Consider the following 60,948-nt stretch of genomic DNA (forward strand, 5'->3'; position numbering starts at 1 on the left):
GATTGGCCGCTATAAACCACACCGGAATGCAATCGCACACACTAATGTTTTGAATTCCATGGAGTAGCAGAACTTCTATGATAACCACATTTTCTGGTTCTGGGAAAGCCACATAAGTAGGAAAGGAAACTGGAGGTACAGGCCTTATTACTGCAGCAGACCTCACATCATCCAATAAGAATTCAGACTTTGGGGTCCAGGCTGAATAAGTTCTGTTGTACTACAACATTCTTATCAGGGGGAGAGAGGCAGATTGGAGCTGTGCTCAAAAGCAAAGTTATAGCCCTAAATGCTCCCATTGTTAAATGAGAAGGAATGGAAAAGTAATCCATGCACTCAGCACAATAACATAAAGAAGATTGAAGGGAGAAATTAATAAAGATAAAATAGCAACTCATGATTGATAAAAATGAAAAATCTGTGAACTGAAAAAATCTACCCAAGAGCTGGTTTCTGAGCTCTGGGTCAATTCACCAGAAACCAATTCACTAGAGTCAAGTTTTCCCTCTGTACTCAACAGCTGAGGACTTTTTGTCCATTTCAGGGAGAAAAATAGAAGCCAACGGAAGTCATTCCATATGCTTCCATCCCCCATCTGCCAGCTTTCACATGGGCCTCTGCCTTGTCTCCTCTCCTATTAGTTGGAATCAACTGTCCACACTCCTAGCAAAGACCAGCCTCCCGATCTGTCCGCTCTATTCCTTTTCCCTCTCAGTTACTCAAGGATATCCCTCTCTCTCATGCATTATCATTATTCCCATCATTATACTTCACATGCTGTTAAGCGAAACCCTTCCTAGACCCCATATCTGTCCCCTACCCCAGCCACTGCCCCATTCCACTGCTCTCCTTAGAAGGAAACCCTTCAGGAGACATCCATGATAGGTCTCCAGCTCATCTCCTAAACTCTCATGAACCCGCTGCAGCAAGGTTGGGTCTCACCACTTCTCCCAAACAGCTCTTATCCAGGTCTACAGTAGTTAAGGCCATGTTGTCAAGGCCAACAACCATTTCTCAGTCCTCATTCTTTTAAAATCTTTTTTAAAAAGAACAATTAAACTAGAACTAATGAGCAAAGGCATAATGGAGGGATTATTATGGCATTAGGCACAGCTGATATCTCCCAGCTTCCTGAAACACATTCTTCCCTTGGCTTTGGGATCTGCTTCTCAGTTTTCCTCCTGTTGATTGGCCACTCCTTTTCAGGCTGCTACTCATTTCCCTGACCCCCACATCTTCCACAAGACTCAATTCCCACACACTTACTCCCTTGGTGGCCTCATCCAGTCTCATGACTATAAATGCCATCTATCTACATGCTGACAATGCCCACATTTAGATCCCCAGACTAGACCTCTCTTCTGAACTCCAGACACTTACTTACACCTGCCAGGACACCTCTACCTGGATGTCTGAGGGGCATTTTAAATGTAACAGATCCAAGCCTGAACTCTTGAATCATCTCCCCCCACCACCCCAAAGCCTGCTCCTCCCTCATTGTCTCTGAGATAGAAAATGGCAGCAACGTTCTTCCACAAGTCTCCAGACCAAAACACTCATCATCATCCTTGACTTATTTTGTTTTCTTTAATGCTAAGTCTAATGCCTCTGCTACTTCCTGTTGGTTCTTCTTCAAAGTTATACCCAGAATCTTATAACTTCCCTCCACCTGTACCACTTCACCCTAGTTCGTCACCATCATTTCTCACCTCCCTTGCCCTCCTCTTCCCCCACCCATTATTCACCACACAGCAATCATTCTGCTTTATTTAAACACAAGTCATACCATGTTGCTCCTCTGCTCAAAATTCCTCAATAGTTTCCTTCTCAGGAATAGATTCATTCTCAAATTACTTAGAAAGTAAAAATGTTACATTTAAAAATCTATTGAGCCAGCCCAGTGACTCAGGCAGTTGGAGCTCCATGCCCGTAACGCGGAAGGCTGTGGGTTCAATTCCCACATGGGCCAGTGGGCTCTCAATCACAAGGTTGCCGGTTGGACTCCTCGAGTCCAGCAAGGGATGGAGGGCTGTGCCTCCTGCAACTAAGATTGAACTCGGCACCTTGAGCTGAGCTGCCGCTGAGCTCCTGGATGGCTCAGTTGGTTGGAGCGCATCCTCTCAACCACAAGGTTGCCTATTCGACACCCCCAAGGGATGGTGGGCTGTGACCCTGCAACTAACAATGGCAACTGGACCTGGAGCTGAGCTGCACCCTCCACAACTAAGACTGAAAGGACAACAACTTGACTTGGAAAAAGTCCTGGAAATACACGCTGTTCCCCAATAAAGTCCTGTTAAAAAAAATCTATAAACTATATCTAAAGCTTTCATTTCTAACGGGAAGAATAAAAATAAATTAACCAGGCAATAAACTTAAGAGGCTGACCCTTATAATAAAAGATTAAATTAGTTGACATACGTAATATGTTTATAACAACACCTGGCATAGAGCAGGTGTGTAAATGCTAACTCTATTATTATTATTGCCTACAAGAATAAACATATAAGAAGATCAAAGAAATTCTGGGGCAGAATGAGGGAAAAAAGGGCAATATAAGTGAGCTAGTCCTATCAGATATTAAAATATACTGTTAAACTACAACAACAATTGTTTAAAACAACTTCGAATTGGCAGACAATAAATGGAATAGAGCATAAAACTAAACTCAATTACATATCAGAATTCAGTACATTATTTAAAAATGGCATTTCAAAGCAATGGGGAAAATCTGTTATATGAGAAAATCTGTAGGGATAATCTGTTAACCATTTGGTGAAAACGAATAGAGTGAATTCTTAACTCTTTTTCTTTTAATCAAAATGTCTTTTACATGAAGTGAAGATTTAGATGTTTAAAATGCAAACAAAAAGCACTGTTTTCATGGATGCACATTTTTTTATAAGCTAAGAACAGAGAAAGCTTTCCTAAATATGAACATGAAAACTAGAAGCCACAAAGACAAGATAAATAAATATGACTATGTAATAATTTTAAATGTCTATACAATAAAGGTTGGTATGTTTTAGATGAAATCTAAATTAAATATCTGTAACACATAAAAGAGACCAAAATTAACTTCCTAATATACGAAGAATTGATGCAAATCAATAATGGAGAGAACACTTCATTGAAAAATTAGAAAAGTACATGAACGGTTTAATTACAGAAAAAATACAAATGGACACTAAAAAAATACAAATGGACACAGTTCATAATCTTCCAATTATGTACATTTAAATTACTAGATATAATTTTTGTATGTGTCTAAATGCCAAAATTTAAAAGATTGATAATAAGTAATGTTGGCAAGAGATTAGAGAACACTCTCAGCAGGAATACAAATGGGTGTGCTTTTTCTTTGGAAAAATTGGCAATGTCTACTAAAATTTTAAGTTGTTGTATAGAGGCATAAAACCTTGGTGTTGAAGAGGAAACCGAGGGGCATCTGTCCAAACTTTGAGGCCCACCCTAGCACAGAGATGCCTGGCAGCATGTCCCTGACACTCTGCTTGAGTGTCCCTTATCCCCAGGATCAGCTCGCATATAATCTAGTGACAAATAGACCTTGTTAAAGCATGAGTAGAACATCTTGAGGGACTTACAAATATTGGACATCCATTCTCCTCTGAGCTCCCAACAACACCATTTGGAACCTTTTGGACAGCATTTCTCAAACTTCAATGTGTCCACGAATCATCTGAAGATCTTGACAAAATGCAAATGCTGATGTGGGCTGGGATGGGCCTGAGATTCTGCATTTCTAACCAGCTTCCAGTTGGTGCTGATACTACTGGAGCATGGACCATTATTGAGAAGCAATGCCATCACACTCTACTTTTTCCCTGTGGTCTGATTATTTGCAGACATAGCCTCTCTATTGAACCTGTAAGCGTCACTCCCTTGACTCTCATTTCCTACAGACAGGCTCCACAGCCTTGTCACACCCTTAGCATTGACTTCATCTATTGTTGCACCTGATTTCACTATTTTCACCATCTGGTCTCCTGTTTTGCAGGCGATTATAGGAAGTGGCTGCTGCTGCCGCAAGTTCCCTCTAACCTATCAGCTCAAACTGTAGGAACTTGGTGCTTTGGGGGCAGAGAGGGTCTTCGGTTGAAATTCAGGTTTGACAAACATTTATTTTTTCATCTAGAGATCTATAATAATATCCCTGACCTTAAGTATGCTATGTAAAATTGTTCCTTAATTCCCAGGAATTTCCTTTCCCATTTTCTCATTCCCTCTTCCCTTTGACCTCACCATAACTCCTTTGTCACTCCCAATAAATCTGTACCTTAAAGGGTTCCTTTGGCATAAATGAAAATAATTCTAAGTCAAAACTAGGTAGCTCTCTTGGGTTTGAGTTTCAAACATACAAACTCAGATTCTTAATTATTTTCTTTGTGGCAGGTGGTGTTGCTTCAAGACTACTCAGGGACCAAGAGTACAAGGCAGGAGTGAAGTTGTGTGAAAGGGCTAGGGAGGAGGTAGAAAAGGGCCCAGGAGTGCCTCCCAAATGAACAGGCAAACTCTGCACCTGCTTGGAACTCATGAGCAGAAGGGAGGATGAATACCCCTGGATTCAGAAGTATCCCGGGGCCACAAGATCCTTTGGGCAGTTTGTTTCCTCAACGGGGGAATCATCTGATGTGGTAGGAAACCAGGGGCCAGAGACTGTCCCCAGACGTTAGAATATTACCCAGGGTGTGCCCTCTCCACCCATCTCTTCAGCACTCTGATAGGTCTTAACCAGAGACTGAGTCATAACTGCATGTGTGTGGGGACGGGGTGGAGGAAGAGGCCCCAGGCAATGAAGATTTTCTAAATTTTCTCTCTTGCCCAATAATTTGATGAGAACTCATACATCGGGGAAAATATGTCATTTTCAGGCCACCTCCTGTGCCTTGTCTGCGCCTGCCTTGAAAATGTTCACAAATGCAATCTCCCCTCTGCAGCAAGACTGCAAACACAGCCCCACAGCATCTAGAAATGAACAGTCATGGCTGGGTGTCACCAGCAAACAGATATTGTTTAAAACCATGAGTCTACATGAGATAACTTGGAGAGTAAATAGAAGTTTTGGCCTTAGTCCTAAGACACATACCCATCCTAACATTGGTTAGGAGGAGGCAACAAATATGGAGGGGGGTGCCAATGAGAGATGAGGGAACTAGAAACGTGGTGCTCCAGGAGCCAAGGAAAGAGCATGGCTAGAGAAGGACGGAGTGATCAGCACATTCAGGTAAAAACAGCTGCTTGAAAGCACAAATGGGCAAACACAGGGCCACTGGGAAAGGAGACCACAGAATGACGTTTTCAAAATTAGAAAGCAGATGGATGAGACATAAATGATGTCTTTGCTCCTAAGTTGAATCCTGAACTCACAGTAGGGAAAGGGAAAATCCTATCCTATTTACATTGTTAAATCCCCAAAGACTGAGAAATTGGTGACGCCTGGTCCCTCGACATGGAGATGAAGAAAAAGCCAAAAGTAAAGAGGACTGGTTGCAATATTATTTAAGAGGGGGTCGGATCCCCAGATCTCCCCTGCAGAAGGCAGACATTTATTTCCCAAAGAGGGTGATTAAAGGGTCTGATTAGGAGACACCAAACTTAGTGAAAATCAGGATTGCCACACTGAAAACAAAAGAATTACATGAATGTGAGCATTCTGAATGCTGAGACAGCCCTCACCCAACCTTCAGTTTCCAGAATGCCGGCTACCATCCAAACAGCAACCCGAGAAAGTATTCCAGTGAAAAGACTCAGACAGCTGAAACCAACCAGCCCTACTTGTGCATTCAGAACTTCCAGTCAGCTGTTAATTGCTCACTCTTAAATGTAAGCAGGCAGCCAGGCATCTGAGGACAGCATCTACCATGAAAGATAAATCCAAAAGAGACACAAAATAATCAGAAGAAACTAAAACTATGGAAGGAGAAGATAAGATTGGCATGACCTTTGTCAAGGAAACTACAGGCCAAGGATATGACTCCCCACCAGGACCTGCTTTTACTTAGGCATTTTTAGTTTCAGACCATCCTATGTGGCTAATTCCAGTCTCTGAATTTGTAAGGCCCACCATGCAGGACTCCCCTGAGCTGGTCAGGTTTAGTATGTGGCCTTTCTTTCATCCATAATAGAGAAAAAATAATTACAAATTTTCTAAAGTAAATGCTTTAATAAAAGGGAAAGGAGGAAGTCTCTTATTTTCAGTAGAAAGAATTAGCCTTTTATTTTTACGCTTTATTTGTCCTCACAATGTACTCCACCAAAATGAGAGCATAAACCAAGGAAGAGGAAAACAAGAAAAAGGACCCAAAAAAGAAAACCCAGCATGAGAGAGGCAAAGGACAGCTTCAGGATGATGGAAGACGGAGAATTCAGGATGATGGAAGAGGGAGAATTCAGGATGATGGCTGTGTGAACAGGAGCAGTCAGAAAACTGCAAGGGAATCTTTTTCAGGAAGAAGGAAATTATGAGTTCCAGATGCACCTGAATGCACTGAAAGATTTAGCAGGCAACTGAAGAAGAGTTTGTGGTTGGATTCATGGTATATGAGAATTATAAGCAAATGATAGCTAAGCAATTATTAACTCTAGGAAATTATTAACTCTAGGAAAACAAAAAGTTGAACAGAAAAGGAAAAAAAATCATAGTATATCACATGGCTCGGCTGCAAATAGCATTTTCAGATCATGGCAATTTAAACTCTAAATATTGAACTACATAAAATTACATCTTCATTGGGATGATGGGAGGGTCAGGAAGAGTAAGAGTGAATGGGGAGTGGACAAGCAGGAAGGGCAAAGAGATAACTTTTCATCTTCTTTAATGGGATGTCAGGAGGTAATGTTCATAACTAAAAAAATCAAGATAGAAGTGTATTATTAAGCACATAGGGATAAATACCAAAAATAATTAGCTAAAAGAGACAAAAGTATTGGCTTCTAGAAAAGAGAGGTGGGCAGAGGAAGATGCCTGCTAATTTCCTCATAAATTCTGTGAAACTATTTGACTCTGTAAACTGGTATGTATAACTGGTAGAAATAGGAAGATAAATTATAAACACAATAACTTTTTAAAGTTTATTAAATTAGCGAATACATTTCTGAGGACAGAAAGAGGAATAACATGATCCTTATCTCCGTGGAGTTTGGAATGTAAAAGAAACCAGTTATAATATGGTATGATACAAATGCTGCACTGGAGGTATTAAAAGTTTACTATGTACTTGAAGGCACAGACTGTATTTTGTTTGGGTCTCCAGTACGCTGTATAGCGCCTGACAGTCAGAAGTGTGTTAGTGACAGGTGAACATAAGAAGGTATATGTGTGAGCTTGTTGCACTAAAACCAGAAAACAGAACATTGTACTATCTGGATATGGTGGAGTGTGGGGACAGAGTCCCAGAGAGCAGTTTCCAGGCTCTTGGACTCACATGGAAAGGTGCTGACTTGGATAGTAGATGGCCGTCAGCTGTGGCTAATTGGCCATCAGCTGTAACCAGTTAGCCAATTAGCCACTGATATCACTGCCACGGCTGCGCTGGTTGGGGAGTCAAGTTGAGTCGGTTGGTTGGCAGGCAGAAAAGCGGACAGCAGGTTGCAGGTCGTGTGGCTCCAGCCTCCAGTGAGATTATAGTGCCTCCAGTGAGACTATAGTGGTATGACTTCCCTACCTATGGCTCCGTGGGTGTTTCTTTTTGTCCTAGCCATATCCTGTGTTCTTATGTGGGGAACGGGACCAGAGACCCCGCAGACCACCACGCACGACAAATGGCGCAGCAAGCAGGGTCCCCCGCATGACAAATGACGCAGCGAGCAGGGTCCCCCGCATGACATGGAGGAAAACAAATCCAGAAAGATTTCACAGCAGATGTGATATTTGAATGTGGAACTGTAAGTATACCAAGGATTCCCCCAGGTGGACGAAGATGGGGAGAATATTCAAAGCAGGGAGGACAATTAACACAAAAAAAAATGAGAAAGTAGTACAATATCAGTTAACATATCAACAATAATACTGGGCAGCAAACCACTGAAACTTCAGTGGCACTCATCACTAAATGATGTTCACTCTCACACCTGGTCCAACTCAATCCAAGTCAGTTGGGATTGGACTGACCGAGTGAGTTAATAGGTTTGGATCTTAACTGCAAGTTGGGTCCAGGTGTGTTCTATCTTCTTTGGACCAAGAGTTAGCTGAGACAGGCTCTTCTCATGCTGAAGATGGAAGAGCAAGAAGGCAAGCACATTTCAAGTCTCTGGACCTGTCGTGTCCACTAACATGCCATTGGCCAAAGTAATCTCCATGGACACGCCCAACATCGGGGCAGTACAGACTTCCCTCATTGGAGTTTCGCTGAACACTGCTCCTGAATAATAATCTAAAGTCTCACAAGTGTGTTTGGGCAACAAGCACAAATACATGTAACTTCTGGAGACTTCCTATTTGCATTTCCTTCAGAAACAAGAGTCAAAAGTTATGCAATCAGAATGAGCCACATGTGGCTATTGAGCAGCTGAAATGAGGCAGGTGTGATTGAGGAACTGAGTTTTCATTTTATTTAGCTCTTATTAATTTAAATGGAAATAGCCATATGTAGCTGCAAACACTATATGCGCCATGTGGGGCGGCCTGCGGGGTCTCTGGTCCTGCTTGCCACATAAGAACACAGGATATGGTGAGGCCAAACAGGAACACCCACGGAGCCATGGATAGGGGAGTCATCTCACTACAGTCTCGTTTGTGGCTGGATTGAAGACACAGGAAGCAGGAGCCACAGATTCCGCAATCCACACTCCGCCACACTCCACGCTTGCTAGCTGTAATCCGTGCTTGCTAGCTCAGCCACCATCTTCTTGCTAGCCCCCATTTGCTGCTAGCATAGCCACAGCAGTTATATTAGTGGCCAATGGCTCACTGGTTACAGCTGACGGCCAACTAGCCACAGCTGATGGCCATCCAATCACAGTTGACAGCCATTTACTACCTGAGCCAGCACCTTTCCACGTGAGGCCGAGAGCCTGGAAACTGCACTCCTGGCTCTGTCCCCACAACATGAAAACTGATATTTTGGTTTGAGGACTCCTTTTATTAAATCAATTCTGAAACTGTAGCTTTTTAACATTTATATATTTGTTCTATCATGAATTTTAGGATTTATTTCGATGACATTCTTGTTCTTTGTGAAGCTTAGAAATGTCCATGAAGGTTATATGGGCCAAATTAACTCAATTCCTGCTCTGACCACCCCCAACTTCCTTGCCTATGTGCATCTCTGGGACAAGAAAAGCTAGGAGAGGAGAATGTGAACAAACTAAAATAAATCTATCAACGTCTGTACAAAAGTAACTCAGTGGATCCCTCTTATGATGGTCAACATCAGATGGTCACACGGGAATGTTTTTTCTTATCTGAACAATCTTGTAGTATTGTTACATAAAATTTACCTTCACAAATTTCTCAAGTATTAATCATGTATCTCTCTATTGGGAAGAAATATAACAATTATGGCCAATAAACATAAATGTGGTGTACATAAGAATGCTTCTAAACAAGCACTTGTTTAAGCCCTCAAATCTAGGAAGTTGAAAAATAAACAATAAACACTATAAACTTCTTTTTCTTTCTTATTTCTTAGTCTCTATTTTTGTTGTTGTTGTTGTTAATGCTACTTCTGCCATATTTAAGCTAACATGTGTGGTAGGAAAGTACATGCTTTATATGTTTATTTTATAACAGTTTTATGTTGAATGGCTAGTACCAATTTCTGCCTCAGTGGAAAGTTATCTCAGTATCTATATTTTTAAAGGAAAAAAAAAAGCAGAAATCAAGAAAATTGTGCAACAGAACTGCTGCAACTGATGCATAGTTTCTTGTAAATAAAGAATGCTTTGAAAGAAAAAAATGTTGAAACAGTAAATAAGCAAAGTGTGTTACTCAATAAAAAGGAATTTCAAAGAGAATGAAAACAATTTCTCACAAAAGTATGATCAGAAAAAAATTCTCAAATTTCTACACTTGCCACTTTTTCTATCATAATTCCACATATTTCTCTAGCTCATTTACAAAGGAAAATATCTTTAGAATATTCCAGACGAATACAGCAGCATTCACAAAGATTACCAGAAACACAGGGTATAAAATCAATAATTTTCCTTATACAGAAAAGAAATAGAAAAGAGACCAAGAAACAAATAGGCAATAACTTAAAAGAGTGTTAGGAAATGCTTCCTCCTCACTTTGTCTCTTGAGATTCTTTATAAAAGCCAGTATTCCACATTTTTATTCTATAGCAATCAACAAGCTTTAATCATTAATTAAAATAATTAAATACTATTTCACTAATCAAATTGGTAACGATTAACAAAAAATATAATTCTGCGCTGGGAAATTCAGAACACACTGGGAATATAAATTGGTACAGCCACTCTGGCTGCATGATTCAAGAAGGTAAAACAAAAAAATGCCCATCGTTTGTGCACATTCTACCTCTGGAAATTGATTTAGCTGCAAGGATATTCTTCTTGCCACATAATGGGATACTATGCCCAAATGGTGTTACATAATATGTTGTTATATGGGGTAGGGGTGAGGTTACTAGTTCAAAAATTATGATTGTATTTGGGTAAGTAAAACTGATATGTACACATAAACATAATCAAAAAGGCATAGAATTATTAATATGTTTATTTTCTTTATGCATGTTTATATTTTGTACAGAAAATTATATTTTCTATGTATATAATATATAGAAAATAATTGCTTTTGCAAGAAAACATGTTTAATTATTTAAAAACTATTTAAAAATTTATGATCTTAAAAAAGGAGGGAAGGACTAATTGTTTAAATGCTGCTGCGTGGCGGAGAGATCCAAGATGGCAGAGTAGATAAGTACTGTACCTGCTTCCTTCTGTGAACTTATTAAAATTACAACTAAATTATAGAACAGTCAACCTGGAGAACCATCTGCAATCTGACTGAACAGAAGTTTTATAACTGAGGATATAAAGAAGAAGCCATGTCAAAAAAAAGTAGGAAAAGTGGAGACGAGAAACAGGCTGGCCCCAAACCTATGTGTGTTGGTTGAGAACTGGGAGGGATATTTGGACCATGGAAGTTCCTCCCAGAGGAGCCAGAGACCCCAGCCCCACACTGGCCTCCCCAGTCCAGAGTACTGGTGCCAGGAAGAGGAGACCCCACAACATGAGGCTGTGAAAAACACTAAAGATTTCAACCATACGGGTGAGATGGAAGGCTGTGGGAAACCCAAATGTCCTGTTAAATGGCCCACACACAGACTCTCTCACATGCAGGCACTCCCCTTGGGCTCCAGCGGAGGGACAGTGATTTGAAGGGCATTGGAAGCATACAATGGGCAGACTGAGGTGTGTAGCGTCAAGGCAAGGGCTGGAGAACAGTCACCATTTCCCCTTTGTGGGGTCCTTCTCCCATGCAGCCAGCAAGCAGGACTCATCTTTCCTGTGTTGAGCCCTCCCCCACAGGCAAAATTTGAATCTGATTGCCCTGGTGAGCTCTGTAGCTGTACCCTGCTGAATCCCTGAGACTCCACCCCACCCAACTCACCCAACACCAGAGGCACTTTCTCCAAGACCAGCCAACCCCACCCACATTGCACTCTTTCTTAAAAAACTATCGGAGTCTGCAGGACCCAGGCAGGTAGCAGCTGGCCACAATGTGCTCTGAGACTTTTGCTAAGTAGCCCCGGGCTCAGCACTGGCACCAAACCAGAGTCTACATTAACCTGATGACCACAAATTTTCCCACTTTAGTGATTATTGAGACCCTGCCTCGTCCAACTTACGTACCACACAAGGCTTTATCAGGAGCTAAACCTTAAGGGAGTCAGCAGATGGCAGCAGGATTTGGGGTGTCCTAGCTTTTTGTGAAGTTACCCCAGGCCTGGTACTGGTGGCAGCAATCCTTAGTTCACAGCATGGCCTCTTTCCATGAAACTCCAGGGTTAGCAAAGGCAGTGAACAATCATGGGTTGCTTTGCAGCTCCTACCAGTTAGTCCCCAACTGGTCAGAGGCAGTGGCTGACCTGTGCCTGCATCAGAGCCCCTCACAAGAGGCCCCAAAATGAACATACTTTGAGGTTGGCTTCAGATCATAGGAGAGCACCCCCCAATTAGCCCCCCAAGTGGCACGCTCCAAGGATGGTCTCAACAGGCACCAGAATCCACTAGGGCAAATCCCACTTGGTGGGGTAAACCCCCTGCTTGTAAGCTGTGAACATGGCCAAACCCCATGCTGATCAGCCTGAGGATCAATCCCACCCACTGATGTGCCAATAACAATCAAGCTCCTCCTATAACAAGAGGGCACATATAACCCACATAAAGTACACTCCTGGAGCACCCAGAACAGATGACTAGGAAAACTGTGCCAGGGCCCCACGGAGCACCTATCACATAAGGGCACCCAGCCAAGACTGGGAAACATAGAAGATCTACCTCATACATAGAAACAAACAGAGAGGCAGCCAGAATGGGGAAATGAAGACATACATCCCAAACGAAAGAACAGGAGAAAACTCCAGAAACAAAACTAAACAAAATGAAGGCAAGCAACTTACCAGATACAGAGCTCAAAACAATGGTTATATAAGCATGCTCAAGGAGCTTAGTGAGAACTTCAACAAAGAGATAGCAAGCATAAAAAAGGACATAGAAACCATAAAAAAGAACCAGTCAGAAGTGAAGAATATAAAAACTGAAGTAAAGAATGTACTAGAAGAAATTACCAGCAGACTAGATGAAGCACAGGATCAAATTAGCGATTTGGAAGACAAGGTAGGAGAAAACACCCAATCAAAACAACAAAAATAATTTTTAAAAATGAGGATAGTTTAAGAGACCTCTGGAACAACATTAAGTGTAATAACATTCGCACCATAGGCATACCAGAAAGAGAAGAGAGAAAGCAAGGGATTGAGAACCTATTTGAAGAAATAATGACTGAAAACTTTCCTTACCTGGGGAAGGAAATAGACATACAAGTCCAGGAAGTACAGGGAGTCCCAAACAAGATGAAATCAAATAGGTCCCCTCCCAGACATATTATAATTAGAATGGCAAAGGTTAAAGACAAAGAGAATCCTAAAAGCAGCAAGAGAAAGGCAACAAGTTACTTATAAGGAAGCTCCATAAGATTATCAGATGATTTCTTAACAGAAACTTTGCAGATCGGAAGGCATTGGCACAAAATATTCAATGTGATGAAAAGGAAGGAAATACGATCAAGATTACTCTACCCAGAAAAGCTATCATTTAGAATCGAAGGACAGGTAAAGAACTTCCCAGACAAGAAAAAGCTAAAGGAGTTCACCACCAAACCAGTATTACAAGGAATGTTAGAGGGACTTCTTTAAGATGGGGGGGGAGGAGATCAAAATTATGAATAATAAAATGGCAATAGCTTCATGTCTATCAACAATTACTTTCAATGTAAATGGATTAAATATTCCACTAAAAAACATAGGGTGGCTGAATGGATAAGAAAACAAAACCCTTATATATGCTGCCTACAAGAGAAGCACTTCAGATTGAAAGACACACACAGACAGAAAATAAAGGGATCGAAAAAAATATTTCATGAAAATGAAAAGAAAAAAAAAGCTGGGGTAACAATACTTATACCAGACAAAACAGACTTTAAAACAAAGGCTATAACAAAAGACGAAGAAGGACCCAGTAATCCCACTTCTGGGTATTTATCTGAAGAAACCCAAACCGCTACTTTGAGGTGATGTGTGCATTCATATTTTCATTACAGCATTGTTTACAATGGTCAATTTATGGAGGCAGCCTGATTTCTGACGATGGATGAATGGATAAGGAGTAGGTGGTACATACATATTATGGAATATTGCTTGGCCACAGAAGGGAATGGGTTCTCGCCATCTTCAGTGGCAGAGATGGACCTGGAGGGTATTGTGCTGAGTAGAATATGTCAGACACAGAAAGACAGACACAATGTAATTTCACTTATATGTGGAATCTAAAGAACAAAATAACAAACAGAAACAAACTCATAGATACAGAGAATATGTTGATGGTTGCCAGATGGGAAGGGGCTCGGGGGCAGGGTGAAAAAGGTGAAGGGATTAAAAAGTACAAATTGGTAGTTACAAAATAGTCAGGGGGATGTAAAGTAAAGCACAAGGAATATAGTCACTAATATGGTAATAACTATGTCTAGTGCCAAGTGAGTACTAGATTATTCAGGGGGATCATTTCTTAACTTGTATAAATGTCTAACCACTGTGCTGTGAACCTGCAATTAATAATAAATAATATTAAGTGTCAAGTGTAATTGCAAATTTTAAGAAGGGGAAAAGAAGTAAAGGAAAATCAGAGGTCCAAATTTCCAGGTATAAAACATATAAGTCATGGGGATATAATGTACAGCACAGGGAATATAGTCAATAATATTGTGATAGCATGGTATGGTGTTCGATGGTTGCTGGACTTATCATGGTGATCACTTCTTTAGGTCTATCAATGTTGAATAACTTTGGTGTATACCTGAAACTAATATAATATCATGTGTTAGCTATATTTTAATAAAAATCTTAAAATAAATTTTTTAAAATCTTAAGCAGCACATTTAAATGATGATAAGGAATCAATTCATTATTTGATCACTGGTAAATAAAAGGAAAAAAATCAAAAATCAAAATCAAAATAAATAAATGCTGCTGCGTGAGGCCTGGCTGCCTCCTGTATGGGTGTTGTCATCTGTTGTTTCATCATAACAAGCTGCTTTTTACAGGAACTGGGCTGGGTGCGTTTCTTCTTGTTGTTCTCTAATACTCTATCCCAACTTTGCATCATCTAGAACTACATCATGCAATTGGTACAGAGTGGCTGTACCAATTTATATTCCCAGGGTGTTCTCATTCTCCCAGCACAGAATTACATTTTTTGCTAATCATTGCCCATTTGATCAGTGCAATTGTATTTAATTATTTTAATTCATGATTAAAGCTTGTTGATTGCTATAAAATCAAAATGTTGAAATTCTGTCTTTTACCATGAACCTCAAGAGACAAAGTGAGGAGGAAGCACTTCCTAACCCTCTTTTAAGTCATTGCCTATTGGTTTCTTTTCTCTTTCTTACCTGTACAAGGAACCTGGCTACTCCTATTATTGATTTTACGCCCTGTGTCTCATAAACCCACATGTTGATCTGTAGTATTCCTTCACCTCCACCACCAAAGGCTTTCAGACTCAAATTCTCAATATCTGGAATGGGTAAGGCCATCTTACAGCTTTGATGCCATAGAGTTAAAGAGGGCTTCCTTGTCATTTCAGAACAACTATTGCCAGGAAAGCAGAAGTTCGGGTTTGGGTTTGGGTTTGAGTCGCAGGGATGAGACTCCACTGTCATGCCACAAGTCTTTACTTCCCCCATGATATGATTTAAATTGGTCTGGACACCCAGCTGCATTTAATGCAAACGAGGGTTTCTGACTCCCTCCTAACGCTTCAGCCTCTGGGTCCTTCTTACCCCAGGGCTTACTCCTGCCTCTTCAGTCTCAAAGTGCTTCTTGCTGGCAGAAAAATCAGAAGCAAACTATGAACAAGTATAAATCAGAGTTTTCAGAATAATTTTTCAGATTGCTTTAAGTGTAGCATTTCCACACCTGTTTTGTCTCATTTACTTTATTCAATAGAAAAAAAAGAATGAGCACTACTGAGCTCCCACTCCTGTTACATTCAAATTGTTAATTTTACTGCTCAATTTTGCTTCCACTCTATGCCACTAACTGTTTTATTTTTTTTTCCATATGTCACTCATTTAAAAATGTTCTGGCATTTTCCATTGTTGCCCCAGACAAGCAATTACAGCTGACATAATGCCAGCCCTGTTCTCAGTTTAATCTTGGCATGAAATCACAGTCAAAGAAATAACAGTCCATCAAAAGATTAAAACAATTTAAATCTTTATGTGCATCTCAAGAAAATACCACAGGACAAATACAAAATTTCTGAAAACAAGGTAGAGATAGAAGTTGGGAGAGGGTCCACTGGTACAGAGTTAGAATTTTAATGTGTGAGACACCAACAATAAGTCACAGGCTCTGAACATTGTGCTCAGAGCAGCAGGCGTGGAAGATGACCCTGGTTGGCAATATTCAAAGCAAAAAGAGAAAGTTCCAGCTGAGGGGGAAGGTGCAGAGACAGCTGCGAGCGTCCTGGTGAAGCACTGGGTATAGGCGGAGGTCTAGGAGTGAGGTGAAGAGGGCTTGAAGATGTGCCTTGCAAACCCAGCATCTGAGAAGATGGCCCTACAAAATATATTAGAAAGTGATTTGCCTTACCAAGTGATTATGAACCTGGCTACTAGATTATGATGTCTGACAATTAAGTTCGCGAACTCATCCTAGAAGAAATGCTACCTACCTCATTGCTAAATATCACTGAGGCCACCTTCGAAATACTCCCCTTGAGAAACTATGCACCGACGCCAGCACCTAGTCTACCCTTCAAAGCAATTCTGGAACTCTCTTTCTGGAATGGCCATCAGAGCTGTCATCGTATTTGAAAAGTTAATACCATTTTGATATCTTTTCACACTTTTATTTCAAACAAATGTTGAATTGCAATGCAAACTTACAAGAAGCTAGGGCCATTCATAATGGAGTTGAAAATAACCTCAGCGTGATGACAACATAAGTGAATCGTGTTTTTATCAGCAGAGACAGGGAAGAAAACCAAAGAGGAAATATGCTTCCTTTATAAATGCTTTTTATTTTTATTGTCCTCACTGAGACAAGTAAAGAGCTAAAGGTCTTGAATGTGAGTTAAAAGTTAGAGCACTAAAGATAGATTTAAGAAACATCTGCGTTCCTTGTCTACTAAGGTAAGACCCAGTCCTCTGTGAAAACACCTTCTGCCTGCCCAAGAAACTTCAGGAATTCAGGCTCAGGGCCTGCAGGAGCCAGGCCCTCCTCCACGGGGCACTGCTGTCACCACTGCTGAATTCTGGAAGCCTCAGTCTCCCCAAGGGCCTCCCAACCCCATAGCCCCACGGTGCCCCAAGCAGAAGTAAAAACACCCCTCCTTCCTCCTTTTCTGTGTAACTGGAACCCCAGAGACGTCTAAGGTTCATGTGGTAAAAATTCTTTCCATTTACCGTCCACAGCACCCTCAACACAGGACTCAGAACTTTGTCCACAGGGGCTGGTCCAAGACAGACAAACACAAGAGACAAATCATCTTTCCTACTAGACCAAGCTTTTTTGGTTGATGTTTCTCACTCATCCCTCAGACAAACCTCCCCAGGGGAGGCATGGCCCACCATGGTGTCAGCCTCCGACTCAACTGTGATTTAGAACAGGACACAGCTCGGGCTAAAGCTGAGATAATCCCCCCCGCCCCCGCCAGCCTTTCCCTCCCACACATGCCCCTCCTCTAGCATGACAGCCACACAAAAATTGAACTCACAGCCATGAGAACCCCACCAAAAGGAGCAAGCATGGAGTCAGAGGGCTAGCTTTTTGGGCTGCACCTGAGAAGAAAGTGTTGCTCTCAGAGGAGAAGAGTGACATCAGCATGGAATACGTTTTCAAAACAAGATGAGGGCATTTGGGGCAAAGAGAAGCAGATTGAAACAGATAATGCCAGACTCCCTGCTCTGCACCATTTTCCCAGAACAGCCTCAGAAAAGCAGAAAGATATTCAAATCCTTTCACCCTTGTAACGGGCTTACCAACCACATTCTAATTTTCAGGTACTTTCCACCAGAGTTACTTTGAGCAGCCAGTGCCAGGAGCGCTCATGAAACCCAAAGGATCTCTTCAGGGGCCAGGCCCTTGCCACCCAACTTACCACACTGGAGACCCTCACCCAGGACTGGCCAGTGAGCATGACATTTATCTGAGAATTACTCTCCTCTCTTCCTTAAAAACATTCAGCAAGGGATATCTTGCAACAGCAAAAACCACACTGAGGACCGTGCAAATACAGCATCAACAAGCCTTTCACAAACACTTATAGTCTTAGAAATAAGTCCTTTCCTCCAGCATCCAGGTCACAATCTGGGGGCCACACTCTGCTCCTATTTACCAGACCCCATGTGTCTCTCTTCCGCATGCGTACTGTATCACAGATAGCCACAACAGCATTTGTTTCCATAACTACATGCTACCATTACCTTTCTCCTTTAATTACTATTAGAGCATTTCCTGGAGAATGCTCAAATAACTTTCTCCCTTAACAGTGTTTGCTTTTGTATTCCTTATTCAGAGTTCTAGCCTTTCTTCCTTCCCTCTACAAGCGGAAAGTTGTGAGGCAGAAATAAAGATAAAACAAAAAAGCAGTTCAATATTTTATCATGCTTCTAATTCTATGTGTGCAATGTTTGGGGGTTTTTTGCAATGTGTTATTTTTCCAGGTAAATTATATCTGCAAATTTTAACTGTATCTTTTCCAGAAATACAACAGAGTTTTGCCTAGTTCGCGGCTGTCAGTAGCCAAATTTCCTATTGTATATACACTATTGAAGCAACACAGGCATTTGAAATAGCAACTCTTAATAAGAGATGTGCATGCCCTTTGTAAAGAAAACTACAAAACTTGTGTCTTAGTTTAGGATCCACCAAAAGTCGACATTGAGACTCAGGTGGTTTGCTTCGGAAGTGATTCCAGAAGGAAGTGAGAAACATGAGATGGAAGGGAGAAAAGCCAGAAAAAGTGGGGCAATTACCACTGTGGGCAAGTTGAGCTACATCCCATGGGGGACCTCCTAGGAGATGATGGGAACACACCTCAGGTCATCCAGTCACAAGATGAGGAAGCTGGGACATCGGTTCACCAACCTGCATCTCCCATTGGTGAGGATTGCTTTAGGAACCCTGACTCCCTCACACTTTGGGGACGCTCCTGTTAACAGCAAGGCAAGCTGTCGTGGTGCCAGAGAAAGACCTTAGGCAGAGAAGAGAGATGCAGGCATTGAGGCGAGAAGTTGTGAGTATTCTGAAAATCTGTTACAGGTGGACTCAGGTGGGCCCAGGGGATGTCGGACGAAGCATCAACAGCATCTGCCATGACTCTATTGGATGGTACACAAAACCACCTGAGTAAACTGATTTCCATATTTTTCTGGATTTGGGAGCAATATATTTTACATAATATCTTAGCAGTTTGGGCTGCTATAACAAAATACCACATACTCAGTGGCTTAAACAACAGAAATTTATTTGTCACCATCCTGGAGACTGGGAAGTCCAAAATCAAGGTGCTTGCCAAGTCAGTTCCTGGTGAGAGCTGTCTTCTTCCTGGTTTTCCTTCTTGTTGTGTCCTACCTTGCCTGGGGGAGTGATCCTCAGTCCCACGTCTCTTCTTGTATGGTCACTAATCTCATTCATGAGGGTTGCATGCTGGTAACCTAATCACTTCCCAAAGGCCCCACTTCCACACACCATCATATTGGGGACTAGGGCTTGAACGTATGAATTTGGGGAGGACACGAATATTTTCACAGGAGATGCGAATGGAGATTTTCAAAAAATGACTTGATGGTTCCATGAACGTCAGCACAGCAGGGGCCCATGAGGCAATCAGATGAGACCCTGACAACAAATCTCAACCCCACTCCCCACCAGCCAAGAAAATGGCCTCCTTGTGTTATACTGGCCTATGGTACTTATGGTAACAGGAGAAGAAATTGTAAATGAGGTTGGGATGAGGAATGATGGAGGGCCATTTACAAAAGCTTCCTCCTAAGGACTGCCCACCCTGGTGATGTCAATGAAAGGCCCTAAGAATCTACAAGCCAGACTACCAACCCCATGATGGCAGTTTTTCTAAATGGCCACAAATTATTTGGTACTCCTCCCACTGAGAGATCGGGGTCTATGCCCCCTGCCCTGGAATCTGAGTGGGCATGTGACTACTTTTGTCAATAGCATTACTGTGGAAGTGATATTATGTGATTTCTCAGATTTGGTGTGAAGTGGCAATGTAGCTTCCATCTTGTCTGCTGACGCTTGGAGTCCTAAGAAGCCATCTTAAGTCCATCAAATCTGAGACAGCCTTGCAGGGAGGAAGCGAGGCCACATGGAGAAGCCACGAGGAGGTACTCTGATCAGCACAGCTGTTCTTAAGTCCTCCCAGCCCAGGTACCAGTAATGCAAGTGAAAAGAGCCTTCAAGTGATTCCAACCTTCAGCTATCAAGTCACCCTCAGACTTTAAGTCTTCAGACATCAGAGTGCAGAGTCAAGACCCCACTATGTCTGACTCTCTGGCCCACACAATCCACAGACATAATAAAATGGTTGTTTTAACCACTAAGTTTTAGGGTGGTTGCTCCATAGCAGTAATAGCCAGAATAGGACATAGGGCAATTCCTTTTGGTTCCTTCATTTCCCCCCCCCCCAAGAAATCCTCTTCCATTTGAGCCTTTTCCTGGTGAGGGAAAAGGGGTAGCGCATTCAGCCAGTAGACACGGGATTCTTTTGAGAAAAAGCTGAGTTTAGCATCTTCTAATCAAGTTTTACAGAGGCCCTCCTGCCAGGAGGAAGCCAGCCCCTTAGCCACTCCCAGCAACACCCCAGCTCAGGACTCAAAGAGATGCTGCACTACCCCCGTTTCACCTTGCAATAAGTTATCTCTGAGGAAAGAAGGTAAGACGCTAAAAGTACTGTCAACATAATCATTATGTAAGACTGATGGATAGAAAACAGGCAGGCATTGCTGCCCAGGGCTCATTTCTAACAGGCTGAAATCCACTTCTGTTACTGAATCATCTCCATCCTGAGGCTGTACTTTCCAGACCTCTCACTTCCCCTTCCATCAGACCTTTCAAGCCCCCACCCACATTCATATAAACACCCCCTTCACTGTTTCACGTCACTCTGCTCTGTACAATTCTTCTGGTTTCTCCTTACCCTCACCACGTGTCCCCTCCCACTTGAGTGATGCCCTGGGATACAAGTATTTAATCTAAATCCTATTTCCAATGGGTGTCTCAATATTCTTAAACCTCTTTTCTTACAATCTTGGTGGAGACTTTTGTCCATAACCAGGGGACGAGATGTCCCACTTTGCCCAGGACAGCCCATGTTTATGCCAACTGACCTGGCTTAATTAATTTTGGTGCCTCCTTCACTCTCAAAAGCACCCCAATATGGACAATAATTTTATTGTCCTCCTAACTCTACCACTTGTCCTTCTATCATTTCATGTATGGCCATCCTTTACACGAGACAGACCTCTAACTTCTTAGCAGGAATAATGAGCAAGAACTCACCATTCTGTTTCATATAAGATATTCCAGATAATGTGGAGAGTGGACTTGTTAAATAAAGTGCATTTTTTAATCATAATCTAATTCATCTCTTTTGCCCATTAATGAGCAGAAACTGAGTAAATGAAGGGACAGGTGATGGCCAGAGTCCTTTCTAGGCCTCAAATATTAGTGATTCGTATGAAAATCTATAAATATTGAGCTCAATCCAGGGTAGCAAAATTTTGTCCTCTTTAGAAATTTCTGATGACCAAAGTTGCAGAAATTGCTTTCTCATTCCCTAACCTTTCATTTTCTCGAGTTTTTCATTATGTAACCGAGGGAATTGGGGCTTTGGGCCGAATCTCCCTTTAAAGATGATTTTTACAGTCAATGCGCAACGTCAGGGAGTGATGACATCAGCAGGCGGTATCAGCTGACATAAATGTTTAAGCGAATCCCAACATGTTTTTTTCCAGTGGCTCAGATAACCCGGCCCTTCTCGGAGAATCAGCACCTTTTCAAGTAAACCCGGTGAACCGCCCGCGGCTGCGACAGGGGGTGCAGGAGCCGCCTGGTTATTGGTCGGCGCGCGGACCTCCTCCCACGAGCGCCACCGTCTCCCTCGGCACCTCCTCCTGGGTCCTGAGCCTCGCCAGTCCTCCGCGTCAGTCGCTGACAGCCGCGGCGTTGCGAGCTTCTACTCCGAGAGGCAGGTAAACAGCCGTGTGGCCCTTCCAACTCCCAGCGAGGGGCGGGGGCGGGCGGCCTGAGAACTGGCGGGCCCCGGGGCGCCGCGGAGGCCGCGAGTGAGAACCTGGCGCCCGAAGGCCGACCTTGACCGTGGGCAGGGGCAGGGGGCTTTCCGGTGGGCGCGGGGCGCTTGGGGCCTTCTGGTGAGCTCGTTGGTTTTCGGATGACGCCGCTGGGTTTTGCCTTGCTGGTTAGGAAAGCTCCTGTTATTCGGGATGGGGGCGGGGGGCGCGCTGGCCAAGCCCCCTCGGGAGGGATGTAGGTGGCACCGAAGTGTCTAATCGCCCCCCGACACGCGTGTCCACGGTGGGAGTGGGATGGGCGAGTCTCAGAGCCACAGGGGCTGTGGGTCGAAGAAATGGGGGTGATCTCGCGCTCACGCGGCAGGGAACACGGGGAGGGCCACTGCGAGCTCCGCTGGGGCGCTGGGGGAGGCGCCGGAGGCCGCGGGTCTCCTGGCTCCGCGCCCGCCAGCCGTCCCTTGGAACCGGCGGGCAGAGGCCGGGCGGGGACAGCGATGCCCCTTGGCCAGGCTGTGCCCCTCTCGATGCCCAGGGAGTGCTCGGCGCAGCGGTGGGGGAGGGGCGCCCGCCGGAGACCAGGGCCTGGGCTGGGGAGGAGTCCCGGGGCGCCTGGCTGCCTCCGTGCTCTGCGGAAAGGCGGCCTCGCCCGCCATCCATTCTGCCGAGGCGGGCCCTGGAGAGGCATCGGCCCTGGAGAGGCATCGGCCCGCGGGGCTCTGGCCGGCGCCGGAAAACCCGCACGGGCCTCGGGCCTGCACTGGGGAGGGTCTCGGGGCGGCCCTTCCCTCCATTCGTGGTCCGGGGATGTCTAGGCCCCCGGGGACAGAGGGTCTCCTGTGCGTCCCAAGTGTGGCTGACCCGCTGGCTTCGCTTTTGACTTTCTTTACTGACCCTCTGGAAAGCGAGAACTCCGCCATCTGGGCGGTTCCAAGGGAAGGGATCCGGGCCGGGCGGCGTCCCTCAAAGAACCAGCCTCCTCCACCTGTGCGGGGGAGGCCCTCATGTTCGTTTATTATACCGTGGGGAGAAATCAATTTTTACTGTCCTTTTTAAAAAGTTTTTTCTTTATAGTAGCTATAGTAAACGGATTTGTTTAATCCTTAGCCCAACACTATCTCATCTGTCCTCACCATCTCCAAGCTACTGCTTTCTGTTTTTTATTTCATCTCCAAATTCAGACACAACACAACGCAGTTTCACGGTCCTGGTGGTGGTTTTCCTGGCCGCCGTATTTCTTTGTACTTAGAGCATCAAGGTTTAATACCCACTTCACCACATGACTTGAGATGTTTCTCTTTTCCTTGCGAAAAACTCTAGGTAGCATAGGATGAAAGATTTTTACAAGTCGAAGTATCAGAAAAAATAGGACAGAAAATTGAATTAAAATGTCAGACTTCTGAAAAAATTAACAGATCTGTCAGATTTGAAGGAAAAAAATCACCAGAGAAAAGGAACACTTTTACCTACACGAATACTGAGGAGCTCTTACAATTAAAAATAACAGGAAAAAAGAAAGCAGAGCTAAGACGTGATTTGTATATTATTTGTATATGATGCAAGTTTTTCATACTTGTGAAAGGAAAATATCAAGGTTGTAATAGATAAATGGCGAAATGAATCATTTACAGAATAAAATACAAAATAAAGCAAGTCTGGATTATCATTTTATATGTATTAACAACAGTAATAGTAACGGCAACCTCTGCTGGAAGTTTGCCCTGATTCTTGCATATTCATTTATGGGGGAAGGTGGCAGTCCTTTCCTGTTAGAAAGATAGCTCTGCAACTAGCTTGGTCACTTCAGACAGGTTACCTAATGTCCTAGTCCTCCTTTTGTCCATTCATAAAATAGAGGAACTGATACCTACTTCCAGAATTTGTTAGAGATTAACCATCTATGTAAAACTGACCATTGTTATATATATACCTTTATTCTTTTCCTAGTCATACCCCACTGGGGACATTGTGAAGAGGTACAAACTTTTTGTAAAGCAATCAGGTGATTACGCAGTAAGAAGTTAAAAGTTGTGACCCAGAAACTCCACTCCTGGGAATTTACTTGTAATGGAAGAAATAAACAAGAAACAATTAAAAAATAAAAAGCCCTATGCAGACACATATTTGGGGCAGAATGACCTAAAATTAGAACCAACTGGGAAACAACCTAAATATGTAACAGCAGAGCAGTAGCTAAGAAATCATGGCACATTAACTGAAAAGAACATTATGTAATCATCAAAAGCCATGGAACCTGTGATATATGGGGAAAAACTGACGTGTCAAAGTGCAGGTTACTAAACTGTATCTACTAATTTATATATTGAATGCATGTGGGAAATCTGAAAGGAAAAAGCAAAACAAAAGTTTTAGTAGAAATTATAGGTGATTTTCATTTTCTTTTTGTTCATATATTGCTTTACTAAATAATATAATCTTTTAAATAGTTCATAGATCTCAGTTGTTTAAATGAAACATGACACCGAGCTTTCTGTGTGGGAAAGGAGAGCTCAGTGTCATGTTTGCTTCTTTTTTAGTCGACCTCATTTTTTCCCAAATATTTTCCCTTTTTTTCTTAAATAGATTTATTAGTGGTTTATATATTAAGTGGTTTACCTATATGAAGCTTTTAAGCAATCAGATCTTAGATTTATTTATTAATTCTAGGTTTTTTTCTTTTTGTTTTTAAGGACTCCTGAATATATTTGAAAACTGAACAATTTCAGCCAAGCCAACAGATTGTTTTCCCGGAGGCACAAATCAGCTTAGATGTACGTAGCCTTGTGGCATCTCTTTGATCTTATGATGGTTGAAAGTCTCCAATTATCACCAAAAAACGAAGATCTGGAGAGGCTGTGATCACAAGCCCCTGCTTTGGAGGCCACTGGGTCTATATATGTAGCTCACACCTGTTATATCATCCTTTCTTGTAAAATCAGCTTGATTTTGCAGAGAAAGGGCCACATGTTTTCTCTAGAATCATGCTGAATTACATACGGAAGCAGTCATTGTAAAAATAATAAAATAATAACATAAACATTTCTGCACCAGATTAACACCAAAGATGACTGTCAATGAACTGACAAAAGATTTTACGAGGGGAAAAGTTTTCCAAGCTGTAGTTTTAATGTACCTAGTTCGTTCTCCCTTTTCGGATCTCATTGCCTCTTCAAAGCAACTATATCAGCTGTGAACTGCCTCATATTAAACATTCAGAATGTGCCTGTATCTAACTTGGTGATGGCATTATGTAGTCATCTTCGAGTGAATAGTGTGTGCAACAGTTCTTACAGTTGGGAAAATTTTTCTCGACTTGTTCATCTTTTTTCTGTTGGTTGTGTGATCACGTCATGGGAGGTGCACCTTTTTATGAAAAGCATTATACATGCTGTTAAGTATAGGGCTTCTGAGCTCTAAAGCGTGGCCAGAAGTGTACTTCCCTGGCTTTATGATAGATTCCCAAATCCCATCACTAGATGCTCTCTGGCTGTTGGTTTGGGATAGGCTCCAGCAATATTGCTTTGTAAAAGCTCTTCAGGTGATTCTGAGGATGGACCAGGTTAGGGGTCCTTTGCCCTGTTCAATCCAGGACTGGGTCTTAGAGTAGCAGTGAAAAAACCCCATCCCAAAATGTTTTGCAAAATTTTGCATTTCTTGCATCAGATTCTTCAAGGGGCAGTGGCCTCAAAAAGATTAAAATACAGTAGTCCCGCCTTATCTGACGTTTTGCTTTCCACGATTTCAGTAGAAAGTCAACCATGGTCTGAAAATGTTAAATGGAAAATTCCAGAAATAATTAATAAGTTTTGAATTGGGTACACTTCTGAGTACCTCACTTCAACTCATCATATAGGCATATAATCTCACATCATGAAAGGTGAGTACAGTACACTAAGCTATTTTAAGAGAGAGAGAGAGAGAGAAAGACCACATTCGTGTAACTTTTATGACAGTATATTGTTATAATTGTTCTATTTTATTGTTGTTAATCTGTTACTGTGCCTAATTTATAAATTAAACTTTATCATAAGTGTGTATATATATAGGGAAAAGCAGCATATATAGAGTTCAGTACTATTCTGCGGTTTCAGGCTTCCCCTGGGGGTCTTAGAATGTATCCCCCCCAGATAAGGGGGGGATCGACTGTAAGACAAATAAGTTCTGCTAAGCTCAGGAAAGACGAAATTTCCTTAGGGCAGTGGAAGGGGTGGCAGAGGCTGTTTGGTGCCACTTCCCAATTTAACCAATTAAGTTTCAAGTTATAACATGTTCAGAGTATAAGAAGTTTGGCCCCCGGCACACAAACATTGGGCAAGTTCCTACCAGCTCTGAGTCAGTCCCTGTGTATAAGTGGAAATAGGATGATTGGGGTAATCTGTGAATCTTTTTTGTACCTTCTCTCTAGTTCCATTGCTGTGTCATTCTGCTCATGACTCAGTGTCACATGGTCTTATTTATTGTAGCTCTACAATGCTTTCTAAATACCTCGCAGGCCAGTGTGCCCTAGATTTTCTTCCTGTTCAATAGTTTCTTCAGTCTTGCTAATTTTGAGTACCATTTCATCGTGTTCTTTGAAATCCCCTTTGAATTCTGACTAAAATTGTGTTGACTTTATGGATTACTTGGAAATGAGTTGGTATCTTTCAGTATTGGTTTTCTCAACTAAAAATGTATGTCTTTCTCTTTTTTCCAGTCTTCCTTTATGTCTCTCACTAAGAGTTTATGACTTTCCTCATTTTGGTACTATTTATTTTTAGACTAAACCCTAGATGTTTTGAATTTTTTATTGCCATTATGAGTGGAATGTTTTATCCATGCTAAATCTTCTAATTTCAATTAATTTGGAGACTCACTGTTTCGTTATATGCCAGCCTAATGAGCTCTCTTATTTATTCTAAGATGTTTTGTGTTGATTTTCAAGATAAAAAATCATAGTTGGTTAGAACTTCCATAACAATCCATAATATCAGCGACTGCTAGCATTCTTGTGCTGTTCACTAATTGAATAGGAATGCCTTTCCTTTTTCAATTAAGATGGGGTGTGGGCTGTGTGTATGTGGTGGTGATGCTTCATGATGGAAAGGGACCACCTTCTAGTTCTATAGACGCTATCTTAACAACTTAAACTTAAAAAATCAGGAATGGATGTTGATTTTAATTGAAAACTTTTCAACATCTGCAGAGAATCTTTTTTTTTCCCCCTAACCTATTCAAAGCTTTCATGATTTTGAGCCATCTTTGTACTCCTGAAATAATTCTTATTGGTTGCAGTGTATTCTTCTTTTCCTAAACTGTTAAAATCTGTTTGGTGGTACTTTTCTTTTGGATTTTGGCACCTGTATTGCTGGAGACTGGGTGGCTAAGAGAGAGAGCTCTGCGCTTGAAATACTGGGATTTGAATTTTGACCTTTTATCCTCTTGGCTATTCACACTACTTCTCAGGTGAAGATGCCCAGATGTTTATTTCTACTAAGTTCTAGATCCTTAAAAATGATTGCCTAAATTGATGCTATCACTTGGTGTCTCATAGATGTTACAAAATTAATGTGTCCAAACTAAAACTCTTGGTTTTCTCTCCCAAGCATGGCCCTCTACCAGTTTCCCCTAATTTGGTAGGTGGCATTGCCACCATCTACCTGGTCAGGAAAGCCGCAAACCTGGTTAATTCTCACTCCTACATCCACTCTATCAGCAAGTCTTAATTGGTTCTTTCTGCAACATACATCTAATTTATTCACCGTCTCAGCAACATCTTCACCATCCCAGGCCACACCCCCATCTTCCTGCAATTGTTTCTTAACTAGTCTCACCACTTCCTTTCTTGCCCCACTAAATTTTCTTTACACAACAGTCAGGGTGAGCTTTTTAAAAAACAATCCTATCGTGTTACTCTCCTAAGTCCCTTTGATGGCTCCCCACTGCACTCCGAGTAGTATGGAAACTTTCTCTACAGTGCATGAGGCCATGGTGACTCGGCGCTCACCCACTCCAATCTCATCAGGCCACCCGCCTTCTCTCTCATCAGGCTAGAGATACATCCCCTTTTTTGATGCTTGAACCCACCAAGCTAAATATCTTATGCATCATTCTATCCTCAGCCCCTAGCACAATACTAGAACCTTAGAAAACACTTAATACATATTTATTGAATGAATCAGTAAGTTATACTGTAAACATTACATTATCATGTGTAATTTTTGACAACTTTTTCCCTCCATTTCTTCTATGGTTATTGATCAATTCAAGTTTCCATTTCTTTAAAAACTGGCACATACTATTTATTCCATAAATATTTGTTGAATGAATTCTAAAGTGGATATTTGTAATTTATATTTTAATAGAAAGGCAATCCATCACGCAGATTTTTAATTCATATAACAAAGTTGTATATGGTAAGTTGGTACCCATTTAAAGCCTATTCTTCCTAAGGAATCAATATGGAGCTGTTGGGTTCTCTAGTGGTATGTGTTTGTATGTGTATTACAGTTTTAAATAACTTGATTTTATTTAGAAATTTCATATTTTTCTAGGTTTTATTTCTTAAATTCTATTTTCATCTCTATTTCTTTTTTTATAACTATGATGCTTTATTTTGAAATTTTGTCTTTGTTTTCTTTTTTGAGTTCAATAATCATTTTACTTATTTTCATTCTTTCTATTCAATTACACCACCCTTACTCCTTTGATAATCACATGGGTTCCTATATTCTCATATTCCTGCTCTCTTTTTTTTTTTTTTGGCTAGCCTGATAAATCTAAGTGATTTATGTTTTGTTTCTTTTGTCTCATTTTAGCTGATTCTTAATGTTTTTTAAAATATATTTTCATACCCTTTTGGGTTTCCCTCTTATGTAAATTATCAGTTTATGTCTTTTGGCTATTTTTCTATTGGAGTTACTATCTCTTATTGCTTTGCAAGAATTCCTTGTAGGTTCTAGAAATGAATCCTCTGTTGATCTTAAATACTGCAAATGTTTTTTACCATTGTGTATTCTTTCTATTACTTTGTCCACAGTGTTCTTCGTAGCATTGAACAAGAATCCTTAATTTTAATAAAATTCTTCAATTATTTGCCTAATGGTTTGTGCTTTTGATTAAAAACTCCTTCCCCTACTCCTCCTCCAGGTCACTTATATTTTCTTCTTCCAGTGTTGTATTAGGCCTGTAATTCGTCTATAATCCACCTTTGCATGTGGTGTTAGGGATCCAGTTTAATTTTTCTCTGGTTTCCCAGAAGCATCTACTAAACAAACCTTCCTTTCTCCATTCATTTGTGGTGCCCACTTTATCGTATATCAGGTCCCCATTAAAGTATATATACATGGGTTTATCTCTGAACTTGATGGTCTGCTGTCTTTGATCTGTTGGTCTGTTCCTAGACTTCTGCCGTCTGGTCTTTATTACTATAGCTGTGTAGTAGGATTTAATGTCTGATACAGCAGCTTCCCTCCTCTTTTCTCTTTCCTTTTAAAGTAGAGTTTGCTATTCATGGACGTTTCTTTCCCCTTGTGAGTTTATTGAACTCCTCAAAAAATCCAGTTGGAATTTTGATTGGCATTTTATTGAAATTATAGGTTCATCTGAGGCTAACTGACATCTTTATACCATGTTTCCCTGAAAATAAGACCGGGTCTAATATTGAGTTGTGCTCCAAAAGATGCATTAGGGCTTATGTTCAGGGGATGTCATCCTGAAAAATCTGTTAGGGCTTATTTTTCAGTTAGGTCTATTTTCAGGGAAACACTGTAATACTAAGCTGTCCTGATCAAGCCCATGGAAAACTTTTCCATTTTTACAGATCATCTTCGATGTTCTTTATTAGAATTCAAAGCTTTTTTCCCCCCAGTTTTATTTTTCTCTTCATTAAGTCAATATCTACATACTTGACAGTTTGGGTTGCTATTGTGAGTATTTTATTTCTTAAATTTTTTTCTAGTCAATTATTGCTGGTGTAGAGAAATGCTGTTGATTTTTGTAGGCCAATCTTGTATCCTACAAGCTTGCAGAACTCTAGTAGTGGGTCTCATATTACCTCTGTTGAGTCTGATGGATTTTCTATGTATCTGTTCACATTAATTGCCGTTAATGACAGCTGGAGCTCTTTCCTTGCAGTTCTTATACTGGTTACTTCTGGCATTAGACAGAACCTCCAGTCCTGAGACAATGGACATCCTTGTCTTATTTCTGATCGTGAAGGGAATACGTTCCAACATTATCCATTAAGCATATTTGCTGTTTTGTTATGTAACCTTTATCAAGTTCGGGAGTTTCTTCTTATTCCTAGTCTTCTAAGAGTATTTTTCATAGTGATAAGTAGGTATTGACCTTTATCAAATACTTAATGTCTTGAAATGTACCACAACCTGGGCCACAACCTGACCCTTCACAGAGGGTATCTTATATGAATAGTGTTATAGTGCAGCCAGGGATTCAGAAACCTAGTCTCCACTCCCAGCAATTTCAGTAACTAACACTGTAATCACAGATACGTCATTGGACTTTTCTGAATCTTAGTGGCCTAATTTGTTGAGTGAGAGGTTTGGATTAAATACTATAAGATCTTCCTTATTTTATCACAAACAGAAAGAAGTCCTTCTGTAAGGTCTCATGTAAGTTTTGGGTCTCCCTTATCCTTAGAAATGCTTCTCTACCTCAAAAGTAGTCGTTATTGTTAATGCTTTTCATAATTAAATGTTGCTTTTTTGTTCTTCTCAACTGATTATAAAATGATCTAGTCTTAATATATTCTATGCATATATTAATAACATAGAGACTATTCTATCCAACTGCATCCAGTATTGAGTTTTAAATTACTGATCAGCAATGCATGCCCATGGCTCTGATACCCTACTACGTACCTGTATCGCCAGTCCATCACCATTCTTCAACTTCAGACTCACTAAGCTACCTGCATGCTGGGATCTCTTATTCCATATGTAGCTTGATAACAGCATTGCCAAAGCCAAACCCCTCATTTTCTCCCTCCATATCTCCACCTTCTGCATTTTGCCCACGCAGCTGCCCAGTCCAGATCTGAGTGCCACCTCGATTCTCCATCTTTCACCTTACACATCAAATACCCAGCTTTCCAGAAGCTACCTTCTATATCATACCATCTATTACTCTCCATCCCCTGGCCATGGCCATCATTTCTTCTATCTTCATCACTGCAGTACCTTTCTAACTAGTGTCTGTCCTTCCCGTCACACAAACACAGAATCCCCAATCCGTTCTCCACAATGTACTTTTTAAAATAGAACCCAAAACTCTTCAGTGGTTTCCCAGTGCCTTCAGGATCAAGTCCAGACTACTTAACATGCCTTATAGTTAGGGTGACCATATAACCTAGCATCCAAACGGGGACACTCTTGAGAATGAAGGGGGCACGATTAATATTAACACAGGAACCGCAGGTGTAAACTCTCCCAGGCAAGTCAGGATGCTGCTTACCTTGTTTATGAGGCCCTCTGTTACCTGACTCCACCTGCCTCTCCACGGCACCTTGAAGCTCCACTTTCATGAAACCCTCTGGGATCCCGACTTGCCTCTCGCACTACGAGTCTCCACTCCGGATGCTCTGTGGCCCCATCCACCTCCTGTGCCTGGCTCCCTGAGGACCGAGTCTGTACCTCTGTTACTATGTCATGTCATCGCCTGCTCATGTGTCTTGTTGAGCTGCTAGAGCTGTAACTCTTATAACCTTGAACAAAGCATGTTCAAAGCCGGACTCTGTGGCTCCTCTTGCAGCCCCTCTTCCTCCTGCCTCAACCATGTCAGGTAACATCTCCATCCAGCCAGAGTCTACCATGGCACATGAAATAAGTGTTTATTTAACTGAATTGAAGATGTTAGACAGTTGGCCATTGCAGAAAAGAATGTTTTGTAAAATCATAAATATACGCATAGATCACTGGAGATATCCCTTGGAGCTATTTAATGGTTAGCTTGGTTATTTCTAATGCATTATCGTACAAGTTTTCATGCACATGCATTCATTCAGCATTTACTTTGCATGTCTAGGGGTCAGGCACTACATGCAGGCTCTGGGGACACTGCTTTGCACAGTAGAAAATTCCTGCCCTAGAGGAGCTTACACTCCCCTGGAGTAGAACAATAAGCAGACAGTAAACACTAGATGCCAAGTAGCATTGCTGCTCTGGAGAAAAATGAAAAGCAGAGGAAGGGAATACAGTACGGTGCTGATTTAGATAGAGTGGTGTGGACACCCCACTGATGTGACGTCAGAGCAGAATAGAGCCCTGTGAGGACCTGGAGGAAGAAACTTCCAGGCCCCAGGAGCAGCAGGTGTAAATGCCCCAAGATGGAAAAGTGCTTGTTGGGTGAAGGAGCCAGTGGAGGTCCCATGGGGCCCAGCAGGAGTGGTCAGGACTTTGGGCCTTATCCTGAGCATGAAGGAGTGGCCAGGTGACCTGCATGTGAAAAGGCTCCCTTAGGCCGCTGAGCGCAGAACACAGTGGGAGCCTGGGCAGAAGCAGGGAGGCTGACGGGAGGCTGTTGAAAGTCTCCAGCCAGAAGAGACAGAGGCTTCAACTAGAACGGTGGTAGTGATGGAAAACATGGGAGAGGTTTCGGATTTAGGATTTATTTTCAACGTAGAGCTGGTAAGATTTGCTGATAGATTAGATGTGTGCTGTGAGAAAGAGAAAATTCAGGAATAACTTCAGGATGTTGGCTGGGTTTGGCGCTCATTGAGGTGAATGAAATAGTTGTTGACATAAAACCCCTTTCAATCAGGAGTTACTGACTGAGTAAGCCTAGCCTCTTTCCGTTCCATGAGGTGTGTGAGCAGCATGGAGACCAGGAGCTGGGTACCATGAACAAATGGAGAGTAGATCAGGAAAGCAGACCCGCAGAAGACTGGGGTGCCAGGAGTGGGGGTGCAAGATCAAGGCCAGTCAGCATGTTCTAGGACCCTGTCCCTCCAACCCCTACCCAAAAGAGCCTCCAGAAATCCTAAATCACATGATCTGAGCAGTTTAACTTGGCTTGTAACTTTCAAATATACTTTTATTTACTTATCACCACCAAGATATTTAAATAATGGTAATAAAAACATAAACAGAATGTTAATTCATTTATTTGTTTCATCATTATTCTTCTGGATATTATCCAATTTAGTCTTTAGCCCTGAAGGTTATGAAAAATAATTTTTCTAGTACTTGCTGCCACTTTTCTGACTAACATCAGCATTACTGCATATACTATTTTTGGTTTTATGGCACTTGACGTTTTGGAGCATATGGTTTGATGTTGCATACAATAGAAACTGTTTAATAATCATTCTGCTGTGTGTGTTTGAGCTCTGTCCTCAGACCCAAGCACCCAGGGTAAATGAGATCTTCAGTCTGAAAGGAGGTTTTTTAATTGGATGAGTATACATTCTACGAAGGGTCATAAATTATCATCCAGGGTATTTGGTTTGTTTGTTTTTTCTTAAACTGTACTAGCCCTTTTATCTAAAACGTGTTTCTTTTGTACCAAAAATTAGAAAAAAAAGGTCACTCCTAAACCATTACATGCTGAACTAAAACTCATTCAATGAAGGAATGACAGCAGATCATTTTGAACACAGCCATTCTTATCCCACTTTGAGTTGTTCCATCTATCTGTCTATTCATCTATAGAGAGAAAGAGGAATTCACAAGTGGCCTTGCAAAATCCTGAAAGTTTCTTGTTTCAAAAAAGAAGAAATTTTTGTATTTCTTTGAGGAAATTCTTGTTGGCATTTATATGTCCAGAGGATATTAATTCCCTCACTTAACAAATATGTCCTGTGTGCCTGCTCTGTGCCAGGCACTGCCCTAGCGCCTAAGGAGACAGCAGCAAACAAGAGACTCATTTCCTGCATACGTTCCCACAAAGAATAGAAGACAGGAATCAGCTATTTACAAAGTTATTTCATTACTGCCACACCCCCTTGAGGGTCTTCCTAACTAGACATTAGACTCACAAGACTTCCATAGGAGCCACGCTAGGGTCCTTGAGTTGGTCCACCCAGCAGCTCAGAAATTGTCTCTACCCTCAGTCCCCACAGTGACTGCTCAGGTTTAAGGGCATGAGCTCTGTATTGGTGGGTAAAAGTTTCTCCTTGGTGTAGAAGCCCCAGGCCCTACAGAAGCTAGTGTCCCTTATAATAGCCCGATGGGCACAGCTTGCAGGGTCCCCACAAGAATGTGCCAGTTGCAAGAACCACTGTTCTAAAGAAGCCCAAATCTATGGCAAACCCACCAGGTATTTATAAGTTTTCCTAGTCCAATTGCCATTTTATCAATGAGAGGTTATTTTTACCATAAGCAATGTTGCTGGCATTCAGGTGTCCAGGAAATAGCCAGAAATTATCTTACAGTCAAATTTGTCCTTAGAGAAGGAGAAAGCATGTGTTAACCCTTTACTTATAGTTACTTTTGTCATAAGTGCTGCAAAGGAGAAGTACAGAGTGAAGGGTGTTTATGACGGAGAGCTGATGTACTGCTGTACATTCATTCATTATGCCGCAAATGTTAAGAGGTTTCAACATAAACAAAGTACTCTGACACCCTCTTCATTTTGCAGATAAGTCGTCATGGTGAAAAGCCACATAGGCGGCTGGATCCTGGTTCTCTTTGTGGCCACTTGGAGTGACGTGGGCCTCTGCAAGAAGCAACCAAAGCCTGGAGGAGGATGGAACCGTGGTGGTAGCCGATACCCGGGACAGGGCAATCCTGGAGGCAACCGCTACCCACCCCAGGGCGGTGGCGGCTGGGGTCAGCCCCATGGTGGCGGCTGGGGTCAGCCCCACGGCGGAGGCTGGGGTCAGCCCCATGGCGGAGGCTGGGGTCAAGGTGGTGGCACCCACAATCAGTGGAACAAGCCCAGCAAGCCGAAAACCAGCATGAAGCACATGGCAGGAGCTGCTGCGGCTGGGGCCGTGGCGGGGGGCCTCGGTGGCTACATGCTGGGGAGTGCCATGAGCAGGCCCCTCATGCATTTCGGCAATGACTATGAGGACCGTTACTATCGTGAGAACATGAACCGTTACCCCAACCAAGTGTACTACAAGCCCGTGGACCAGTACAACAACCAGAACAACTTCGTGCATGACTGCGTCAACATCACCATCAAGCAGCACACTGTCACCACCACCACCAAGGGGGAGAACTTCACTGAGACCGACGTCAAGATAATGGAGCGCGTGGTGGAGCAGATGTGTATCACCCAGTACCAGAAAGAGTACCAGGCTGCTCCCAGAAGGGATGCGAGCACCATCCTCTTCTCCTCCCCTCCAGTGATCCTGCTCATCGCTTTCCTCATTTTCCTAATAGTGGGATGAGGCCAGCCTTCTCTTTTCACCATCTTCTTCATCTTTTACCAGGTTGGGGGAGGGGTATCTACCTGTAGCCCTTTAGTGGTGGTGTCTCATTCTTACTTCTCCCTTTGTCACCCGTAAGCTAATACCCTTGGCACTGAGAGCACAGGGAAATACGGCACAGGCCTGGTACACTCTGTATTCAAGCTCCGTTTGATTGAGTCTTTCATGGGCTGGTGTGAGTGCCAGGCTGGTAAGAGTGTAACAGCAAATAATCATTGGTTGATCTAGGCCTCTTTTTTGTCTAGTGGCAATAGATTGAGGCTAAAACAATTCTCACAACATACCTTTGCCTACATACCTCCAACTCCTTCCCCAGCCAGAGCTCAGTACACTAATGCCCATCCTAGTTAGCAGTGATTTTTGTAGCAATTTGGACACATTTTCTCATTCATTTTAAGAGAGCCTGACTGCGTTTTCCTGTTCAAACAGCATTTCTATCAAATTTGGAAGGAGGCCACATTAGATTCATTCAAATACCAAACCTAGAAATTCTTAGTTCTTGGGCCCAGGCTTAGCCCACTGAGAGCATGTGCGCTGTGTCTGCAGAGAACTGTGACAGTGTTTTGCATTTTGCAATACAGGTTACACAGCAGCTACTGCATCAAGAATAAATATTCATGCAACATGAATATTCATGCCAGAGTTAATATTCAGTAAATAGTCATGCAACATTTTCATAGGGAATGAACATAACATAATATGAAAGGCTTCTGGAACTAAAACTATCCGACATTTGGGAATGGTGCCCTTGGAGGGTAGATGTCGAGAGGACCTACGTGTGGCATTCCTTTCTTTAGTAACATACACGATAGATAATTAAGGCAGTTAAAAATTAAGTTACTGTCTGGACACTAACAACTTTGTTCGTTTACTGGAAATGGGAGTGGTTTTGATACAGGGTAAAGCCAGGAGGTTTTAACATAGAGGAAGCGCAGCTGTAAAAACTCCATTCTCAGACAATTGTGTAATGAAGAAAATGACCAGTGTACAAAGGAAAATGCTTGCATTTCTTCGTGGCTGTCTCACAATTGTCAACAACCAGAATTAGGTTGAGTCCTTCATTTCTGTAATTGGCCTTTGAATCAAAGAACAGGGAGTCAATCCAAAAAAAAAAAAAAAAAGAAAAAAACCTTAGGTTGGAAATATGATCCATTCAGAGTGGAACAAGAAGTTCTGTTACTGTTATTTAAGTGAGGTAAAATTACTCCCTGGATTGTTCAATATTGTCACCTAGTAGGTCTATATTACTATTCTGCAATGTTATTGGCTTGCATTGTGGGGGTATTCCGTGTAAAATGTATCTATATTACATATGACAAACTTAGAAATTTTGGTTAGAGCAGTTAACATCTAAAGTGTCTAATGCATTTACCTGTTTTGTAAGCTACTAAATACTTAATAGGTGGGAAACCCTTTTGCGTGGTCCTTCAGCTTGCAACGTGCACTGAATAGTTTTGTATAGGGATCCAAAGTGGTCTTTGAAATATGCATGTACTTTATATTTTCTATATTTGTAACTTTGCATGTACTTGTTTTGTTGTATAAAAAATTTATAAGTGTTTAATATCTGACTACAATTAAATAGGAGTTGAAATTCATCTTCTGTGTACTTTGCAGTTGTCACTAGAGCACGTCACTTCCTGCCGGAGGCCCCCACCCCGGGTGCGTGGGGCTGGACACTTCCCTCCCTAACTGTCTTGGCAAATCTGCCCCTTTCCTCCCTCCCTCACTAAAGACAAACAATAAACAAACATGAAATCATCTTAAATTTTGTATTGGGCAAAGATATCAATTTTCAGTAACTCCAACCCTTGGCACCCTTACTCAACCCAATGACCTCCACAAAACTGGACTCCATTTTCATGGCTTTCCTTGCTGATTATATCATCTCTATTCATTCGTTTGAGCTGCCGTAACAAAGTACCACAGATGGGGTGGCTTAAACCACAGAAATTTTTCTCACAGTTCTGGAGGCTAGAAGTCCAACATCAAGGTGTCAGCAAGGTTGGGTTTTTTTTGTTTTGTTCTATTTTGTTTTGTTTTGTTTTGTTTTAAGGCCTCTCTCCTTGGCTTGTAGATGGCTGTCTTCTCCCCTGTGTCTTCATGTCTTCCCTCTGTGTGTTTCTGCCCTAATCTTTTTTATAAGGACACCACTTATCATACTGGATTTTAACTTTAACTCTTTAAAGCCCCTATCTCCAAATACAGTTATTTTGAGGTATTGGGGATTAGGACTTCAACATATGAATTTTGTAGGACACAATTCAGCCAGCCCATAATACCATCTTTCTAGAAATGTCATGGCTGTGTGTCGGTGTCGCTCTCAACTTAGTTCAGTGGCATTCTCAGGACTGTGAGGGCTCCACATTCAAACACTCCCCCAGGCTTCTCATAATAAAAATACCGTTATCTGGATTACTACCGTGTTTCCTCGAAAATCAGACCTACCCGGAAAATAAGCCCTAGCATGATTTTTCAGGATGACATCCCCTGAATATAAGCCCTAATGCGTCTTTTGGAGCAAACCTTAATATAAGACCCGGTCTTATTTCGGGGAAACAAGTAATGAGTGGAGGGGGGTGGTTAGGCATTTGTTTGAAATGTAATCTGTTGTAAGAACATTCCCGCCCACTTGTTTTTCTCACAGGTGTTGTAGGAAACAGTCTCTACAGAAGCACCAATAGCCTTGTATCCACCATGTTTGTAAACACTTGGCCACAAGCCTTTACTAATTCAAAGCCTAAATCAACAAAAGCTTAAAAATGTAATATGACGTTCTTGTCCTTTAAAAAGGAGAACACAGTAATATTTAACTACAGACTTGTTGATTTTAAAACCTGCTTGCTGGTCCTGTGATATACAGATATCACAGGTATCAAGAGCTGACAGAATTATTACCAGGTGAATAGACCTGTTACCTGTATGTAGCAGAAACCCGACCCTTTTTACTCAGCACTAAATACCAAAGGTTCCTCAAAATAGCCATGGATCTTTGATGAATGAATGAATGAATGAATGAATGAATAAGGGATTTGGGAAATAGCTTCATGCACCCATTTTTGTGACAAGTCTAGTGATTACCTTTTCTATAAGATTACTCGTCATACAATTTCAACAACTTTTATCCACCTGGTGGAAACTTTACCCCTTTCCCCAAAGAAGGCATTTCTCCTGATTTCTCAATCTGCCCAGAGGAGGTAGCCCCAGCTGTTCCTTCTCCACCTCACAGGGAAGTTACACAGACAAGTAAGGACACGCCCTTGCCTGCTATGAGCTGAGTCTTTGACAAGCTTGGGCAGTGTGCATACCAGGCCTTGAGAACTGGAGGCCTCCATTGGAGCCTTAGCTTCTGAGCTGCCCACCTACCAGCCCTGTCTGACTCCCTTGAAATGCTTGCCCTGGTCAGGGGCCTTGCTGCATTCTTTAAGAACTGGATGCCCCATCTGAATCGCACATGTGATGTTTTGGCTTTCCCCCCATTGGCTCTCCTTCCACTTGGTTTATCCTCCTGCATTTACAGCTGATCCCACTTCCCTGTGTGTCATTTCATACTTACGTGTCACTTCCACTTGGCGTCAGGAGATCAGAGAAGATGGAAGAGGATTCATGCCTAGTTGGAAAATCCAAAATATTTCCATATGGCAGTGAAAGTGAAGGGGTGAGAGGACCCGGTCAACCCTTGCAATCAGGGACATCTGAAGTGGAAATGGATGTGGTCTATGAATTGCTAGTGGACACACATCTGTGCTGAATGGGTTGTCCCTCCCACCCTGGTGGTGATCGTTACGCAGGGCTAGAAAAAAGACTGCATAGTTCAGTAAGGGTTAGCCCTTCCTCCGGACCACAAAGCTAAGCCAGATGGAAAAACTTGCAGCACAGCAACAGTTGTGAAAGAAATACAACAGAGCGCCAAAGATGTCAACTGCCCCGCTCTCCCTCCCTCCCCACAGCCCTCTCAGTGGCAATCCAGGCCTTCACTGGCACATCCCCTGCCCATCCTCACTTCACTCCAACAACTGGCCCCGTCGTCCTCCTTCCAGGCGGCCATCTCTGCAGACTGCCAGCACAGTGATTGTCACCTCCGCTACACTCTGGCAATCCTTGCCTGGTACATACACACTGAGCCTCGGGGGTATTGTATACATCACAAACATCAGCCATTACATCTATCTACCATCATTTCCCCGAGCCTAATTTTGAAAGGTATCTTTAAACACATGAATCTTTACCCTATTGTCGTGACATGCACCCCTAAGATGCCTCCATTCCTTTTCTCATGCTCTCCCCTCCACCTGCAATGTCTTCTCTATCCCCTTCTCCATGTGGAAAACTCCTAAATTTCTACATCAAGACCCACTGGAAATGCCTACTCCTGCCATGGACCACTTTGTGAGTCTCATGAAGTCCACAGACCCTGGTCAGAATATGTTTTTAAATGCGTGAAGTAAAATACAGAGGTTACACCGGAAATCTATTATGCTAAAATATAGTTATCAAAACATTTTCTGATTGATTGAAGATTGAAGAATTTACTAAGCAAGATCCATTGGCGGAACTACTAACTATAACTTATCACACGATAAGTGTAAGGGTATTTTGAGTTATGCCTCACCTAGAATTGCAATGAGCAACTTGTCCTGGTTTGCCCTGTCCTTTCCCATTTTAGTGCTGACTCCTGGGAGCCCCGCAACCCTTGGCAAACTGTCCCAGTCGGTCACCCTGCCTGTAATGTGACATGAAAACATCTGATTCTAGCAGGTTATGGTCAAAGGTACAGCTAACGCTACTGAGCCTGCTGCCTGCATTCTTTTTTTTTTTTTTAATTTTTGTTGGGGAATATTGGGGAACAGTGTGTTTTTCCAGGACCCATCAGCTCCAAGTCAAGTCATTGTTTTCAATCTAGTTGTGGAGGACGCAGCTCCCTGGCCCACGTGGGAATCAAACTGGCGACTTTGGTGTTATGAGCACTGCGCTCTAACCTACTGAGCCAACCGGCCGCCCCCTGCCTGCATTCTTCATGGAAGAAAGACTATATTTCAGGTAGAGTTTAGTGGAAAGCAAGATGTTATTATTTTTTCAACAAGTACTGGCGAGGATATGGAGAAAAGGGATCTCTCGTGCACTGCTGGTGGGATTGCAGATTGGTGCAGTCACTATGGAAATCAGTATGGAGGTATCTCCAAAAAGTGGAAATGGAATTACGTTATGACACAGCAATTCCACTCCTAGGTATCTATCTAAAGAAATCCAAAACACTAATTCGAAAAAATGTATGCACCCCTATGCTTATTGCAGCACTATTCACAATAGCCAAGACATGGAAACAACCGAAATGCCCATCGGTAGATGACTGGATCAAGCAACTGTGGTACATTTATACGATGGACAATTATTCGGCCATAATGAAGAATGAAATCTTACCATTTGCAACAATATGGATGGACCTAGAGAAAGTTATGCTAAGTGAAATAAGTCAGACGGAGAAAGACAAATACCATATGATGTCACTTATATGTCGAATCCAAAGAATAGAATAAATGAACAACTAATCAGACATAGTCTCAGAGATATAGAGAAAAAACTGAGGGGTGCTAGATGGGAGGGGGTTAGGGATGAGGGAGAGGGTGAGGGGATTAGACAGCACAATGGGTAACCACAAGATTGCCACAGGGATACAAAAGACAGTTTGGGGAATATAACCAATAATGTTGTAAACATTTTGTAGGGTAGCCAATGGACACTTGTCTTATTAGGGAGACCACCTCAGGGATGATGTAGATGCCTGATCACTGCACTGTACACCTGAAGCTGAAGCCGAAATTGAATAATAATGAATGTCAACTATAATTTACATATGTATACATATATATACATATATACATATATACACATATGTATATATACATACATATGTATTTCAGAAGAAGTGGAGTACAGCATAAGGAATAGAGACAGTGGAAATGTAATGGCTGTGTACGATGTCAGAGGGGTAGTAGATTGGGGGAGGGGAGTTATCACTTTGTGAGGGGTATAAATGTCTAACTATTACATTATTTTGTACAGCTGAAACTAAAAAAAAGATGTTATTGTCTTCTTCTAACCAAGTTCACGTATCTCCCAAATTCTATCTATGGTTAGCACCCTTCCAGGTTAAGAGCCCCTGCAACTAGTGGGACACAGTTAGGCCTAATCGCTCCTAATCTTTATAATTTGTTCTTAGCTCTACTATGACTTAACAAACTATTGTCATCGTTTATTTAAAAGTTAAAAGAAGTCTCCAGTACAGAGGGGCCAGCATGCAGCTGGTACATGGGGTGAACACTGGAACCCTCTCTCACAGCTGAATCTAAGTTGGTTGGACAATTTTGGGAAGCTGTTTAGCAGAACAGATGCCTATCCAATGGTCCAGCATTTTCACTTGTAAGGATTTGCCTGACAGAAATGAGAGCTTACGTTCACCAAGAGTTACACAGAAGAATTTCCACAGCAGCTACATTCATAACCACCCCAAATGGGAAACAATACAAATGTTCATGAAGAGGTGAATAAGTAAATTAATTGTGATCTATTTGTATAGGAATGAGAAGTAACATCTGAAAAATAACATCTCTAGGCAACAATACTGATGCATTTCACAAATATAATGGTGAACAAAAGAAGCCAGCCCCCCAAAAAGCATGTATCGCGTGATTCCATTTGTATAAAATTCAAAAGCAGGTGAAAGTAGCCTGGGCATTAGAAGTCAGGACACTGGTTACCCTTTTGGCGGGGGAAGTGTGCCCATGAGGCTTTGGAATATGCTGCTGGTTACATGAGTCTGTTCAGTTGGTGAAAATGTATTAAATTATGCATTTCTCTGTATGTGTATTATACTCTAATAAACGCCTTTCTTTAAAATGTTGTGTCTTCCTTTTCCACCCACTGCCGGATCTCGTCCCTAGAGCCAAAAGTACCAAGAAGTGACCTCACCCTGCATTTTCCAGTTTGGTTGGCTCTGGGACTTGACCACCACCTTCCCCACCAACTGAGACCTATCTTGACAGTGCTCCAATCTTTCTCCTGGCTGAAGCCTTCACAGACCCAGTCTCTGGCACAAACCCCTTCAGCCTTTGTTATTTGCCGTCACAATGGGAAATTGTTCATGGGTGATTCTGGCCGGCCAATAATTAACATGTTAACATGTGCCCATGTACTCAAAGCAGCTTTTCGACCTTAGCTTACTTCCATTTATAGTATTTTGGGGGAAGGAAATCTGTGGTTCCAACAGTACCAAGCAAGGTTTGAGAAGCCCTGTGAATGATGGGGGGCATGACACCTCCTGCCCAGATGTGAAAACTGACTCTCAGTGTGAACCACCTCCCGCAATGATGCCCATTAAATAGACCATTTGTTGTCTGAGTTGGAGAGCAACTCCGTAACGGAGGAGGCTAAGCTCTCCTCTAACAGTTGATAACGAAAGTCACTCAGGCAGAGAACGTGGGGTGTGGATTACAGCGTGGTCTCTGGTTGCTGCTCGCTGTCCTTGCAGCATTCCCAGGGCCTCCCCTGGAATTAAAGCCACCATGGTTAACAAAGGTGCCACTACTGTGACACGGTAGCTGACCCCTCTCACCTATTCCAGGTAACCTCACCCTAGGGAAGGCCTTTCTCCTTTTGGACACCTTCCTGCATATTAGGGAGGGAAGAGACCCTCAGATCCAATGATCAAGTTAATAATGCTTTTAAAAAAAACGTCAGCGACTATGTAAGTGGTGAGAGGCTGAGTAAGGAACTTGAACATGATAGCGAAGTGTGCCATCTCTGCCCTTCTTAAGGTCTTCAGGTCTGCCCTTTCCCAGTCCATTCCTTTCTGGGTCCTCTTAAAATACAACCTTCAGCCTATTACCCCTGCTCTAAATTTTCAATGGCTCTCTATCTTCTCACTTTACAAACAACCTGTTCCATGAACATTCAGTGACACTCAAGATGAGTCACTGTTTTTAGTGGTCCCTGATAAGCCACAGCAGATACCTTACATCCCAACCTTACTCACCTCCTTCCTCTGAATCAACACACAACGCCCCCACCCTCGCCCACCACAGCCCAGCTCCCAACACCAGCTGGGTCTGAGCCGGGAAGGGCAGAGAACTGCAGAGGAAAGGACCCTGCGAGGAGAGCAGCATTTGCTTCTCCAAGCAACGATTGCCCTGTGGGCTCATCTTACATTGTTAGACAGCTGTGTGCCACGCAGTTACAACCACAGCCGTGAGAGGTTTTTCACCCACCATGCTGCCCTTGATTTATTTTTTTAAATTAATTGTAAGCCTGTTGCATTTATTCCTGTTAAGTTTCCTCGGCTGCCTTTATATACCTGGACCTGCTGCAACTTGCAGTGTGGAGCCTGCCCTCTGGCGCACAGCCCACCTTGGCAGCTTTGATCCATCTGCATCCCTGACAACTGTCCTCAACCAGGTCACTGAAAAGAAAGGATAAAGGGAATCAGGCTGCATCTAGAGTCTAGGCACGGGGCTAGGTAGGGAGCAAACACATGCAAATGAAACATGGTCCTTCAACTTCTGCAAGCTCAACTGGACGTTTGAACAACAATGGGGTGCCCCAGATGACTAATGGACTATATGCCAAGTGCTGTGAGACCCCACATAGAGACCCCTGACTATGCCTGGGAAGAGTGGGCATGCTAGTAATCAGAATTCTGCACAAAGCGTTAATCAGAGTTCTCAGACTATAAAGGCTGAATGTAAACATAGTCTATCACCCAGCAAGGCTGTATGTCAGGGAGCACATCCAACAGAAAAGTGATCATATGTCCACTGAAAGGCACCTGCAAGAATGTTTGCAGCAGCACTATTCGTGCCAGAAATCACCCAAATGCCCACCAGCGGGAACGGAGACATCGGCCGTGGGATAGTCTCACATGGGATGAACAACGTACAACTGCATACAATGTGGGGGAATCTCACAGATGTAATTAATTTGAGCAAGACAGAAGCAAAAGATTATGTTCTATATAACTCCATTTATATGAAGTATAAAAACAGACTAAACTAACCTCTGGTGGAAAGAGTCAGGACGGTATAGGGGAGGGGACAATGAAGCGATGGGGACACAAGGAAGCTTTGGGGGTGCTGTCACAGTCGGTTTCTTAAGCTGGGTGCAAGTTACAGTGTGTGTTCAGTTTGTAAAGATAAGTAATGCTGTTTACTTCAGATATACGTAGCTATATGTGAATACATACTTCAATAAAAATTTAAAAATTGAGTATAGCTGTTTAGACAGCTATACAGCTTTCTAATAAGTATTATTTTCCAGAACACATTTCAATTATTTCTCTCCCATTAGGCCAAGGTATGGCGGGTGATCTTCCCACACACTAACACTTCTGGGGTACACTTTGGCGTTGTATCTTAACAATCACTGTATTTATCTTAAATGCTCTCCAAAGGTCCAAACTCTGATCAAACTAGGAATTGGCATAATCGTGACCCACTTGTGCATTCTAGAACTCAGCCTTTCCCTGTTGCTTTTTTGGTTAATCCACATAATTTCCTACTGTTCATACATTTGAGAGAAATATATCCTAGTCCTTTGCGTCATGAAGCACCCAGCCCCATGGAATCAATCTCATTTTCCCTGTTTTCACAAACATGCTCACTGTTAAGTTATATTCCTAATATAATCGTTGACGCCAGATGACACAAGTCACTGGGCCCTGGCCTCCCAGCTCATTTAAAGAGACTAATGTTCTCGCACAATTCCTTGGTTGTTTGTTCGTTTTTTACAGGCAGGGATTGGAACAGTTCTGAACTCCCTGCATCTGTCTGAGTTTTCTTGCCTTGTTTGCAGCTTCCAGAGCTCCTCCCGTCTTCTGAACATTTTCAGTCTTTGCACTCTTCTGTGTCTCTGAGAACAGCCTTTTGTTTACTGACAAGAGGAATCTGCAGTCTCATCAGCTCTAAACCAACCTCCCACCACCCTCTGGGCAAAGTCCTGCTCAGAAAGGGGTAGAAAGAAAGGGATGAAGGGAGCCTGGAGGAGATGGCACTTGATGGGGAGAGGCAGGGTGAACGGTACACAAAGTTCAGAACAGAGCAATGGGCCCACAGGGGCAGCACTGCCCGCCTGGCTGGGTGACCTTGGGCCTATCTGGGTCCCATGACCTCACAGTGTGAAGGAGCTGGACTAGAGGATTCTGAGTCCTTCCCAGCTCTAAACATCTCAAACCCTGATTATGACCCTAAGCACCTATATAATGTAAAAAAAAACTGTATTGACACTTGTCTCTGGATAGTGAAACATTAAGAGATCTCTTTTCTTTTTCTTCTCTTCTGCATTTTGCAAATAGTTTATACTGTTTGCCCTACTAATGTGTTTGTGTGTGTTCACAAGACCAAAAAGTCTATTATTCTTCATAAAAATGGTAAAGTGTGGGGTTTTTTTTAAGAGGAATATGAAATAAAATTTAAAGGTAAAGGCAGAGGATAAAGAAAGGCGCAACTGGAGGATCCAAATCCAATTAGAGCACAGAGACTGCAGGGGCAGCGTCAGCTGAGGGGTTTCCCCACCTTCAGGACGAGTCTTTATAAGCTCTTCTAGCGCCATCTGCTGGTCTGCTCAGAAGTAACCACTTAATTTGGTTCGCGACAGGGCTTGGAAGCGAGTCTGGTGAACAATGACTGAGTCACATTCAGGATGAAAATTGCATTTATTTACAGGCAATTCTCACTCCATACACATCTCCACAATTCACTTTTGATTTCGCGTTGCCGTAATGATTGTAACAGGGACAACTGAGCAAGTCCCTTCTGTATAAGGAATGGTCACCCAATAAATATGCCCAGTCCCTGATGCCAGGGGTGACTGATTCTCTAGTTCCCCTCCCCGCTACACTAGGCATCATGTAAAAAGAGAGGCACTCTGAAAAATCCACTCTCAGCCTCCACCATCCTGGAACGGTGTTGGTTTTTGTGTCCACCTGTCTCTATCCCCTGGTTTTCCACAGATCTTCAACTCATCGATCTTTGGACTAATTCACTGGTTCAAGCTTTCCCACATAACCACAGCAGCCCAAAGTGCTGGCGAGTCCTCTGATTTGGCCTTCCACCCACCACTAGCCCTGGTTTTCCCCCTTCCCAATGGAAGCACAGCCCCTCACTCCCTTTGCGTCTAGACTGTGGGGCACATCGTCTAGCTGAACACTCGTCCTCTTCCTGACTTGCCTCTTCCCACAAAGGATGGCCAGCAAAGGCACCTTTGCAATCTGAGGCTGGTCTTAAGGGGCAGGGCAGTATGCACATCCAGCAAGACCTGTTTAAATCACCCTCTGATGTAGATATTGATGGGAAAGCATTTTCCTTCTAACACTTCTCATTTCAATTCTAAAGGGCACCTCTGGAACAGCAGTCTTAAAAATAGTCTACACCGGACTCTTCGGACAGATGCATTCATCCCTCTGTCCAGCTGTGATATTGTGATATAACAAGAAATATATATTTGATTTTCGTCTCCAAGTTCTTGGTACAGAGCTTCTAAAACCTTGTAACTTCCTGAGTGATAGGAGTGCTAGGAGCATCTTTTGCTTGAATAATTGTTTTTTGTCCCCAGTTCCTGGCACAGAGGGATTCGGAGAGCTACCAGGATGGTAAACTCATCCACATGTAGGGAGGGTGGTGTACCCCAACTCCACGGGGATTTCTGCACTTGGAACCCTTTCAGATCTTGCCCTATGTACCTCTTTATTTGGCTCTTCATTTGTATCCTTTATAATAAACCAGCAATCGTAAGTAGACAATACATAAAATGAAAGGCAACTCTCGAGTCTTGCTGAACATTCAAGGTCTTCACGTGATGTTTAGTAGGTAAAAGCCATGAGAAGGTCCATCCTTCTCAAGACAAAGGAGTGCCCGGGAACCCCTGATTGGTCCTGTCAGGAAGGGAAAGCCTGCCGTATTTGGAGAGAAGCAGGACTGCCACTCCCTCTGCAGCTCCTACATAGCCCGGCAGGCCTGGCTGCCAGGAGGGTGAGCTGGAGAACAGGGCAGCCCGTGGCTCCAGAGGTGCGCTCCCAGAGAGAACCCAAGGTAGGTGGGGAGCCAGAGTTTTTGTGTGGATTCCAGGTCTGTGGTTGGGGTTGCTCGTTTCTAAGCAGACTGCAAACCATGCAGTGACTACTTGACTCCCATCTCCTGGGGTAGGACCCAAGTCAGGGAACACTTGTGAGAATGTTCGGGCATACTGATGTTGCATGTCTATGTTTTGGTGCTACAATAAAATGCTATTTAAGGTTTGGCTGGTTGGGATTTTCTCTTTTTTTTAAGCCCTTGCCTAGAAGACCAGTTTCTTTTTCCAGATCTCTATGCTTTTATTTAATTTGGCGTGCCTGTAATTGATGTTATTATTCTTAAGATTTCTCCTACCAGGGAGTATGGGCTGATGAGATGGGGTGTGGCCCCTGTTTAGGAGGTTAATATATGGTTGCTTCACGCTTGGGTCTCTTTGGAGAAAGATGCCCTGAGCTCACTGTGATTAGGGGGCAGTGAGGGTGGGGTGCTGAAAGCCTAGGTGTTCAGCCTGCTGCAGGGCACACTCATGCCCACTCTGGGGGCAAAGACCAGGTGATGCCTGCATGGAAAGAAAGGTTAGCAGAAGCCTCCTTGCAGGGGTCCAGAGGAGACTAGAAATACACTTAGTTTGCATTTTTCTACATAAGAACCAGTGTCTCACTAGAGTTGAATGTTTTAACAGAGGGGTACTAATCACTGTTAGGAATGCTGCAAGGGTCTAGTGGAGGGTGTGTTAGGGGCAAAGCAAGTTACCTTTTCAACCTCCACCAGTTCTGGAACGTATGAACTTACAGGAAATCTTATCTAGGCAACAACCCTTTAAGCACGCTCCACTATGGTAATTCTTCCTGTATCCCTGATCCTCACAGACAAAAGTCCAGGTGCTGGAATGCTCCGAACAGTTGACCTGGGGTGGGGAGGTGGATTTCCACAATAACTATTGTAGTTTTAAGAGCCACATGTGACTGAACTACCGGTTTGGGAGTCTGCAGGGGAGCAGATAGTGCCTGATGTCATCAGCAGCCCTTCACATGCCCTAGGGCACCTGACCCAGGACCCCCAGCACTCCCCAGGCCCTCCTGCCCCCCTCATCATCTCATATCCTATGAAATGCCTCACGAATTCTCCTCTTTGCTCAGCTTAGGGTCTGTCAGGGCTGCCCCCATGCCCAGTGAGTCAAAAGCATAAAATTTGAGCACCTTCCCATCCTGCAGCCCAGAAGGGCAGTGGGGCATGGTGTGTGGGCACATGGGAACAGTGTCAGACAGAGCTGCATTCAGATCTGCCACCTGCTATTGTGTGGCTTGGCAAACTACTTAATGTCTCTGAATCTCAGTACAACTTTTATAAAATGGGGATAATCATGTACCTATCCCACGTGACAAGTGAGTTCGGCAATGTCAGTGGCTGACACACACATAGTAAGTGTGTAATAAGAAGCTAGCTGTGGGAAGATGGGGTCACACTGTTCCCAGAGGTGAGACATGAAAGGATTATTCCTGGGGAGGCTAGGGTCCCCTAACTACACTTCCGTGTCTCTCTTCCCCCATCTCTCTCTCTCTCTCTCTCTCTCTCTCTCTCTCTCTCTCTCTCTCTCTCTCTCTCCCATTACCTTAAAGGCCTTCAGGATCAGCAGCCAGTGACTTTCTTAGAATGGATGGCAGAATGTGCCCACAACTGTGCCAGTTTAGAGCAATGGAGAAGAAAGATTAAAAATGCAGCCTATGCCCAGAAGCCTCTGATTCCAACTTCTACTATTTTCCTCCCAGGGACCCCTTGATTTGAAAGACTTGGGAGTACCAAAGAAAACATATATGCATTAAGTCATTACTCATTTATTTTCCCATGCACATTCAAAGGCTTTATAATTGCCAGTTGCAGCTTCTTATCTGTCTGAGAAAACCAGGATCACCGCCCTGAATGGATATAATACCAGGCAAAAGTAAGAAACTTGGTATTGACTTAACCCTGTACTGCCCAAATATGGGAAAACAATGCTGCTTCTGGAAAAATGTCAATGGGGCAAGAATGTCATTCCTTATTTAAAATCTGCCCACCTGAGGCGGAGGCGGAGGGGGGAGACAGGGAACGCCACTGGAGAACTTAGCTGCCCCTTCCTTTGCTGTTGCAGATTCTGACACAATGAGGAAGCAATTGAGTGGATGCCGGTTGGCCATCGTCTGCATCCTGCTTTTCAGCCAGCTCTCCGCAGTCAGGGCCAGAGGGATAAAGCACAGAATCAAGTGGAACCGGAAGGCCTTACCCAGTGCCTCCCAGGTCACGGAGGCCCGCAGGGCAGAGATGCGCCCTGGAACCTTCATCAAGCAGGGCCAGAAGCTGGATATCGACTTCGGAGCCGAGGGCAACAGGTACTATGAAGCCAACTATTGGCAGTTCCCGGATGGCATCCACTACAACGGCTGCTCCGAGGTCAACGTGACCAAGGAGAAGTTTGTCACCAGCTGCATCAATGCCACCCAGGCTGCGAACCAGGAGGAGCTGTCCCCAGAGAAACCAGACAAGCTTTACCAGCAGGTCCTGTGGAGGCTGATCAGTGAGCTCTGTTCCATCAAGCACTGCGATTTTTGGTTGGAAAGCGGAGCAGGACTTCGGGTCACCATGGATAAGTCCCTGATGCTCTGCCTGCTGGGTTTCACTTGGTTGGTCGTGAAATAAGCTTGCAAGCAGGCGGGCAGCCACGGAGATGAGCAGGCCAGCAAAGCACCAGCGAGTTATCCCCGTTCTCTCCCTTAGCCCAAACCCACACATGTTCTGAAGGTACCAAAGAGCAGTGATTCTTCAGCGCTTCAAAGAGCACTCCCACGTCTCCACTCGGGTATTTGCTTGTGTTTGACAAATGTTACTGTTATCAATCCCCTGAAGGCTTTATTGGAGGGTGCCTGTTCATCACACATCCTCAGTCCCCCCAGTGGAGTGCCTGGCTGACTGTATTATGCAATAAATGATTGGTGAACAGATAAAAGGATATGCCAGGGGCTGTGCCAAGCACTTCACAATGCTTCCCAACAACTCTTAGAGGTAGGTGTGATTCCCACTGTATAGATGAGGAAACGGAGGTTCTGACAAGTGAAGTACCTAGAAAGTGGCAGAGCCAGAATTCAGTCCTGGCTTGTCTAATCCAGATTGTCTGCTCTGTGCAATTCCAGAGCTATCTTGTGGTCCCTGGTGGCTCTCAAGGCCAAATTGAAACACGTATCTCTGATGAAACTGTAGAAACTTCATTTTTGGAAACATGAAAAGACCTGAGCCATGTATTTTGATATATTGGAGGTTTGATATATGGAGGTTTTATTTAATTCCTCTAATTAAACTAAAATATAACAAAGGGATTAAACTAAAATAGAAACAAAGATAGACAACAGCCCAGAAATTATCTTGTAAGGCAATATCACCAAGCTGATTCCCAGAACAGATTAGAACCACAGTAGGATGTGCTTATCACATAAAGATATTTTTTTTCCAGAAGGATAAGCGTTTGCTATTCCCTTCTCTAAAACAGTCCATGTATTTAAGAAAATATTTTTAAATCACACATTTGCTAACGTTCCCCTAACCCTATGTACATATTTTTAGGTACATGCATATGAGCATCTTTAAAAATACTCCCTTTAAACAGGGACTCCCAACACAATCTCTACCAGTATTTTTACCATCACTTTGGCGATAAGCCATCATTTCTGTGAACCATTTATCCCTACAAAAGTATAATTACTCCTAGCTAAAAAGTTAAAAAGAAACTGTGCCTTTAAGGTAGACCTACTGTTTCCCCGAAAATAAGACCTAGCCACACCATCACCTCTAATATGTCTTTTAATGTAAGACTCAGTATTATATTATATTATATTATGTTATATTATGTTATATTATATTATATAAGACTTGGTCTTATATTACAGTAAAATAAAACTGGGTCTTATATTAATTTTTGCTCCAAAAGACGCATTACAGCTGATGGTAGAGCTAGGTCTTATTTTTGGGGAAACATGGTAATAAAGAATTCATCCATGCCATAAGCAAGAGTAGATACACCACTTCTTATCTACTCATTATTGTTAAATACATATTACAAAATATGAATACAGTTTAAATAAAAATAATGAATCTAATGCTCTAAGATGTCCCCCCACAGTTCCTCTGGGGTACTCTCAGAGACCCCCAAGAGTTGTTAAACATGTTGGAAATAACAGCTGCTGAATATTATCAATTCTTTTTTAAAAAGAGTCTGTAAGAGAAAAAAAAGTGCGTTGTCAGACAATTTATCCTAAGTATTTTAAAACATGAATGTTGATAATGGTACCTCCTGTTCTGAGCCTTCACTGTTATCTGTGTTCTTCTCAAGGATACATTTGGAAGGGTTTTAACATAGAAAAGGGGTGGAGGACTTGGGGGTGGGGCAGCTCAGGGGAGCAACCTGCCCCTGGGTCCCTGGGGAGACGCCCACTCTGCTTTGAAACAGCACACGGAGAACCCCCAGATGGCCTTGGTTCCCACACTTGATAACACCATGCTCAACTTCCAGAGACTTGTGGAATTCTAGATCAGAGAGCAAAATTAAAGTACAGAACACATGGAGGTTGTTTCTTACACGTCAATATGTCATTTTTATTTTCTAAATAAAAACAATAGCAACAAAGACAGAAAGAAGAAGTACTTACAGACTGATGTTGAAATTGCAGGCCCTGGCTCTCCTGAGTTTAATTACAAGAGCATGCACATAAGCAACATGACTTCTGATGTGAGAATACTTAGGCCATGATGGGGCACATTTTCTACAATTGCTGTCATTTCTCATTTTGCTAACAGTTCCAGAGGCCAGATCAAAATGGGCGCGAAGTGAATTGGTGATTCAAATGCAAACTTTATTTATGGAGCTTTTAACTGAAACTGCATGTGCTTGAGCATGCTTGCTCATGTTTACAAATTGGGAGGTCAAGTCAAGGCTTAGTGAGTCTGGTTTTTTCACTTTGGCAAAGGGTTGCTGAGTGCCTACTTTTTGCGAGACATGGAGAGGAACTTCTGAATCATCCTTGATAGAGTCATTTTAAATGTGAATCGTTTCACTAGCCATCGCTTTCTTCTTCCTTATGAGTGTTGACTTTTTAAGTAAGTTTATTGTAAAAAGCAGCATTAAAATTACAACAGAAATCCAAACAAAACATTGCCCACAATCCCAGCATCTGATTAAGTCAGTGTTTTAATTTTTCCCTATAACCTCCTAGCCCATTTGCATATACAAATGTACATATTTGCATAATAATATAGGTGAGCATTTATATTCTAAATTTTCCCTTAACTTTATTGAATTTTTTTTTCCTATGATTTTTTGTTCTTGCCTCCTCCTCTACCTTCCCCAACCTACCCGCCTCCTTCCTGCCTGAGATGTAGCTTCTGCACACTCATTATGCTCAGATATATAAGGGAGAGTTTTTTGTCTGATTACTCTCATTTTAAAAATACCATATCCACACACATCACATGTATTTCTCTGCAATTTGCCTAACTTAACACTGCGTCAGGAACCTCTCTGCAGTTCAACAGCTAGCTGGTTAGCTAACTTGTCCTTTTACATCGCTGCCTAATATTCCATAGTACAGCTGGACCCTGATTGACTTAATCATTTCCTTGTTGATGGACCTTCAGGTTGTTTCCAGTTTTTCACCACTGCAAACAATAAACATCCTTGTACGTACAACCTTGCAATCTGTTACTTTTATTTCTGTGGAATAGATTTACACAGGCGGAATTTCTGGAACAAAACTGTGTGTAATTTAAATTTTTCTCGACATGAGTAGATTATGTTCACATAGGTGAAGCAATTCCCATTGCCACCTGCAGTATGTAGCATTAACTTTAAGCGTTTCTATGTCATTTAAGTTGAGAAGCTGCCTTTTCTACAAATGCTGCTTGAGCATCTTCTCCCCTCTGCACGTGACACAACTACAATTTCCAAAGTAATTTCTGACCATAGGGATCATTTTAAAATCCTAAAACTGTGAGCAATTCCCATTCTAAACATGGTCTGTGGCCCAAAACATCTGCATGAGAAGCCTGGAAAGCAGGCAGTGTGTGTGCAGGCTTCCCACCCAAAGGGTGGTGTGTTTGCACAACTCCACACTCTCCAACGGTCAGGGGAGACATGGGGTGAGGCTTGTTTCTGTTATTAATTTTTAGTAAAATTATTCATGCAAGTTCTGCATTCCAGCGACAGTGTCCTCTAGGTTGTAAATATCACAAGGATGAGGCATTAAGCACACAGTTAAAGTAGCCCATGCTATTCCTCCCCTCCAAGCTCAGGCATCTCCTTGGAGTCTCTTGCACCCTCCTTGCTTTAGGATGTGCCTGGCAACAGTTAGAAACCCCAGCCTGCTGGTCCTAATGAGGCGTGATCCAGGTAGTTGCCATGAGTTTGTCTTCAGTTGCCCACACTCTCCACCTCAAGCTTTCTGAAAACAAGTGACTGGCCTGGGGTGGTGGCCTGTTAGGTCAGGGACCCCTAGCCCTACTCCATACCTGCCGTTTGATCACAGCTCGCATCTCTACCCCACACTCTCTCTCCATGTGCTGTCTATGGCTAGACACAGACATCCCAAATGCCCATGTATTGCTCTGTGACACATTTTGGAGTCTGCCAGGGTCTTAACTGAAATGCTGGCAGGGCCATGTGTCCACATGCAGGCAATGATAACACTCTGGCAAACCACACCCACCAAGCAAGTGATTGAGAAGACTCACATATGTGGCATCATGACAAGTTTTAGTTCCCCCAGCTGAAAGCTCAGACACTTGCTCTGTTGAAGAGCAGATCTCCCTCTGGTGAGCCCGGCTCATGCCATCAGCTGTGTGTTTGCTCTCTCTGCCCCAAGGCCATGACATCAGAGACAGCTCATTCTTCTCCTATCCTCACTGCTGGCAGAAGACCTGGTCTCTGTAGGGCAACCATATTCCCTGGTAGAAGAGAAAGGAGCCAAACTCCCATGCCATTAAGAATGATGTTCACCTGCAAAATGGGAATAAGTCAGACATTTCTTGCCAAATGGAAATGAGGTATGATATCTCTGAAAGCCTGCTCCAGAAGAATAGTCTCAGCTGTTTCCATTGGCAAATGAGAGCTGTGAGGCAGAAAGAAATTTTCCTCTACCCTTCCTCTGGCTGGTGTAATAATTAAATCTTCATGAGACCATTTAACAAGTGAAAATAACTAAATTTAATTACATACATACATGTGGGAACCCCACATATATAAGAGAGTCAGAGACCCCCACATACATGAGAGGTTCAGAGACAGAAAGGGAAAATTAGGTAGATGTGGCATTCTGAGCTAAGGATGAGGTAAGGTGTCTTGGGGCTTCAGAGAGGATGGTCATTTGAAGGATGTTAAGAAGAGCAGATATTCAGTAGTTGGAAGTTTGCCTTGCCCTACAGATAAGTCATAAAAAGGTATTTCTGGTGATGATTCTTATTATGGGCAAGGTCCCTAATTCAAATTCTTTAAGGGAGAGATAAAGGATTCTCATAAGCCTGCAGGGTCTTGATTGCCTTCAGCTGAAAATAATCCATATGCCAAAGTGGCACATCTTGGGGAGGTCTATTCTGATCCCCTTCAGAACTTTCATCTGGCCCATGGGAGGCCTGGGACTGAAATAGTTCCATGCACTGATCACATCCCTTCTAAGGGGTCCCATCTGGTGACTGCACCCAGCCCAGAGCTGATCCCAAAAAGAACTTATCCTCCAATGCATAAGTGTCACTGTATTCCCAGGACGCTTCCCTCTACACAGGTCTGAATTTCTTATCTCCATCTACCCCCCAGCCAGCCTCTCCTTGGAATTTCCAGATCTTATTTTAATGCTAATCACATTGTGGGAAAGCATTGCATTCTTAAACAATACAGATTGTTTTAACTCCAACATGCTTGGCCTTAAATTGTGTAAGGAAATTGGAAGTGAGCCAGAGAGGAACTCAAGGAAGCTGGAAACAGACAGGTCAGGGCCAGAGGACCAAACACAGCTGGTCTCCCTGGATGGAGGGAGATAGGCGAGGGTGGGAAGTTATGGGAGAGGGGCATGCAGTAGAAAACCATCCATGGAGAGAATTACGCACTCAGGCTCATCAGAGGTGACCTCAGCGTCTGACAGGATGGGGTGTTCAGGGCTCCAGGATCTAGAAACAACACCAAGGAGTGGGATTTTCAAGGACGAAGCAGAAGGGAGGGTTCAGGGTAGCGTCCTGGCTCGGCAAGACCCATATCAGTTGTACTGTACTTGAATTTTCAAATCTATAATTAAGGTTCCACATTTTTTTAACTGGCTGTTTTGACTGAGGGCTACTTAGCAATCAAGAACAAAATAAAGGAGCTTGCGGCCTCTGTGATACTGTGATTTATAAGAAATAGACATTTGGTCATTCAGATGACCAAAATATATTTATCATATACATTTGGTCTTTATCCACAGTTCCTGCTCCCAGAACCTTTGGAATTCCTGAGCAATAAAAGCGATGGGAGCATCTTTTATTACAATATTTGGTCCCTGGTCCTTAGTTCCTGAAATCCCTTCAGAGCCATAAAGGTAAAATGAGTGTCTTGTTATTCCTAACAATCCCCTTTTCCCTATTACAGGGTTTGTGTTAATGAGGTGACTTTTGGAAAGCCCCTAGGAAGGAAACTGGTTGCCAGGGGAACCAACGATGAATAGAGAGTTGGAACATTCAGTTCCACCCCTGATTTTCAAGGAAAGGTGAGGGGCTAGAGGTTAAATCAATCATCAATGAAAAAACGGCCAACTATTTAATCAATCATGCCTATACAATGAAGCCTCCATAAAAAAAAAAACAAAAGAATGGAGTTTGGAGATCTTCTGGTTGGTGAACAGGTGAATATTTGGGGAGAGTGGTCACTCAGAGAAGGCCTGGGAGCTCTGCACCCGTTCCCATATGTTGTTATATGTATCTCTCCCATTTGACTATTCCTGAGTTATATTCTTTTATAATAAACCAGTGACCTAGCAAGTAAAATATTTCTCTGAATTGTGTGAGCCACTCTAGGAGAGTAATGGAGCCCCAGGAGGGGGTCCTGAGAACCTCAGCCTGCCTTAGACTTGGGATTGGCGGCTCAGGTGGGATGGGGCACGGAGCGCTTAACCTATGGGACGTGATAAAATCTCCAGGTAGATAGTGTAAGAATTGAATTGAATTAAATTATAAGGCACCCAGCTGGTTCAGAGAATTGGTTGGATATATGAGGAAAACTCCACACACACACTGGAATTGGGTCCAGAAAACTTTTAGCATGTCTTAAATGTCATTTATTCCTCCCTGTGCCTAAGCCAAAACCCATCACCACAAAAAAGTACAGGGGAGCAGGAGGCAAAAATTTAGTGGGTTTTCCTCAACTTTTAGCACACTTGGCAAAGCCGAAGGGGCAAGGGCTACACACACACACACACACACACACACACACACACACACACACACACACCGTTAAAGTGTTTTTCTGGACTTTTTTTTTTGTCACAAGACCAGATTCTGAAAAATTCCTGCTGGAATTTCAAACTTATTGTGGTCTGTAAGCTTGTTCCCTCTCAACTGGGGGATGCTGACCTATGCAGACAGGTCCTTCCAGAAGTCCAGCTGCCACACTCGCACTCATGGCATGACCCGAGCCGGTCTGTGGGACCTCCACGTCTGTATTTCAAGACCATTGGCCCTCTGCCATAGCAGAGAGCTTTACTTAGAATTACAAATCATTTTTCTCTCTGGGCACTATTTCAGCTCCTCACTTATGTTCAACATCTTAGCTAATATCCTTTTTTGCCTCATCTTGGGCATTTTATGGATTTATCCATGCCTTCATTCAACAAACATCTATTGAATTCCTATATGTGTCAGTCTACTCTGTGCTGGAGCTATTAATATAATGGTGGACAAGAAAAGGGATCTGCCTGCTGTTAGGACTTTTACATTCTGGTCACAAGGGTGTGCACGCACGTATAGGAGAGGTGCTAGTATACCAGCTCCCTGGGTGGGGTGAGTGAGTGTGTGTGTGTGTGGGGGGGGGCGGTGCTTTGCATCATTTGCCAATTTTTGTGATGTAAATAGTGACTTGGTATTCTGGGCCCAAGACTTTATTTATAACAGTGACTAAATGATGACACAAAGAGATCAATGCCATTGAAAGAAAAGTTTAATGCTATTCACAGTTTCCCTAGAAATGAGAGGCCCAGCGGGTCATGGAGGGCCACAGGAAGAATCCTAGGCTTTGGTCTAGGAGGCAGAAAGCAGGAGCGAGGGGAGAGCCTAGGCCAGATGCCTTTATCGGGGTTTCCATGGGGAAGGCAAGGCAGTGAAAATATTTCAGGATTGGCTAGTTACAGTAATTTCATCAGGCTTTGGGCTATAGTGGCAATTTCTAATTTTTTGGTACCTGGCCCTTTAAAGTAAAGAAATATTGCCTCCTGCAGTGCTCAGGCATGCCGGATGGGCTCTAGATTGGTTAGTTTGCGTATCAAAGGCATGCTCTCAGCTGAGACTTCTGCTTTCTAAATATTGGTTGGCCCTGGGACAGTCTCTCCCCAGCCAGGAAGGTTTTTTAAGAGACTAAAACATGACAACATACAGAAAAATTAAAAACGTGATTAATACACTTGGCCAATTTCAAGTTACCAGTGTGATATGGCTGACTGTGGAGCTGGAAGCTATATGCACAATCCTCTCTTTGGAGCCTGTGTGATGGCTCCAGCACAACTGATTTACTGTTTACTTTGTACACTTTACACATTTACTCTAGGTCAATTTTTATAGCCCCCTCCAATCAAAGCTGAAGTCATGTCAAGTTAGGGGTGGGGGGAGTGGAGGGACTGTAGATAGATTGAAGATTGCCTTCCAGATCGCTTACCCCACCTTCAGAGACCTGGGAGGACACCCAGCAGTACGTGACCCCTGGAAGCACCAAGGACAGAGCAGAAGAGAGATGGCACCTGGGGCTGCTGCTGGCGTTTAAGATTGGTTAGCAGTAAATCTTTATTGACTTTCTATTACATGCCTGACGGCCCATGGAGCTCTGGAGATACCACAGTGGATGATGAGTCGCCACCACTGCCTTCGACGTGCTCAAAGCATGATGGGAAACACACAGATAACCACCATGTCCTGTGTGGAAGTGCTGTGCTAGCCATCGGCACTAGCAAGAAAAGTTTTCCAGAGAAGGCAAGTCTGCAAGGATGAACGGGGGTATCCAGGTGGAGAAGATTAGAAAAGGGCAGTAGCACTGAAAAAAAAAAAAAGGCAAGGTACATTCAAGGAGCTGTAAGTGGTTCAGTCCAGCGGGGACACAGGCAGTGGGGTGGCGGGTGGGGTGGAGGAGAGTGATATCTTGAGGCTGGAGAACTAAAGGGGCCAAACTAGCAATGGTCCTCAGAACGAGGGACCATGGCTGGTCTTGTGTCCCGTAGAGCAGCACTTCTCAAGCCTTAATGGCACACAAAGTCCCTCGGGATCTTGGTAAAATGCGGATTCTGCTTCAGCAGGATTGAGGCGGCCTGAGATTCTGAAGTGCTAACAGGGTGATGCCAACGTGCTGGTCCATGGAGCACACTTTGAGGAGCAAGAGTGTAGGTAAGAGGGGAGCACTGAAGGGTGGGATTGCTGGGTCTCTTTAAAGAACTCCTTATATGAGGTGCGATGGAAACATATGGTAAATGCTGCTGAGTGCCATCCAACGGAAAGGCAGGGATCTTCAATCTGGGAAGCGATGTATCGAACCTTAGTAACAGTGTGTGACAAGTTTCAACTTCTTTGGTGCCATCTGTTGGGTGTGAGCTACAGGTGAGAGAAGGTGTGTTTTAAAGTGCCATAAATCTTCCTCCATCATGACCATGCTCAGTGTCACACATCGCTTCTGATCCATGGCAATTTCCGTCAAATAAAAACATGACAGTGTGTCCTCATCCACCTTATTCACCGGATCTGGCACCGTGCAAATTCTGGCTTTTCCCCAAAGTCAAAATGACCATGAAAGGTAAATGTTTTGAATCGATTCAGGACATCGAAACAACCACAACAGTACAACTAAAGACACTCATGAAAGCGGATTTCCAGAACTGCTTCAGGAAGTGGCAAGAACGATGAGATAAGTGTGTTCAAAGCGAGGGAGAGTATTTTGAGGGGGATTAATGGCAAGGTGTCTTTCACTGTAATGAACTTTTTAAATTTAAACATTCATTGTAGTGTTTGATCACACCTCGTCTCTCTGTCAGTGTCATAGCAACATTATATAAGCGACTCAAAGTAATCTGGGAGGATGACTGTCTCTGCCCTCCCACTCACACAAAAGCCCAAGCGCTCGAGTTTAACTGCACCATAAAAAAAATCAAAGTACAAAACTGTTGAAAAGAGATGTGGCAGGTTTGTGTAAACATCCTTCCGATATATCAGCAACAATCTGAGTTGTAAACACTTCTGATTCTTCAAGGAAAGCAGAATAAAGTGACCCTTGAGGTTTGTTTTGGATTTCCTGTTCTTTGTTTCTGAAGGTCCTCCAAAATTGATTCAAAACATTTTAAGAGCATTCCACCATGCATAGAAAGTCATGGAACCTCAACAAAGTGCACGTGGTCCTCCATAATCACACCTGCCTCATCCTCCACACTCACCATCCATAATCTGCAACACATGCCTTACAATCCCACCATATTGCCAAACCCTCTCAAGCCTTTCTTCTCTCTTTGCAGAATACCTACTCACACTTCAGGAACAGCTCACACATGCCCCCCAGGAGACCTGTCTTAAGATTCTGGGTGCGGTAATTAGGTTCCTTGTCACTTTGTGACATAATTATTCATTTACACGTATATCTCCCATAGTGGACTGCTAGTACCTCCAAACCCAACGATGTGTTTTGGTCATCTTCTGTTCCTCTACAGAGCAGCTGCTCCAATCTTTCCAGATTAGCTGCAGGGACTAAGGATGGGGTCTTCAATGTTTATCTACCTGCCTGACTCCCAAATTCCACTGCCTGTGAATCTTTTTCCTTCCACTAAGATCCTATTCCTTTGTCTTGGAAGCACCAGAACTTGCTCTTACATGCCCTAGGGCAGTTGCTCTTCCCCTACTGTTCAAACCCACTTCCCAGGGTTGCCCTTTGGTAGTAGGAGAGTCTCAGCCAAATTCGACTGCCTCTAGCTCAACACTTGCTTTGAGGAGCCCCCTGCCTCCCAACAGCCATAAACCCTAGCGCATCCTGTTAGGTCTTCCTAGAGCCACAAGAGAAATCAATGTTCCAGCATCAGCCAGCAGGGGGCAGCGCAGAAACGCAAACTCGGCTTCTCCTCCAAGGGTCATCTTCCCTGACTTACCAAGGTAGCGTGAGCCATTCTGCAGGTCCCCTGTCCCGCTGGATTCTTCTTTTACCCTTTATTTCTACTAAATTAGCAAATTCTAATTCACTTTCTGTATTGTTTGGAAAG

The 60,948-nt window shown here is 43.0% G+C and overlaps 2 protein-coding genes across 4 annotated transcripts; both read left to right on the forward strand.

Moving 5' to 3' along the window:
* Window positions 1-21,700: 21,700 nt before the first annotated feature.
* Window positions 21,701-37,006, forward strand: PRNP (prion protein (Kanno blood group)). 3 transcript variants are annotated; one of them, XM_081033934.1, is made up of 3 exons: window positions 21,701-21,982; window positions 24,730-24,810; window positions 34,613-37,006. In XM_081033934.1, the coding sequence occupies exon 3, from the start codon at window positions 34,623-34,625 to the stop codon at window positions 35,367-35,369; it is 747 nt and encodes a 248-aa protein (XP_080890060.1). In that variant the 5' UTR covers window positions 21,701-21,982; window positions 24,730-24,810; window positions 34,613-34,622; the 3' UTR covers window positions 35,370-37,006. The 3 variants fall into 3 exon arrangements, with proteins under 3 accessions (XP_080890060.1, XP_080890062.1, XP_080890061.1); XM_081033935.1 differs by having other exon boundaries at window positions 21,746-21,978; XM_081033936.1 differs by lacking the exon at window positions 24,730-24,810.
* Window positions 37,007-49,609: 12,603 nt separating this feature from the next.
* PRND (prion like protein doppel) lies at window positions 49,610-50,143 on the forward strand (the record flags this gene model as incomplete). Its single annotated transcript, XM_081033656.1, has 1 exon — window positions 49,610-50,143. The coding sequence occupies one exon, from the start codon at window positions 49,610-49,612 to the stop codon at window positions 50,141-50,143; it is 534 nt and encodes a 177-aa protein (XP_080889782.1).
* Between the last annotated feature and the right edge of the window lie 10,805 nt (window positions 50,144-60,948).

Source organism: Rhinolophus hipposideros (assembly GCF_964194185.1).
Source record: "Rhinolophus hipposideros genome assembly, chromosome: 22".
NCBI classification, from domain to species: Eukaryota; Metazoa; Chordata; class Mammalia; order Chiroptera; family Rhinolophidae; genus Rhinolophus; species Rhinolophus hipposideros.

What these genes read in the sequence shown, in the direction of transcription:
- PRNP (XM_081033934.1), top strand. Translation starts at nt 34,623, where the DNA reads ATGGTGAAAAGCCACATAGGCGGCTGGATCCTGGTTCTCTTTGTGGCC.